This window comes from Spermophilus citellus, assembly GCF_964194105.1.
Source record: "Spermophilus citellus genome assembly, chromosome: X".
NCBI classification, from domain to species: domain Eukaryota; kingdom Metazoa; phylum Chordata; class Mammalia; order Rodentia; family Sciuridae; genus Spermophilus; species Spermophilus citellus.
This window is the reverse complement of record NC_138190.1, coordinates 110,587,583-110,659,671: the sequence shown is the minus strand read 5'-3', so window position 1 is coordinate 110,659,671 and position 72,089 is coordinate 110,587,583. Positions and strand designations below refer to the sequence as shown.

General features: G+C 38.9%; 1 protein-coding gene across 1 annotated transcript; it reads left to right on the top strand.

Annotated features, from left to right (window-relative positions):
* Positions 1-21,620: 21,620 nt before the first annotated feature.
* Positions 21,621-62,889, top strand: LHFPL1 (LHFPL tetraspan subfamily member 1; the record flags this gene model as incomplete). Its single annotated transcript, XM_081276544.1, has 3 exons — positions 21,621-22,122; positions 33,440-33,538; positions 62,708-62,889. The coding sequence occupies 3 exons, from the start codon at positions 21,621-21,623 to the stop codon at positions 62,887-62,889; spliced, it is 783 nt and encodes a 260-aa protein (XP_081132670.1).
* Between the last annotated feature and the right edge of the window lie 9,200 nt (positions 62,890-72,089).

The window sequence follows — 72,089 nt, the reverse complement described above, 5'->3', positions numbered from 1 at the left end:
TGTGTTCCCTAAGGCAGCTGCCTATGTACCTCATAGACCAAAACTTTGTCCCTTCAGCCCACTAAATTAACCAGATAAAGAGTAAAAGGTTTTAGCATACTTCCAAATTTCTAGAAGAATCTCAGAGCTTCCTCTCCCAACTTCATAAAACAGGAATGCTCTGGGGGAGTGGGGAATTCAGAAGAGACAGAGAAGTGTGCTGTGGTGCTTAGCAGCAAATTTAAGTTAGCAGAATTTTGATGCATTTTGAGAATTACCCATTCCTTGGGTGTCTCCTATGTGTATATGAATTATATATTAATAAAATTCTGTTTGTTTTTCTGTAGTTAACATGTCTTTTATTACAGGGATCTGTTCCAAATGACATTTATGAGGGTTGAAACAAAGCTTTCCTTTTCCTACACTTCCTACTTCCCATTCAACCAGGCAGGCAATCTCTAACCTCCATAGATTTGTGTCTTCTGGACATTTTGCATAAAGGAAATTATACAGTATGTGGCCTTTTGTGTCTGACTTATATCACTTCACACAATGTTCTCAAGGTTCAGTCATGTGATAGCATAGAGCAGACCTTCATTTCTTTTTATGATTGAATAATATGTCATTGTATAGATATAACACATTTTATCTATTCTTTAGTTGATGAACACTAGGGCTGATTTTGCCTTTTAGCTATTGTGAAAATAGCTACTATGAACATTTATGCATAAGTTTTTGTTTGAAGACCTGTTTTTGGATTTTGTGGGGTATATTTCTAGAAGTAGAATTGCTGGTCCATACAGTATATGGTAACTCTAACCTTTTTTTTTTTTTCTTTGCTGTACTGGGGTTTGAACCCAGGGATGCTCTACATCCCTCAACCCCACCTTCTTCTTATTTTGTGAGGCTGGGTCTTGCTAAATTGCTGGGGGTCTCACCAAGTTGCCTTCACTGACCTCAAAATTGGGATCCTCCTGCCACCGGCTTTCAAGAAGTTGGGATTACAAGTGTGTGCCATGGCATCTGGCTATATTAAACATTGTGTGTGTGTGTGTGTGTGTGTGTGTGTGTGTGTGTGTTAGTGTGTTACCAGGGATTGAACCCAGGGGTGCTTAACCACTGATTCACACTTCAAGCACTTTTATTTTTTAAATTTTATTTAGAGACAGGGTCTTGATAAGTTGCTTAGGGCCTCACTAAATTTCTGATACTGGCCTCAAACTTGTCAATCCTCCTGCTTCAGCTTCCCAAACTGAGGGGATTACAGGTGTACACCACTGAATCCAGCTATATTTAACATTTTTAAGGAATTGTCAAGTTGTTTTCCATAGTGGCTGCAGGATTTTGTAGCACCACCAGCACTGCATAACAGTTCCAAATTCTCTATTTCCTCTCCATCACTTATTTTCTGTTATTATTGTTGTTGTTGTTGTGTCTATCCTAGGGATTATAAAGTGGCATCTCATTGTAGTTTAGATTTGCATTTTCCAAATGATTAATAATTTTGAACATTTTTCCATGTGCTTATTGGTGTTTCATACATCTTCTTTGGAGAAGTATCTACTCAAGTACTTTGCCCATTCAAAAATTGAGTTGTCTTTTGGGTTTTATATATTCTATATACTAGTTCCTTATCACATATATGGTTTGCAAGTATTTCCCCTATTATATGGGTTGTCTTTTCACTTTCTTAGTAGTGTCATTTGATGTAAAGATTTTCAATTTTTTTTCTCTTTCAGTATTGGGGACTGCATGCAGGTCCTCACACATGCTAAGAAAGTGTTCTACCACTGGGCTACATCTCCAGTCCCCCAAAGTTTTTAATTTTAATAAAGTCTAATTTATCTTTTCTTCTTTTTATTGCTTGTACTTTGGTGTCATGTTTAAAACACATTGCATAACCCAAGATCACAAAGATTTATGTCCATGTGGTCTAGGATTTTTATGGTATTAGCTCTTATAGTTAAGTGTTTGATTCAAATTAATTTTTGTATATGGAGTGAGATGAGGTACAGCTGGAACTTCATATTTTTGTCTATGGATAACCAGTTAATTTTAACTTGCTTTTTGTTCTTTATGTACTCCAACCATTTTGATACCCTGAGGCCTTTTCATTTGCTATTTCCTCTACCTGGAATCTTCTTACCTCTCTTCTTTGTATGACTGGCTCCTGATCTTTTAGGTCTCATGTCAACTATCACTTCAGAATCTCTCCTGAATACCCCATCTATTTTAAAGTTGTCCATATTCCCACCCTCACATTCAAAGTTTATTTTCCTTTAAGAACATCACTATTTAATTAATTGTTCACTTGCTTTCTTGTCTCATTTTCCTACTAGAATGTGGGCTCTGTGAGAGCTTGGACCTTGTCTATTCTTTTATCATTGTATCTCCAGTGCATGACACATCATAGGTGGTCAACCAATCATTGCAGAATGAACATAGTGGTCCCACAGGTAGTAGCAAGACTAGTAACAATGTCCTTCACATCATTTTGCAACTAAATGGATGATCAGTTCTTATGGTGTACAAGGATAGCTTTTAATTTTCTAAAATTTTCCTGTAGGTAAGGAAAGTAAGCTCTGAAAAAGGTGAAAATGACCGCTCAAGGTCAAACAGGGAGTCTTTGATTTGTAGAGCAATTCCCACAGCATTAATTTGGCTTGTGGTAGCCCACAAGAGTGAAGGAGAAAGACACAAGAGACACATAGCTTGGAGCTGCTCAAGGCCACATCCAGGGTGCTTGAACTTGATTTTAGCCTCCCTCCCATTTCTTGAAATTTGGCTAAAATCAAGAAAGAAAACCAGGTGGTACCAGAGTTGATGGCTCTTTGCCAAGCACAGCAAATGTCAGCTACTGAGTGGCCCCTTAGAACTCATTAAAAATGAAAAAGACTTGTTAAACAAGCTGGAAATAGAGTTGCATTTCTGAGTGAGATTGGTTTTTCACAGCTCATCCTTGGTTACCTCCGGACAATGGTTGGTCGATAAAGCACTTAAAATGGAAGTATTTTTTTAACCACTCTGCCCACCCCCAACCCCCTACCCCCACATGCCCACATCCTGAGCCAGTTCTTCCTGAGCCAGCTCTTGTCCCCAAGAGGCTGTGGTGTGTGGAGAAACAGGAAGGTAAGAGGAATACTGACCAATCATTGTCTCCTTCACAAGTCCTTGTCTCTTTACTCATCCTTTAAGTGTGGGTGTTGCTCCTGCCCTTGGCCCTCATGTTTGACAAATCCTTTAGTCATATTATCTACTCTTAGTGTGGGTGTCTCCTACACATGAACTTTCAGCTCAGAACTTTCTCCTGAGCTCTAGACCCATATATGCTTACTATACATCTCTACTGAGATGCTTCACAGATGCCTTGAACCTAATAGCCAAGGTGAACCCAATCATTCACTGATCTTCATAGTCCCTCATGAAGGAGAAGGGATGGGAAGGAAGAGACACTGCTATGTGCCTTTACCCTTATCTTAAAGAATGATATCTCTGTACATATGTTTCCTAACGGTAGAAATTTAGGATTCAAACCACATCTCTCCCTTTCCTTCATACCCATTTTGGTCCCTGCCTTCAGTTTCCATTCAACCTATCTTTTGTCTCCAAGATATTTTCTGAACACATCATTTAGTAGACCTCATTGTTCTGAGACTTTGGGAAAGCCATTTAATTTTTTTAAGCCTCTGTTCCCTGTTCTGAAAGTGGGGATTTCATAAAGTTGTTGAGAAGATTACTTTACTATTCAAATTTAAGGAATGATTATTCATTAAAAGGCAAGTCCTATTGGCAAAGGTTAAGCAATATTTGCCTAGAATTCCCTGGAAATTTTTCTTTTTTAAAAATATTTTTATTGGTGCATTGTAGTTGTACATAATGGTGGGGTTTATTGTCAAATATTTGTACATACACACACACAACATAGCAATGCAATTTGGCCAATATCATTTCCTAGCACTTCCCCCCACATACCCCTTGGTCCCTTTCTTCTACTCTACTGACCTCCCTTTGATTTTCATGAGACACTTCCTCCAACTTTTCCTTTTTCCTTTGTAGCTTCCATATATGAGAGAAAACATGGCCCTTGACCTTCTGAGTTTGGCTTATTTTGCTTGACATAATGGTCTCAAGTTCCATCCATTTTCCTGCAAATGCCATAATTTTCTTCTTTATGGCTGAGTAAAATTCCATTGTGTACATATGCCACATCTTTATTCATATATTCATTGATGGATACCTAGGAAGGTTCCATAGTTTGGCTATTGTGAATTTTGTCCCTCACAAATTCTTGATGATAGGCTCCTGGGAATGTATTCCAGACATAAGGCATTTTAGAATCACTGATGTGCCTATGATATCCCCAGAAAGATGAACTGCATCCCAGGAATGGGTAATACAATATTTTTGGCTGTTAATTGGTTTACTTAATGTTGTCAAGAAAACATGATTTGTATTACAAATCACTAGACAAATGTGCACTGAAGTGGTCTTAACCCAGCACCCCAACACTTACCGACAGAATAAAACTGAAATCCATTGAATAGGGTTTTTCATATTGTGTGGTCTTTGCTTTAGCAGCTGTTGCTTCATGGCATTTTGTGAGCGAGTAGTCTGGCTTGTAGTGCTGTCTCCACTGGCCAGTCACTGGCCCGATCAGATTACCACTGTGGAAAAGGCTGTTGTATATATCCTGAGCTCTATCTCTTATTTCCTGAGCATTTTTTTGGTTCTCTTGTAACCCTTACTTCCCCTTCAGCCTCTAAGCTATCACTAAAAAGGAAGGCACACTCATCCTTTTAGCTTTTAGTGTCCTCTGGTGTGGTTGCCCAGGTTTTCAGAGCAGCCTGGCCAGATACACCACTCAGGGAAGCCAGAAAAGTGTAATAATATTGTAATTACCAACCTGATGTCAGGCAACAAAATCTGTGTGAGTGAAGTTGCCCAATTCACAGAGCTGTGTGACTTGCTTCAAGAGAGAGAGGCAAGAATAGTGATTTCTGGGTTCTGGAATGCTGCTTCTCTTGTTTCACAGAAGTTTCTAATACCCAGTTTAATTGTTCTAGGGAAAATGAACCGAGGCTATTTGGCAAATCTCTTATGCTACCAGTGGCCACTCCCACACATGATTTGACTGACTGAGAAGACAATGGTATTAGTATGAGAAAGGCTTCAAAAGATAGTGATGCCTTTGTGATAAGAGGACTGGGGTGGAAAAGAATGACAGAGGAATACTATTGATAGAGTTGGGAGACCATTTGTTCTGTCAGCTCTCTGGACCATCATTTAGCACACTGCTATAGAAATAGAATTCTATCCAAACCTTGATTAAGTGGAGTATGAGAGTGGACTTTCTGTTCCTAGGTTAATCGTCCCATAATTAGTTCAATTATTGGGATACCTTAAATGCAGGAGCCAAAAGGGAAATGAAAACTGAAGACTGGAGGTTTTAAATGCAAGATGACAAATGAGGAAAGGAAGTTTTGAGAAAAAAACTGGAGCCTGTAAATGCCAACAGTACAAAGTTATGCATTTTATAAGATGATCTCCAAATATAAGCTAGATAGTATTTTAAATCAGCCAATGCCTTCCCCTTGCTCAGGTCAGAGCTGTAAACTTACTGCTATCTAAATATGTGATAAATAGTTTCTAGAAAACCCTGAAATAAAGGGAAAAAACAAGTTGAAGGACACTCTTTCCTATAGCTGTTTGAATTTTCCTGGAGATATGTCTGAGCTGATAAGGTCTTAGAGGTCTAGAGATGGGACAAGTACCATCAGAAGCCTACTAGACTCTATTTACATAGCAAATTCTTTGTGTGCTATACTGAGCTCACAACAGGCTTGTCCATTACCTGCTACTGCAGTTAAAAGGAAATCTTACAATTCTCTATATCTTCCTTCTTTCTATCTCTCCTGTCCTAGCTAGTACTACTTTGTGGTTTGCCATGCCCCAACTCCACTGACCTTTCAATTTCTCAGCATGCCATGATCCTTCCTTCCTCAGAGTCTTTGAATTTGCAATCTTCTCTCAGCTTCTTCCAGCTGTTTTCTATTTTTTATCCTTTGGGGTTCCACACTGGGATTCCATGATTGTTCCTTTTAAAGAAGATATCTCTCAGACCTCTAAAGTAGAAGAAAGGGACCAGGGTGAGGGAGGAGGGGATCGAAAGAAGAATAGAATGTAAACTACATTATGGCAGGGTCTCTGTTTATATTCTTTTAAAAAAAATTCCTTTAGTTATACATGAACACAATATATTTTATTTATTTATTTTTGTGTGGTGCTAAGGATGGTACCCAGTGCCTCACAAGTGCGAGGCAAGTGCTCTGCCACTGAGCGGCAACCCTGCCCCCCTGTTTATCTTAACTCTATGTTTTGAGAATTTATCACAGTGCCTGATGCATGTTGAGAATTAATAAATGCCTTAGTGTGTTTCTTCTGCAACAGCAAAATTCCTGAGACTGAATAATTTATGAAGAAATTAATTTTCTCACAGTTCTGGAGGCTGAGAAATTCAACATCAAGTTACTGGCAGGATTGGTTGTCTGGTGAATGCTGCTCTTTTTCCAAGATGGCCTTATTGCTGCAACTTCTGGAGGGGAAGAACACTGTGTTCTCACATGGTTGAAGCCAGAAGGACAGAAATCTGAATGCTGTGTGAAGCCTCATTTATAAGGGCATCAATCCTCTTCACAATAGAAGGAGCTTCATGGCCTAATCACTTTTTAAGATCCTACCTCTTAATACTATTATATTGGCAACACCTGATTTTTCGGACAAAACACATTTAAACCAAGGCAGTAAGTAATGGTCGAATGAATATTAAAAAAAAATTAAGTGGTTTTCTCTCAAAACCCACTTATGGAAAATTAAAAATTAAGTGGTAATAGGATTTTTTTTACCTTTTTAAAATGTATTTAAATTCTAATTAGTTATATATGCCAGTAGAATGCTTTTGGACACATCATGCATAAAAGGAGTATAACTTTTCATTTTTCTGGTTGTACATGATGTAGAATCACACTGGTCATGTAATCACATATGCACACAGGGTATTAATATCTGATTCATTCTACTATTGTTCCTACCCCCATACTCCCTTTCTTCCCTTCACTCCCCTCTGTCTAATCCAAAGTACTTCTATTCTTCCCTAGCTGCTGTCCTTATTGTGAATTAGTATCTGCATATCAGAGAAAACATTCAGCTCTTGGAGTTTTGGGATTGGATTATTTCACTTAGCATGATATACTCCAGCTCCATACATTTACCAGCAAATGCCATAATTGCATTCTTCTTTTAAAGCTGAGTAATATTCCATTGTGTATATATACCACAGTTTCTTTATCCATTCATCTATTGAAAGGCACCTAGGTTGGTTTCATAGTTTAGCTATTGTGAGTTGAGCTGGGTAATAGGACTTTTAGAAGAGTTTTATTTAATATCTTGATGGAAATTTTTCTAAATTTGTTTTAAAAGTATATTTCAATATAAATATGCATACAGAAAGATACTCAAAATGGTTATTATAATGCAATTTAATTTAACTTACTCTATGCAATTTGGACCCAAAATTTGGTACATTAGTTAAGTTTAAAAAAAGGATTTCTGGTTTATTTTCATGTGTTATAAATATAATAAAGATCCTCCTTCAAAAGCTGTTAAAGCAGGCATCAAGATCCCTGTGCAATTTATTTTTGGTTTACTTCTGAGTAATATACAAATTGCACTATAAAAGTTAAAAAGTTGGTGCCCAGTAAAACATTTTGAAGTGTTTCAGTGCCAGCTACCATATTGCATAGCAGGGAAAAAGCCCATGTGTAACATGAAACAACTGTGATAGCTATCCCATTTTGATTAATATTGTATGTAGCTTATAAATCTACACAGACCCAAACTAATATACTTTGAATCTAAATTCCAGTGGTAAGCTGGAGCTAGTTTACACTATCTTGTGACATTCAATTGTGTGTATTTTTTGCCAACTCCACTTTCATTAAGTTGGTAACTTGAAACTGGCCATGGTGGGAGAAATTAAACTATGGGAATCAGTAAATGCCACAAATCTGGGCTCTCTTGTACCCCACTCTCCACTCTGAAGCCAATCATTAAACATTTACCAGTATACTGTATCACTGGTTAACATAATAAGTTCATCCTCTGAGATCAACAGGGAAATTCAACAAAAGAATTTTCAATTCTGGTCATTATATAAAAAGATATATGTTTCATTCCTAAGTTTTTAGTACAGAACTAAAACTACAGTACAGGCAAGGAGTATTTTTCTATATTCAGTTTGCATGAATGACAGTTTGACAGGTCAGAGTATGTGATTTGAAATTTGTAAGCACAAACTTTTCAAAATTCAAGGGCAATGGGATTCTACACCTGATTTTAGAATTGTAGAGTAGAATTCAGGTGTAGGGTATAATTTAGGTATTCCCTGGCCAATAACTATTTTAGCATAGTTATTGGGCTAGGGTTGTGACTCAGTGGCAGAATGGGTCCTCCTTGGAAGACTAGAACATAAATCCATAGTAAAAAGAAACTTTATAAAAACCAAAATAAGGAAGGAGCTCCCCAAGTAGAAGCAGATCCAACGAAGGAGGAAAAAAAGAACTTGAAATATATTGGAAAACAACATAAACACTGGTTCAAAGGAAGGACAGAGAAATACATTTTCACAAAACCACTGAATATTTGGCCTATATAACAACTAGTGTGTTGTTAACCCACAGGCAGTAGATTTGAAGAACCAATGTTAACTTGCACCTTAATGAAGCTGAACACAAGTGGCCTTTCTATTTATTTCACTATTCCCCCTCCTCTTCAAATTCTTTCTTCTAACAATTAACACACACACACACACACACACACACACACACACACACATATATGTATTTGTATGGGTATAAACTATGAGTCAACATCTTTTTTTCCTGTAAAGAGCCACATTATAAATAAATAAATAAATAGATAGATAGATAGATAAATAAATAAATAAATACTTTAGGCTTGGTAGATCATAAGGTCTCTGTCATAACTACTCAACTCTGTAATTGCAGTGTGAAAGCAGTCATAGACAATACATAAATTAATAAGTTGTGGTTGCATGCCAATAAAACCTTACAAAAACAGACAGCCTACTTGATTTGGCATGCACAGTCTCTGGCTTGCTGACCCATTGTCTAGACTGCAAAATGTGGGAGTATTGACACTGCTTGAGAAATGCTACTATAGAGAGCAATGTTTGATGAACCAGGGATGGGGATGGGACTGTGTATCAGAATTACTAGTCATTGTATCTCATTTTTGCAGAATCTCTAATTCTAGACTATTCAAAGATAGAATTTAGGTATTCCCTGGCCAATAACTATTTTAGCATTATTAAAAGTACTACATTGCCAATCAAAATCCCAATGGCATTTCTTGTAGAAATAGATAAAGCAATCATGAAATTCATATGGAAAAATAAAAGACCCAGAATAGCAAAAGCAATTCTAAACAGGAAGTGTGAATCAGGCGGTATAGCGATACCAGATTTCAAACTATATTACAGAGCAATAGTGACAAAAACAGCATGGTACTGGTACCAAAACAGGCGGGTGGACCAATGGTATAGAATAGAGGACACAGAGACTAATCCACAAAGTTACAACTATCTTATATTTGATAAAGGGGCTAAAAGCATGCAATGGAGGAAGGATAGCATCTTCAACAAATGGTGTTGGGAAAATTGGAAATCCATATGCAACAAAATGAAACTGAATCCCTTTCTCTCGCCATGCACAAAAGTTAACTCAAAATGGATCAAGGAGCTTGATATCAAATCAGAGACTCTGCGTCTGATAGAAGAAAAAGTTGGCTCCGATCTACATATTGTGGGGTCGGGCTCCAAATTCCTTAATAGGACACCCATAGCACAAGAGTTAATAACAAGAATCAACAAATGGGACTTAATTAAACTTAAAAGTTTTTTCTCAGCAAGAGAAACAATAAGAGAGATAAATAGGGAGCCTACATCCTGGGAACAAATTTTTACTCCTCACACTTCAGATAGAGCCCTAATATCCAGAGTATACAAAGAACTCAAAAAATTAGACAATAAGATAACAAATAACCCAATCAACAAATGGGCCAAGGACCTGAACAGACACTTCTCAGAGGAGGATATACAATCAATCAACAAGTACATGAAAAAATGCTCACCATCTCTAGCAGTCAGAGAAATGCAAATCAAAACCACCCTAAGATACCATCTCACTCCAGTAAGATTGGCAGCCACTATGAAGTCAAACAACAACAAGTGCTGGCGAGGATGTGGAGAAAAGGGTACACTTGTACATTGCTGGTGGGACTGCAAATTGGTGCGGCCAATTTGGAAAGCAGTTTGGAGATTCCTGGGAAAGCTGGGAATGGAACCACCATTTGACCCTGCTATTGCCCTTCTCGGACTATTCCCTGAAGACCTTAAAAGAGCATGCTACAGGGATACTGCCACATCGATGTTCATAGCAGCACAATTCACAATAGCTAGACTGTGAAACCAACCCAGATGCCCTTCAATAGATGAATGGATAAAAAAAATGTGGCATCTATACACAATGGAGTACTATGCAGCAATAAAAAATGACAAAATCATAGAATTTGCAGGGAAATGGATGGCACTAGAGCAGATTATGCTTAGTGAAGCTAGCCAATCCCTAAAAAACAAATACCAAATGTCTTCTTGGATATAATGAGAGCAACTATGAACAGAGCAGGGAGGAAGAGCAGGAAGAAAAGATTAACATTAAACAGAGACATGAGATGGGAGGGAAAGGGAGAGAAAAGGGAAATTGCATGGAAATGAAGGGAGACCGTCATTGCTATACAAAATTACATATAAGAGGTTGTGAGGGGAATGGGAAAATAAACAAGGAGAGAAATGAATTACAGTAGATGGGGTAGAGAGAGAAGATGGGAGGGGAGGGGAGGGGGGATAGTAGGGGATAGGAAAGGTAGCAGAATACAATAATTACTAATAGGGCATTATGTAAATTTGTGGATGTGTAACCGATGTGATTCTGCAATCTGCATTTGGGGTAAAATTGGGGGTTCATAACCCACTTCAATCTAATGTATGAAATATGATATGTCAAGAGCTTTGTAATGTTGTGAACAACCAATAAAAAAAAAGTACTACATATGGCCCATCTCCTGAACACATTACCAGAAATATCCCCTTCTTAAATCTTTCCCACATGATATTATAAAAGCATCACTGAAGAGCAGTTTTAATTGAGAAAATATGAAGGGCCACATGATGAAATCAATTTATTTCTAAGAAAACTATTAGCTGTTAAATTTTAAACAGGAGAGGATGTAGTAGTAGCTCAGTGGTAGAGTGTTTGTCTAGCATGTGTGAGGCCCTGGGTTCAATCCTCAGCACCACATAAAAATAAATAAATAGAATAAAGGTATTGTGTTCATCTACAATTAAAAAAATTTAAAAAGGAAGTAAAACTTGCCCTATAGATAATATTGTTCAGTATATACATTAAGTCTCCCTATTATTTCATTTACAGGAACTGGGGGCACAGTGAAAAGAAGTTAAAAAGAGGAAACATACGTGAATATGCCACAGTGAATTTCACCATCATGTACACCCACAAGACACTAATTTAAAAAAAATTACATAAATAGCAGAAAGATGGGTAGAGTAGAGGGAAGGGAACAGGAAGAGGGAGGAAGTGGGGGAAGGGGAAGTACTGGGGACTGATTTGAACAAATTATATTCCATGCTTTCATAATTGTATCAAAATGAATCCTAATGTTATGTATAACTAAAAAGAACTAATACAAATGCAAAAGAGGAAATTAGAAATTGCAGTATTCTTAAAGTTCCCCAAATGACAGGTGTAGCCACTAAGTGAAAGGCAATGTTTACCAGTGCACAGAGTGAAATCAACTACTTTTCATGACTAAATTTTCATCACTTACATACAGTTACTATGAGTCTGCTAATATTCACTTACTTTTCATGAAGGAGAGCCTAGCACTTCTCTTTATACAACCCTATATCTGAAGCAGTGATTACTAAGGGGATGGCAACTGGGAGATGATTAAAATTATCTAGGGAGCTCACACTACCAAAAGTCTGACATTCCACCCAAGAGGTCATCTCTTGTTCTCCCAGAAACTGCCTCAGTAAGCTATTATTACAGATGGGAATGTGGTTTATCAGTGCACAGAGGAAGAAAAAAAATGTTAGAAACTGCTGATGGTAAATAGCTGGATAAACAAATGCATGCATGAATGTGAGGCTATGTCAGTGATAAAAGACAGGATGCACACTCATACCCACTGCAGGCAGGAAAAACTTTAGTAACTTCATTAAATAATTCTGATGGATATATTAAATGGCTAGTTAATTTACTCTCTTTTTTTATTATTGCCACAAAATTTTAGTAAACAGGACTGACAACTTTTATAGCCTTCTGGGAAGGCAATTGGGTCATTATAGAAGCATCAATACTTTGGATCCAGTCACATATGCTCTGTTAAGGTAAGCTATTTACCATTCTTCCTTCCAACTCATTTTGATTTGTAAAGCTAAGTTCCCTGTTGACAGGGCATCTAGAAGGGGAAATGAGATACATATGTAAAAAAATTAATACAATGTAGAAGGTGACAAATTTCCCCAAATAAATGTAGAGTATCAGGGATATTCAAAGATGGAAGAGATAATATCAGGTTGAAGTACAGCATCAGATAAAACTCCATCCATTTCCAGACCTCTTACCTCTTTTCCCAGTCAGAAAAGCAGTTACTGGTACCTTGTGATAAATTAGACACTGAGTTGCAGTAGTTCTGTCATTTAAAAAGGTATCATTTATCCCTTTCAATGTGCGCTTTTGATAGTTTATTTTTAAATGTTTTTATTAGTGCATCATAGTTATGCATTTTATTGAGGTTCATTTTGACATAATTATATATGCATATAATATAATCTGCCCCATTTCAGTCCGCAGTACATCCTCCTTCTCCCTCCCTGATCCCCTTCCTCTCTTGCACTGTCTTCCCTGTATATATTTATTGATAGTTTCTTAAATGTAACTTGGCTACATCTTGGACCCTAAGATCCTTCTGTTGGAGTGTCATCCCCATCAGACAGTGTAAGTCAGTTTTGGGAAAAGACGATATTCTGTCTTGCTCCACTGAACCATGGGTTCTCTCAGTTGTTTCCATTTGTTTAGATCTGATACTGAATCTCTGTGGTGAGGATGATTTAGGACTTTCAAAAAAGTTAAGAAGAATTTGTGTTCCTCAGCAGGCATTTGGGCAGCAGGTGAGCAAGTGAGATAGATACACACTTCAAGCACGGTGTATAGCTACACACACACACACACACACACACACAGCTGACTTGGCAGCTGTGAAGTTGGAGGTGGGGAACTCAGTACCTGCTAAGCTAGTTTCTACTTCAAGTGCCTGCCTGTCTGAGGCTGTTTGAAGCCTCCAGCGTGGTTAGAGTTAATTCCCATTAGGTTGGACTCCGCCCCTCTCTCCCAAAGGTAAAGCAAGGTTTTCAGGCATCACTGCAAAGAGCAGCTGGGATTCCCATCCCTGTCTGACAAGCTGTGAAGAGAAGTTGTTGCTCAGATCTGAACCCGAAGAGAGGGAACAAGTCAGTCAGTCTTCATGGTCAGAAGGTAAATATGCAACTTGGGCCAAATGCAATTGAAACAGCTGGATAAGAAACTGCTTTGCTCTCCCCTTGCTCAGCCCTCCTTCCCTCCTTCCTTCTTCAGGCTTCCTGTCCTTTCATCTCAAAGCTCAGAGAAGCTGTTTTCCTCCCAAGGGCAGCCTGGTGTATTTTTACTTCTTCATAGTCTGTTGTTTGCACAGAGGCTAAAAGGAACCAGAGCTGGAATCTTATTTCATATTGACAAGCTTTGAGGACCTAAGGGTTAAACGCTAGCTGGTTTCCCCAGGGGAGTTGGTAACCTGAGGAGAGTCTCTGGGAGTTGGAGGAAGGGATTTTGTTCTGACTTGTCTATGAGAGTCAAAATGGATCCAGTTTCCCCGATGTGGTAGGTTGTGGTAGGTTGATCTCTTAGACGTGTTTAATTGGGGTTTTGGGACTGAAATGGGGTGATGAGGCTAAACTGAAATGCAAATGTACAGGCCAGTAGGGCTGGAAATAGAAGATAGTATTCATTTAGTAAATATTTAGCAGTTCCTACTATGCGCTGAGCATGATAATTTCCAGATGAACCTGAAGCAGTTTAACTATAAATCCATTCCTGCAAATAGTATCAGCCAAATGGTGGAAAACTAAAAGCAGAAAGAACCTAGGAATGAGAAAAAAAAAAAAAACACTGATAATGTGAGTGGTCATGGAGTGAGAGTCTAAGAGGAGTGATGTTCCCCTCTTGGGTGACTTCAAGTCTTCTCTATTACTTATGAGAGAATGGGGTCTTGTCTGGTAATAAGGGAGAGAATTGATATGTACCATGGTGTTAGGTACACCACAGACATTATTTCATTTGAACTTATGCCTCATCATCTCCATTTTATAGATGAGACTGAAACTCAGGTTTTAATTCATCCACCTCAAGTTCACATCACCTGTAAGGGGCAAAACTCAGGACCTGATCTTATATCTAATTACAAAAAATCTAGACTCTTTTCCATTAAAACAGTATTCCTCAATTAAAAGTTGCCATAAGAATCAAGTGAGTATTTTACAAAATGCAAACTCCTATACGTTCAAATTCAGTGAATCTGGGAGGCATGGGTCATAGGGTGATTCTGATGGAGGGAGTTAGAGCCCCCACTTCGAGAAGCACTCTTTTGTTTTTCATTTATTATTTTTATTTGTTCTTTTTAGGTATACATGACAGTAGAGTGTATTTTGACATATTATACATACATGGAGTATAACTTATCCTAATTAAGATCCCATTCTTGTGGTTGTACATGGTATGGAGTTTCACTGGTCATGTGTTCATACATGAACATAGGACTGCCACCTTCTAACTCCTCTGAAGTGGTTAGAGAAGCATTCAGTGCACCTTCTTCCCACACTGGCCAGATCTACTCAACGGAGATAGTCAGCTCTTGATGGTATTTTATTTCCAGCTGAGGCCATAGGGGTAAATGAACTATTGAGGAATAATAGCTATTAGCCTAAGGGCATTGGTCATGCTTTACTAGTTAGTGCATTGTTTTTTTAAAATATATTTTTTTAGTTGTAGATGGACAGAATACATTTATTTATTTATTTATTTATTTGGTGCTGAGGATGGAACCCAGTGCCTCACATGTGCTATGCAAGTGCACCACCACTAAGTTACAATCCCAGCCTAGTGCGTTGTTGATCGGGCTTCACCATGTCTTGCCAGAGCAGCTGGTAGAGGGACTTTCTAACCAGCTGAGTTTCTGATGTTGGACTCTGAGCCAACCAACTGATCATGAAGGTAGGGACACAGGTAGACTGTCCACCCAGAGTAAAAACTGAGCTGAAGATCTCTAGGTGGCAAAGCAAAGGCAAATGGGAGTTTAATGAGCAGCATTTTGAAGAAAGGGAGAAGATCATGTGAAAATTTGGGAAATCATTCCTGCTCCCACTTTCCAACCTCAAACTCTAAAGAAAGAGAGTAGCCTTGAACCTGATGCAGAGGCTCATTTTATTAGCACTTTTTAGATCCTTCTGGATTTTTGATTGCTTATTTGTTCCCCTCTCTCCATGTACTCTCTGCCTTCCTGCCTTTTAGTGCCTTGCTTACTTAAGAGCATCTCCACCTTGGGATGATGAGAGCAAATAAATAATTATCTAACCCAATACAGCTAGTTTTTCTAGTTTCTATCTCAGACAAAAAGAGGAAGGAAGTGGAAAGAAGGCCTGAAAGGAGGTTCAGCAAGCTTTAAAGTAATGGTCAAAAGTGAGGTCTTCCCTCATATGTGGAATCTAGAGGAGAAAAATAGGGCGGGAGGAAAGGGATGACATGAAAGCAGAAGGGATACCATTAGGGTGGAAGGAGATAGTATGGGATGGGAGGATGGGAGATGCAGAATTAATTTTGAAATTAATCAAAGTATATATATATATATATATATATATATATATATATATACACACACACACACACACACACACACACATATATATACTGAGGATTGAATCCAGGAGTACTGAACCACTGAGCCACATACCCAGCTTTTTTATTTTTTAATTTTGAGACAAGTTGCTAAGTTACATAGGGTCTCACTAAGTTGCTAAGGCTGGCTTTGAACTTGCAATCATCCTGCCCCAGCTTCCAAGTTGCTGGGATTACAGGAGTGTGCCACTGCACCCTGGCTCAAATCATGTTTTTATGTATACGAAAATAAACAACTATTAAATCCACCATTCTGTATAGTTGAGATGCACCAATTAAAAAAGAAATGAGGTCTTCTTAGAATCATCCAGATACAAATGGAAAATAAAGCCCTTGTGTGACTACATTATGGAATGATTTCAGGCAGAGGAGAACTTGGAACAACTCCCATGGTGAAGATATCCAGAGGAGGAAAATCTTCTAAGGTACACAAGTGGCAGGAAATATGGAGAGACATGTTTGGGATATGGTAGTAGATTTTTTTTAAATGTGTCTGAAATAGAAAGATCTAGAATGGTTGGGCTGCTTATATGCCCAGCTTGATATGAAGAGTGACATTGGTCAAAGGCATTTCTATGGAGTAGGACTCTTTACATACTAGATACATGTTTGCCTATCTTGCTCATTTCCTAGAGAAGTCTCAATGTCAAGATGTATTTGTAACAGGCAATGCACATGGAGAATGGGGACATGAGAAAGGCCTGCTCAAATTCCTTTACCAACATGAGTGCCAATAAAGTAGCTCCTCACAGACCTGTTCTAAGAAAACAGTTTTGCAGCCATGTTTTCCTCAGCAGCTGTAAGTCAGAGACTCCCTTCCTGACTACTTCCTGTTCTGATTATTTAACTCACAGGCTCTTTTGACTGGACCTTGGCACTCTTAGTAAAGAAGTGCTTTCTTTAACTCAGAATTTACACAATAAGCTCCAGTGGAAACAAAAGTTTTTTTGTTTGTTTGTTTTTGGTGGGGTCTGGGGAAGAGATGAGGTAGAGGAAGGACTTGGTTTATTTTTCTCCCCTAAGAAAAATATAAGAGCAATGTTGCCAGTTTCATTGATACTAAATGCCTACATATGAGTTAGCACAAAAGTGACAAAAACGAAAACAAAGACTTGGCCATGGGACATCACAGGAAGAGAAAGAGTGATCATTTTGGGTGAGAAAAGGCTAAAGGTAATCTACCAACAATCAGAGTCTAGGGCCCTAATATGGAGGACAGTGGCCAGTTGTTCTCCATTCTATCTGAGAATCCAACAAAGGCTTTAATTTGCAGCAGAAAAGGTTTATAAATAGATATAGGGGCTGGGGATATGGCTCAAGCGGTAGCACGCTCGCCTGGCATGCGTGCGGCCGGGGTTCGATCCTCAGCACCACATACCAACAAAGATGTTGTGTCCACCAAAAACTAAAAAATAAATATTAAAAAAATTCTCTCTCTCTCTCTCCCTCCCTCCCTCCCCTCTCTCTTTAAAAAAATAAAATAAAATCACTTAAAAAAAAGAGATATAACAAGTGATTTATCAACAGTGAGAATTGTTAAGTTACTGTGAAGATTTGTAAATGACCCTTTCTGTACTCTTTCTTCTAATTTTCTTTAAAAGTAGTAGAAATGACCATTTGACATGCATGGCTTATGGCTTAGGTGGGTTTCCTACATTCTGTGGGTTGAGGTGACCATTACCTATGGGGCAGTGTTAGAATAGCTAGCATATCTTTAAAGATTAATCAACATTAGACTTTGGGAAGGACAGTGAATGTAGGAGAGACTCCATGCTTCCACCCTACTCATTACAACATTCTGACCACACTAAGTACATCTCATACAACAAACTCTTAGAAATAGGCATATGACTAATTTAGCAAATGGATAAACTAAGGGAGAAAGACAATGTAATACCTAAAGAGAGAGAATCAAATGCAATTCTATCAATGCCCAGTTGGTTACTGGACCACTCAGCAAGAGAATTATGGTGAGTTCTTGGCTCCTGACATACAGTGTGACATTTCCGGACAGGGAAGCAAAGTTATTGCATACAAGAAGCATACACAAGGAATTAGGATAGAATTAAGTGTAGCATTGTTTGTGATTTTTATTGATGTGAATCCAAAGTGACATAACCAGTTTCTGGGAATGAACTTGGACCACTTTGAAGAACTGTCATGAAGAGGATTACTTCAATACAGGTGATGGAACTAAAAGCATTTGATAAAATGCACTTCCCTGTCTAGCTAGCACATGTACACTGGAGCAGTGTGAATCCAGACCCCATATGTCCTGATGCTTTCCTACCCAACCATGGAAGAAGCCAGGCTGAAGCTTATGTGCTCAGGAAATAATGAGTGATTGAATCTCTGAAATCTATTCCTTGACCTCATAAGGTCAAGTCTATGATTCAGAAAGGTAAACATTCAGATTTTAGAGGTTTTATCTCTCCAATGTGGAATTTCATGGTCATTTTTAACATCTGGGGAGAAAAACTTAGCAAATTTTTTGGGTCAGTGATTCTCATGGATGGTTCTGGCTTACAACATCTCTAGTCCTAAATGGGATGACCGTCTCATTCCAGGTTATTTGAAACTTTTCTGATTTTATCACTGAATGTCCCACATCCCAGAACATTCTTCAGTCCCAGGCACACTGGCATGGTCATTCACCCTAATCCTAAAGGAAATAAGGACAATGAGGTTTGGGTTTTTTCCCCCTAAAATTGAAAGTACTTAATTTAAATTCTGAAGGGCAATGAGTTTTTTTGGTTTTTTTTTGTTTGTTTTTTTTGTTTGTTTGTTTGTTTTTTTACAGCTAAACACATTTCAAATGAATTTTGAAATTCATCTTTCCTACATCTTGGCTTCTGAATGCCACTTGTAAAATGAAATCTTTGTGACAGTGGTAGATAGTATAATAGTTTACTTAACAGCCTTATTTGTCACAGATGGGGTCAACCTTATATCAGAATCCTTCTGCTTTTTTCTATCATAGTCTGGGTACCACTCACTGATATATAATCACTTCCTCTGTCTTAGGTTCTCTGTTCCTCATACTTGTTGTCACATGAGAACTTTTGATCTCAAGGTTAATGTGCATGGGGGACATATGGGGTTACTTCAGACTCCAAGTGCTAAGCTTTAAAAGCTGATACTTTTCTTCTCATGGTATGTCTGGGTAAACTGGCCTTTCTCCTACCTTCCCTATCTTCTTCTCAAATTCTTCCCCATTCTTAAATATTTTTTGAAGTTTTAAATGGGAAGTCATGGAGGCTTTTAATTATAATACTAGTGGGGTGATAATATAATACTACTGGGGTAATGCTATGGGGGAAGGCTGCAGATGAAGGAGAGGTGGAAAAGTCACCTTGCTTTCTGACCCTCAGTTTACTTTTTTGTTAATTGAGGGATAATACCCACTTTCTTACTATCCTAAGAAGATGGTTCAGCAGAGCACATGTGTTCAAAAGGGATTGTGATGATGCTGCCAGTAACTATTTATCAGCTTTTTTCTCTCCTGTTCTGGCTTGGGTTTATTCACCAGGAAATGAATCCATAACAGAGGGCTGCCTGTGCTTTTCATAATCATACAAACTCCAACATAACTAGCAGGAGCATTACGTCATTGTGGCCAAGGATACCTGCTTTTCTAACAGCAATTACTCAAAACAAGTTCCATTTCTCCCCCTGTTGCCTTCAATCCCTCATCACATCTTTCTCTCATTCCCTCCACTCTCAGGCACAAAGCCTTATTCCCAGGGGCCCAGCTCAGGGCACTTTCTTCCCAAACCCTAACATTCCAAAGTAAGCACCTGCAATTTACGATCTCTGCTCCCTTCCTGCACAAAACACACAGCACAAAATACATATGTATCAAGAAGGGAATTGTGGTGGGGAGAAAAAAAGAACATTATACTAAGAATTAAATAACTAGGCTCTGGTTTGGCCAGTGTACCTTGCTAGCATTTTACCCTTGGGTAAATCACTTCCTCTCCATTTCCCCATCTGTAAAGTGATGGGAATGGGGGTTAGCATTGTGTGGTAGCAAAGTGCTGGCTTAGGAATCTGTAGATCAGGTTTCTGTTTCCGGTGTTGCTGCTTGCTAACTGTGACTGGGGAAAATCACTTCCCCCTTTACTGGTCCAAATTCACCCCATATGTAAAACAAGAAAGTTGGATTAGGTGATTCATTTAGGTCCCTGCCAGTCTGGAAATTGGATGATTCTATGAAAGGGTTTCATTAAACAAACATGAATTGTAATACCTACCCTGTGCCAGGCAGTGTTTGATGATGCTTGTGAGAGGGCTCATGTCTGAGACCTTGAGACTCTGAATATGACTGCTACTTGTTCCTGTTTAGCATCCCAAATTGGCAATGTGGCAACCCCATACTAGTTCCTGTCCATCTCCTTTTTTTGGGCCTTATCACCATCTCCCCTCTCCAGCCTCACTACCTGTAACTTTTAGCAATGGTGATGAATCATGGAGATGTTTCTGAAACATACTCCACCATCTGCCTGCTGGAGACATTCACAGTGCTGTCATCAAGCTGCAGTGTGGTCTCCAGCCGCCCTAATACAGAACCTAGCCAGAAAGCAATGGCAGATTAATGGATTGGGAGGAAGTGGTGGATTTTTGATTGAAGGGTCTGTAAAAACCATTTAGGAGCTGGGCTAAGGAGACTAGATCTGGAAAATCTCTCAGCATCTTGAAGCTGAGATGACTTGTTCCGAAAGGGACCTTGAAGGGTCCTTACAACTATGTATGTCTGCTACAAGGCAGGGAATGCATAATTATGATCTGTTTGAGAGACATGAGAAACTTTCTTCACTATAGCTAGCAAATAATGAGGAGGCTTTCATTTGTAGCCAGTCTAGAGTTAAACACCACTGGTTGGAATGTTGCCTTCCATTTTGGTTGTCTGAAAAGTGACTGAATGGTAGTCTCTCAGTGACTGGAATAGAGTACAAGACTGGGCTTCTATCATTTTATTCTATCCATTTCAACTTGGCTGATGTATCCCACTGAAAAGCCTACAGTAACACACTGTTAGACATCCTATCTAAGTCAAATTGATACATCTCATAGCTCCACGGTGAGCTCTCCTGCCCATCCATAAGGGACAGGTCTGTGATTCATCTTCCTTCTTCACTTTCTGAAAACAACTTTGTTCCTCACCTCTCAAGATATTGCCTGTTTCCAAGCCTGCAGATCTGCAAAGCTGTTCAGCTGGAATTCCCAGAGACTCTTGAAGCAGTTTTGTCTTCCTACAGATTCTCTTCCTACCACTAGGTCTAAGCAGTATGCCACAAGTTATAAGATGATGGATCTGGCTACACTGGGTTGGCAGAGCAGTGACTAATTCAGTTCTATGATTATTCCACTGCAGGATAGTGACTACAGAACTCTGAACCAAGCAGAAGGAAAGAAAGATGGAAAGCAGGATCCCAAAAGGACCCAAATTGTCTTTGAGAGGCTAATCTCATGCAGAAGCAAGGGCCAAGTGGCACATAAATGAACCCCAGGACTGGTCGTTTAGATGAAAAAATCAGCCTGTGGAACCTACATGCTAACTTTTCCATTTGGTACTGTGACCCAACTGATCTTCCCATCCCTGCAGAGAAACCTGAGACCATGAGGAGCAGCTTGACCTTGGTTGGGACCCTCTGGGCTTTCCTGTCCCTTGTTACTGCTCTGGCCAGTTCTACTAGTTACTTCCTGCCTTACTGGCTCTTTGGATCCCAGTTGGGGAAGCCAGTGTCATTCAGCACATTCCGGAGATGCAACTACCCTGTACGGGGAGAGGGGCACAGTCTGATTATGGTTGAAGAATGTGGGCGCTATGCCAGCTTCAGTGCCATACCAAGTCTGGCCTGGCAGATGTGCACAGTGGTAACAGGTGCTGGCTGTGCTCTGCTGCTCCTGGTGGCACTGGCTGCTGTCTTGGGCTGCTGCATGGAGGAACTCATCTCCAGAATGATGGGACGTTGCATGGGAGCAGCACAATTTGTAGGAGGTAAGACTGTGTCCATGGGGTTGAGTAAGTAAGAGAGCCTTAGGATGGGGAATGTGGGGATTATGGCCTTATGCGAAAATCCACCCACATCTCTTCCACTTTATCTAACTCTAAGTTATGAATGGTGACTTTTTTGAAATATGTAGTCTAGGAATTCCTAAAGTGCAACATACATCAGGGTTTTATTCACAGAAAAATTGGCTAGTAGGCAGAATTGATATTTGTTGCATGGCCTTTATTTTTGCACCTGCAGGGTATCCATTTAAGAATATTATCCAGGGGCTGGGGATGTGGCTCAAGCAGTAGCGCGCTTGCCTGGCATGCGTGCGACCTGGGTTCGATCCTCAGCACCACATACCAACAAAGATGTTGTGTCCGCCGAGAACTAAAAAATAAATATTAAAAATTCTCTCTCTCTCTCTCTCTCTCTCTCTCTCTCCTCTCTCACTCTCTCTAAAAAAAAAAAAAAAAGAATATTATCCAGAAGTTGATCTCAAAGTAAAAGAGAGTACAATAGTGGTCCCTAGAGGCCAAGAGGGGGAAGAGGAAGTGAAATAGATGGAGGTAAGATAAGTTAAAATATAGTTAGTTAGGAGGAATAAGTTCTAGTGTTCTATATCATCGTAGGGTGACTATAGTCTACAATTTATTGTATATCTTATATAGAACTTGAAGAGAAGAGTTTGAAGGCCCTCAACATAAAGAAATGTTTAAGGAGATGGAAATGCTAACTTCTCTGATTTGATCATTATATATTGTATACATGTATCAAATTATTACACTGTAGCCCATAAATGTATATAATTATTATGTGTCAAACAAAAACAAAAATAATAACAATGGACTGGGGTTGTAGCTCAGTTTTATAGCACTCTCCTAACAGGTGTAAGGCACTGTGTTCAATTCTCAGCACCACAAAAACAAAACCTAAATAAAATAAAGGTATTGTGTCCATCTATAACTAAACTACTTACCAAACAAACAAAAACAAAAACAAAAAAGCAAAGCAAAAATCCCATTTCATTATGGACTTCACTGATTGGCATAGTTAAATTCACTGAAATAGAATTATTCTCAATGCAAAAAAATTATAAAGAGAATATTATTCACTTCTCTCTTCCATTGACAGCAACACATGCTCTAGTGTTCTTGTTCCAATATGAACTTGATCCCGAAGAACACTGCTTTCTGGTAGTTATCTCGGAGGACAGTGATCTGATAAATACATACACATAGGTACTAATTACTAACAGTCCTCATTAAAGAAATGCACCTCTAATTAGTTAAATGCTAAGTGCCAGACACAATGTATATGACTCCTTTATCCTTGTTGGACGGCCATTCACTAATTCTACTCAGGTTTCTCATGGCCTTGATCCACCCTACAATGTCCTTTCACTTATTCAGTTTCCTCTTAATTTTAGTGCAAATAACCTGAGACACTGGGAGTCTGGATGGGCTAGGAAAGAGCAAAATGCCATAATGTCGGACTGCAGGAAGACAATGGGAGGCAGTTAATTTAGACCATTTGAGAAGAAATCCCAAATTAGATAGATAAATATATGTGTGCATATTTGTGCTATTTTTAAGCCTAGATGGGGCACTAGGAAAAGTCCACTGATAAATTCATTGTTATTTCAGGGTTTTAGAATCATTATTTAATTCATCAACACTATCACCTGTATAAGCACAACAGTATGGATGACTAGAGTCATGAAAGTTGGATTTCACCTCTATTTCTTTTACCACAGTGCTGTATGGCTCTTATAGGCAAATGATGTGACTTTTCCTGTGCTTCATTCTCCTCAAATTTATCCCCTTAAAAATTCAGTTCATATCTGAATTTTGTTTCCTTTCTCCAATGATGTCATTCAGTTAATTGGCCTTCAAGTGAGATGGTAGTGATGAGCTTAGGCACTGATTTTCACCTGAGGATAGATTTGCATCCCCTCTCCCATGAGAGGACATCTGGTTGGTTAGGCCTGGAGACTTTTTTTTTTGTACCAGTGATTGAACTCAGGGACCCTTAACTACCGAGCCACATTCCCAGCCCTATTTTATGTTTTATTTTGAGTCAGGGCTTCACTAAGTTGCTGAGGTTGGCCTTCACCTTAGAATCCTCTTGCCTCATCCTCCTGAAGTCATTGTAATTATAGGTGTGCACCATAGAGCCTAGGTTGGAGATATTCTTGGTTATTGAAATTTGGGAAGGTAGCTCTTGACATAAGTGGGTAAAGCAAAGGAACTGCTCACCATCCTATAATTCACAAGAGGAAGACACCTCTATACCTCAACAACTAAAAAGCATCCAGTCCCAAATGCTGATAGTGCCAAGACTGAGAAACCCTGGACTAAGATACCATGGTTTCCTGGCCTGCATATGTAAAGCCCCAGATTTTTCTTGTTGCACCACTTGAGGGGATGCTTTCTGGTTCTTTCTTTGAACATACTCTCATTGTAAAAATCTAAAATCTGAGTTACCATTTTAGCTACCCTCCTCTCTGAATTTTCCTACATTTTAGTCACTGATGGGTTTTCTAGCCACACTGAAAAGTTTAATTAGAATAGTTCCTTTCTTTTCCTTAAAAACCATGGTACCAAACCATCAGATGCTAATACTGATATAAGCCAATGATTTTATTTCCCTTGGGGAACTCCCTGGGTACCACATGGAGTGCCACTTTGGGAACTGAATTGGTATCACCTTTCACCTATATTCTTGGGTGTGTTATTGTTAATTGAGCACTTCTATGGAAACGTTATTTTAGCAATTGACACTTGACTGACAGGAGAGATAGAATCCTTCCCATCAAAATTATAGCCCCAGGGCCCAGCTCAGTGCCTGGCACAGAGCAGGTGTTCAGTTAACTATAGAAAGGATGAATGCACGGCTAAAGAAATATTTACTTTATGTTGGGATACACAGGACATGTGAGATCTGGGTTAGTTCATATACTTTTTATTTTTCCAGGTTTCTGTGTAGAGCTATTAACCCCCTGAGCTTTCTTGTCTTCTGACAAGAGAGTGACAACTTAGTCCTGCTTGCCTTTTTGAGAGTTTCCAGTTCTCAAAAGAGAAGGAGGAAGGTCTAAGGGCAGGAATCAGAAGAGCAGTAACAACAGCCTTCATCAGACTCCAAGCATTAATAGCTTACTTTCTCTTGGGGACTTGACTGAAACTTTCATGGAAGAACCCTCATAGTTCTCCATATGATACATTTTAATTGATCTTACCTCCTAGGTCTAGAAACTCAAAGGGAATTATTGAAGCAGGGACTTGGACATTCCTAGAGGATAAGTGGGACAGAAGTTTGACTGAGGGGCAGGTGTCATACAGAAGAAGTCAAAATATGAATTCTATTTTCATGTCAAATGATTCTGCCATTCTATATTTCCCAAAACCCTCATGTTAGGAACTTGGTCATGGTGTTCACATTTTGATGAGTGTCTTTTACATTCAAGATTAAAGTATCACTTGACAGTAGTCCTACAAAGGGTCAAGAACAAGGCTAGGCTACCAGGTTTATCTCAGGCAAGGGAATAATATTGGGCCAGATTGCTAGACTTCTATAGCTACCCTATCTGAAACACTGGCCAATGTTAACAGCCATCCTGCCTCTTTTTTAAAGACTGGTGGCTGTCAAGGTTATACCAAATGTGAAGGAATGGTGAAGACTGCTTGGATGTACCATATTTTCTAGGATCTCCTTGGCACATGACCATTACCTATTGCTCTTCACAGATCTTGGATCTAATTTTCAGAGATGGGTTTTGCCAGTGGCAGGAAGTCAAACCTAGGCAGCATTTGAAACTCCATGGATAAAAGACACAAGAGAAAGAGCTCTGGGGGTTAAGTTTATGCTTGTTGTTCAGATGAGGGAATTGATTTTGTTGCTCTGGGCCTGGCTGCTTCTCGGCAGCTAGTGCATTAACCGAAATACATCAGAGGAGGAGCCAATTTGTTGCAGGTCTGGATTATCTCTGCCAGACCCCAAACCACTGAAGAACTGGAGTATCCATTAAGAACTACCTCCTCCCCCTGCCTGACTCTTGTTCCCGGGTCTGGCGGCTGCCCACAGAGATGAGTGGTGGGAAGTGGGAGAGACAGGAAGAAATAAAGGGCTGCTGGCTTGAGTCATACTCAGCAAGGTGACCTGATGGGGCCCTTGGGTCCCATTTGCTCCACCTGCAGCTGATCCAGCTGAACTAGCTTAGGGTCCAGAGAGCCTTCCACTGGGACCTTTGTGCCCTGCTCTGACCGGTGAAGGAAACATCTGGCCAGGAGATTATTTCAACACTGGGGATGCTGAGTTTTCCAACCAGCTGGCTCCCCTGGTCCCTGAGAACATGGTCATTATTCACATTCCCCTGTGTATGCATATGCATGATGCTTGTGAATTATCCTCTATCTTCAGTGAGAGTTAAACCAAGAAGGAATAGGTGAGAAGTAAATATAAGGAACTTCTTGGCAGGAAAAAAGTGTAAGATCTTGGATTGGGTTACTCGAGGGAGGCCAAGAATCTTTCTAGAGCAGAGAATGTATCAAAATCATCAAGAGTGTTTAAAAGAATGTGAACTCCCTAATTTCCATTCTTATATACACAGCAAAAGGTGGAAGGCTGCATGTTTGGAAAAATGTCCCCAGTGACTCTGGTATATGTGCCGTGTTTCCTTTCCCCAACCCAAAGGCAGATCACTACCCTGGATATTTTTTGTTTGTTAAGGGGATAGTATGTTACATACCCAGACAGAGAGGGATGATTTCTGTATCTAAGATCCTAATGCTACATGCTACAGGCTGAAAGAAAGTTGCCACTGGAAACAAATCACTGAAAACTTGATTTTCAAAAAGTTGCCATCTTTCTAAAAACTATAATGTTTTAACACATGTATAAATTGTGTAATTATGAAATAAGGCTAATTAGCATGTATATAACCTCAAACATTTATCATTTTTTTTTTGTGAAGGGAGCATTCAAGATCCGCTTTTCTAGCTGTTTTGAAATATACAATGGTTATTGTTATTATACTCATTGTTAACTATATTCACCCTGCTGTGCAACAGAATGCCAGAACTTATTCCTCTAATCTAATAATAACTTTGCACCCATTTATTATTTGTTAATTTTAAAATTTATCCTCATCAGGATGGTGGCACTTGCCTGTAATTCTAGTGGCTCAGGAGGCTGGGGGCAGGAGGATCACAGGTTCCAAGCCAGCCTCAGAAACTTAACAAGGGCCTAAACAACTCAGCAAGACTTTGTCTCTAAATAAAATATAAAAATGGGCTGGGGATGTGCCTCAGTGGTTAAGCACCCATGGGTTCAATCCCTAATACAAAAAAAAAATCCTCTTTGGAAACCATGTGTTTCCTAGAAAGTTTTCCAAAATTTTACCAGGTATTTATGTCATTTATCCTTACTATACTGAGCAAGTGGCTTTCTGTTTTAGAAATGACATTTGAGGAAGACTTACATAGCAAATTGGAACAGAGCAGAAAATATTGTCCTGAGCTTCTGACTCTCTGTTTTAAGCTTTATGCACTGGTGCTCTTGATTTTTCTTCTTTCCTTTAAGGAAGAACTCCTATCTCAGTGATTTTTGGAGTGGTTCTTGAACCACTTGTATAAGAATTACCTGTAGAGCCAGTGCAGATTCCTTAGTATTTTGGCATAGGCTAGAGGCCTGCCAATCTACATTTTACACATCCTGATTTGATTTTGGAAATATATTATGAAATAATTCAGATGTATACATTTGCTTAGCTTAAAAAATAGAATATTGCCAATAAAGTTGAAGCCTTTTCATACTCTCATTATATTCCCTGGTCCCCATAGCAAAAGTAACTTACTGTCTCATATTTCTTATTTATCATTTCCCAACATGATTTTAGTACACACTAAAATTTAAGAAACTTTGTTCATTTTGTTTATGATGTTGCTTCTTTCTGGAATTCTCTTTTCTTACATCTCTGCCTATAAATAGTTACCAATCTCTCAAAGGCCAGGTTCCATGCAGTCACTCTGTGAAGCCTCCATTGATTTACTTTTGACATCTCTAGTAGGTGTGAACTCTCTGAGAGGGAATATGGAATCAAATGAATAGGAGAGGTGAGTGGGGGAGTTTCCTGGGAAGGGAAAGCTGAGATACAGTTAGAGGGCAGGTTGTAAATTTTCCAGAGTTATATTTATTTATATTGAAGTTGCTATAAGTGCTATAAACTGAGAAAATTAATAAGAAATTAATCCACACTAGGCTTCTGTTCAGAGTAGTAAATTCAAACTACCTATTGAAAATGTTTGGAGAGGAGAATTGGAAGCCATGCAGAATAGGGAATGTGGAGATAGAAGGAGAGTGTAACAAAATGGCTGTTCACTCAACAGTTGTACTTGTGCATGGGGAGCAGGACAAAGGGGGCTGGTAATACCCAGCAAGGAAGTTAGTACTGTCCGGAGATATGGATCTGATTGAGAATGTGCACTTGGGACAGGGTTATACAACTATTAGGATATGAGAAAATAATCATTCTTGGAACAGAGGGAAGATTGAGGGCAGCTGGGACATCTGGAGAGAGGCCTCTCAGTTCTGTCTGAGATTTTATACCTGAGGGTATATATTAGTATTAAAGTTGTTGCAAGGGTGAAGCTAAGTAAGTGTCCAACTCAAGTCTCTGTTTGGTCAGGGCAGAGAGTTCAAACTATAGCCACCATATTTGAGAAGGACATCTGGTACATTTTGTGATAGGTGATTCTTACAGAGGAGAGCAGCTGAGAAATGGAAACAAAATGGCAGCCCATTAGATATCTGTGCCTGTACAGTAGGAAAAGAAGTTTGTAGCACACTCTATAGAGCTTTTTTTTTTTAACCTTTCTGAGAAGCAGATAAGAATAGAAAAAATGCCTAGCTGAGAATATGCACTTGGGACAGACTTCTCGAACTGTTACGGTTGGAGGGGCAATAAAATTGGGCATGAGTAATGACATGTAAGAGAAGAGGGAGCCAAAACTGCAGCTCATATGTGGCAGAACTGGATTTAAACTGGTGTTCTCTGCCACCAGAATTCCTGTTCTTAACATTTTTACTGCTGCTTTTCTCAAGTGTTGTTACCAGGACTAGATGCATCAGTATCATAGAGTACTTTTTAAAAAAAATATTTATTTTTCTGTTGTAATTGGACACAATACCTTTATTTTCTTTATATGTGGTGCTGAGGATCGAACCCAGGGCCCCACACGTTCTAGGCAAGCACTCTACCACTGAGCCACAATCCCAACCTCCCCGCAGAGTACTTTTAAAATGCATAGTACTGGGCCATAGTTACTAAATTAAATACCTGTATTTGAAGTCCAAGTTTGTCCCTACTGTTCCAGAAGTTGGCAGAACCTGGTACTGGCAAATGACTTCCCTGTTGATAGTAGCAGCACATTTTCACAACCCCAAATTGATGAGAAGAACTGTTGGGGACAAACATAATTGAGGATGAATTATCCTGTGAGTTCATTTTTATTTTTAATGTGTCCCCCAAGGCATCATTTTCCAGCTATGATCAAATGTAATGGATTCAGCTGTCAGTTACAAGTCACATATCCCCATGAAGTATGTTTACAATCCAATGTGCTCACTTGTCTAAAAGGCAGGATGAGGGGATGGGGGTGGTGTGAGGGCAGATTGGGCAGAGTGGGGAGCTATACACACTGGGGCAGGATGCCTGACAGAGTTCTGGTCTTTGGCCAGGTAGCTCCGCAAAATTGCAGGAAAATTACTTCAATGAGACATCTTTTGAACTGAGCCCTGCTCAGCTTTTGGCTTTTTAAAATCTGTTATGAAGACAGAGAAGTGAAGAACAAATTAGCACAGGGAATATAGGCAGAAACTGGGAAAGGAGCCTCAGGGAGAGGCAGCTGTTGAATAATAATAAATCTTTGTTGAGTATTTTCTATATAGCAGTCACTTTATGTGCACTAATCTCATTGATTGTTGGAACAGCTATGTAAGATACAGTACTAATATTGTTTCCATTAAAAATGAGGTAACTAAGGTACAGAGAGATCAAGTAACATATCTGAAATCACACAGCCCTTAGGTGGCAGAGCAGGAATTTAAACTTAGGTCTAGGCTGACTCCAGAACCTGTTCTCTTAAACCATCATGCTTTGCTGTCTTTTTGGATCTAATACCTGCAAAATGCCTCATGTTAAGAGATAATCTTGCCCAAAGGTAGTCATTACTGGACAACCATCAATAAAAAATGGAGCCTTTAAATGCTGATAATCTCTCTGATCAGTGAGAAAAAGTGTTGCCAGTAACTGACTATATGATCTTGGGTAAATCACATTCCCTCTCAGGGCCTCAGCACCTATCTCTGTAGATCTGTAATAGGGAGGGAGTAAAGTAGGTCATTACAAAGTTTCTTTCCTCTCTAAGCTTTTATGACTATATCAGATATCTAGGATGATCTTTTAAACACTATGGAAGTCTCTTCAGATGGCTTGCCCCTTGGGGAATGTAGGTTAAGGAAGCTGAATATTCTTTTTATTTAAAAAAAATAGTTTTGTAGTTGTTGATAGACCTTTGTTTTATTTATTTATATGTGGTGTTGAGAATCAAACCCAGTGCCTCACACATGCCAGGCAAGTGCGCTACCACTGAGCCACAGCCCGAGCCCCAGGAAGCTGAATATTCTGAAACAAATATATTCATTGAGCACATAATATGTACCAGGTGCCAAGGATATAGAATCGAAGATAAATATGGCTCTTGCCTTCAAGGGATACACACTCTAATGAGGAAAACAGATTACAAGCCAATATAAAGAATATACATTACAGGGTATTTTAGTCAGTAGGCTAAGCATAGGGTGTTATGGGAACCATGATGAGGAGAATATATCAGCTAGGGCATTGGGGATGATGAGGGAATGTTTCAGGGAGGGGTTAATTTCTGACCTGATCTCTGCATGATGATGCCTGAGGAGCAAAAGTACTAAAGAGGGAGGAAGGTTCCCCCCTGCTGTGCCAAGAAAGGCACTTGGCCAACAGTAGTTCCTGCTTGAGAAGTCAGAGTTCTTGCCAGTCCTGGGGATCTGAAAGTGGAGGTTGGAAAGTAGAGCTGATGTTCTTTTATAAACTTGTGTTCTTTTCTCCTAGTCTCTGTGGGAAAGCTCAGTCTTTATTTACTCTTCCCACAAAGGGTAGACACTGTACAGGAAAAGGCTTAGTTTCTTTTGCAGTTTTGTCTTAACCCATTGTGCATACTCTGGGCTGCCTCCTCATAGCATAGAATTTTAGTTTATCTGTGGTGAAAAACGGGGGTATTGTTTTACTGCTGCTGGACAAATTCCAAAGCCTAGAAAAATCTTTGAGCCACCAGTTTCATTTCTTGTAAAGCTATGAGACAGGCAAGAAAGCTTACTAATTTTAAGTTTTCCACTGAAGGGAATGTTAAACCTTCATTGGTCATTCTTTGCAGTTCTAAAACCTTCCTCACTATCATTTAGTTCTCTCCATTTCCCTATTTACGCCCTCCTCACTTATATTTTAAGGTCCTCCTCTTCTCCCATGGCTTCACTAAGTAGTGAGAAAAACTGCTTGCCATGTGCACACTAACTTGGAAAGTACTTTGAGATCTTCTTCCTAAAGAACACATCCTGAGGCAAAGAGGGCTTCTGAGCTTCTTAGCATGTAGATGGAATCTTCCTCAGTTTAGAAAGAGGTGCAAAGTGAAGCCAACAGTCCATGGAACAGCCTGCCTTTCACTGTGCCACTGATCACCAGAGCTGTGGAACCTATAAGAATGCTAGTCAGGCATCATCCACCAAGTTCCTGAACTGTGGCAATTCTGCATCCACATTAATGGCAGGTATCCCTGTTGTGTGTTTTGGTATGGCACCCAGTATATTGGTCTTACAATTAGACCCTCTTGGTTGCAAATAGTAGAGACTCCTTGATTTGCCTCAATGAAAAGGGAGTTTATTATAACAAGGAAATAAACATTGGAAACCCATCAATAAGGGCTTTTTTTTTCTATTTTCATGGACAATAAGAAAATTTTACCATGGTGTGTTTAGTTCATGTCACTTTTCTATTTTAGTCTCCCCCTCTACCCATCAATTTGCTCAGCTGACCCAGAACTGATTTTCACCCATAACTTTGAATTGAATCTGGCTTTGGCTTATATGATTCTACCTCTTGGTGTTTCTTTTGCCACTATCTGTTTATTAGCTCACCATCCCTATGTTTATCAGTTAAAATTTTCAGAAATAAGAATGTGGTCCAGCTCCTCTCTTCATGCCAGACTATAATGTCACCCATTACTGACCACCCAATGAATTTGGTTGTATTTTTTCATCAGGTGCACATTCTTGACCCAATTTTCTGTGGCTAAAGGCAGAATAGTGTGATAGATTCTAAAATGTGAAAATGTAGACAGTAAAAAAGAGCTATGGGTAAGGCAGTTGCCCTTAGAAGACAGTGTTGCCAAGCAGACCCAGATTTGTGTCTCTGGTTAGAAGAATAAGATTTCCACTAAGATACCACAGAGTTTCTCTGTAGTTTCTAAATGACCTAAATCAAAGGGGAGTAAAGGCAAGGGGCATGATAGAAGGTACTAGAAGCCAAATAATGGAGGGATGCTTGGCTTGAAGCTGATATTATTTTTTGAGGAAGAGGGAGTGTTTTGCCCTGATCAACAGACAAAAATCTTTTCAGTGTGTACGCTGAAAAGATCTCAGTTTTTTTTTAATATTAATTTTTTAGTTTTCGGCGAACACAACATCTTTGTTTGTATGTGGTGCTGAGGATCAAACCCAGGCAGCACGCATGCCAGGCGAGCGCACTACCGCTTGAGCCACATCCCCAGCCCCAGATCTCAGTTTTGACTGCTAATTCTGTGTGACAAAAATTATGACCCACTTATAGCTAGTAGGGTCATAAATGACACTTAAAAAAGGTTTGATTTTAGGAAATAGTAGTGATCTTTACATTGTTATTTTCTTTAAACCAGACCAACTTAGAACAGGTTGGAGAAGACTTATAAGTTATTTATCAATAGTATTAACTGCAAAATATGTATTGACCTGTCTCAATTTCCAATACTACCCTTCCTTTAGGAGATGTCTCCTGAAACGTCTACTACACCTACCATCTATGATATGGCAAATAAATCCTTTTGAGTTGGCAGTATCAGAGGAATTTAGAGTAAAAGGAGAAGGGGAAGCTCTGAATGGGGAGGCAGAATTTGAGCTGAGCTCATTAAGGGGGATAATGGGGTAACAGAAAACCTGTTGTATTTTTTGTACTTGTTTTTATGTTTTTCTTTCCAGGACTCCTGATAAGCTCAGGCTGTGCATTATATCCTTTAGGATGGAATAGCCCGGAGATAATGCAAACATGTGGGAATGTCTCCAATCAATTTCAGTTAGGTAAGGTGGCCTGGGCAGAATGGCAGTGATGATTCATGGGAAATCTGTTTTTCTAAAGTGCTTTATCTCTTGGAGGGACCTCTTCTTGGTAGTGGTATATACCTGACTCTCTCATGCTGTTAGCTTACAGAAGGTGGTGGTTTCGCCAGACTTATCTGGCTTTGCTAACTTGTAAGAATTGACTATAAATTCCATTTATTTAAGTGTTTTCTACACTATTTATGCATTTTTTGCTCAGAGTTCATTGACAAGTTTTGGATAACTTTATTTAAATGGGGATTTAAAATACTTGGAGACTAATGATCTATCATCTTCTGAATAAATCCTAGTTACTATTAATGTTTCGTTCTAGCACTATTTTCCAAATATAAATCCACAGTATCTCTTACCAATTTCCACTGAGGATATAAGAAGAGGTAATTTATTGTACATGAAGCATAAGGAACCCAGATGGTTCCTAATGGTAAAGGCTATTAAATATTGGAATAGGTGACAGATATAACACTCGATCATTTTCTGGTTTGCCAAATCTGAGTATGGCTTAGATTTACAATTATGAATTGGTCATAGATTAGCCTCTCATTGGAACACTTCAAAACATTTCCCCAAACTATCATGATGAAGAGAGTAGGAGGAGAGATGTCTAAGTTTTCTTGAGTATTGTCAGTTATAGGAAAGGATTTGGGAACAACAGACCACCCTCTCGCACAGAATTTATGCTCTAATACTTCCCTTTCTTTCTATTGCATCAGACTGTTCTAAGTTTTGTCTCACCTGTGTTTGGGAAGGATTGGTTCTCTGTACAAACATTATATGAGGGCATTGTTGTACAGAAGATGTGACAAGTTTGGATGCTGGAATGTTCAGTGTTCTTGACACAAGATAGGGCTGACTGGTAAATAAAATAATTCTGCCACAGGAGAAGGAATGATGAAATATTTGGGGCAGTGGTTGAAGAAATTGGAATCAAGCCACTGGTCCTGCTAGTTGGGCTATGGGAACCTGAACATTTAGCCTACTTTTCCTACTTGGTTATTGGACTTATAATTCTACTTATTAAAAATAATAGATTTATTGATATATATTTGACATACCATGAAATTCACCCTCTTAAAGTATGAATCAGTGATATTTAGTATATTTCCAAGGATGTGCAACCATCACCACTAAACAAATCCAGAATATTTTCATCAACACAAAACAAAACCCCTTATCAATTAGCACTCAGTCCTCATTCCCCTCTGCCCCCATCCTGTGGCAAACACTATCAATATGGATTTACCTATTCTGGACATTTCATTTAAATGAAATCATACAATGTATTTTGTATATCTTTTTTTCATTTAGTGTAAAGTTTTCAAAATTAATCCATATTGTAGCATGTGTCTCTATTTCTTTTCATGAATGAATAATATTCTATGTATAGCTGGGCACAGTGGCACATGCCTGTAATCCCAGTGACTCAGAAGCATGGAGCAGGAGGATCACAAATTCAAACCCAGCCTCAGCAATATAGTGAGACCTTAAGCAACTTAGTAAGACCTTGTCACAAAATAAAAAATAAAAAGGACTGGGGACATGACTCAGTGGTGACGCACACCCAAGTTCAATCCCTGACACAAAAAATTTAAAAATTCTGTGGTGTAAGTATAACACACTTCATTTAAACATACTTGGGTTTTCCCACATTTTGGCTATTATAAATAGTATTGCTACTAATATCTCTGTGTATATTTTTATGTGGAAATACATTTTCATTTTATTAAAAAGTCTATTATTTACCCTCATTGAATAGTGTTGGTATCCTTGTTGAAAATCAATTACCAATAAATACAGAGGTTTATTATCTCACTCTTGGTTCTATTTCAATGATGTTCATCTATATCCCTATGCCAGTACCACACAGTCTTAATTACCATAGTTTTGTAAGTGCTGAAATTGGAAAGTGTGAGTGATCCTTCTTTTTCAAAATTCTTTTGCTATTTTGGGTCCTTTGGATTTACATGTGGATTTTTTTTTTGTTAATCTTGTCAATTTCTGCATAAAATCCAGCTGATATTTTGCTAGTGGTCAATCTGTACCTTAGTTTGAAGAGTATTGCTATTTTCTGATTTAAGTTTTCCAATCAATGAACATGAGATAACTTTCCATTTATTTAAGCCGTGTTTAGTTCCTTTTAATGATATTTTGCAGTTTTCAGAACACATTTCCATGTCTTTGGTTAAATCTATTCCTAAACATTTTATTGGATTTTATTTTTTTTATTTTTAATGACAAATAATAATTTCATATATTTATGGAGTACCATGTGATGTTATAAATCAGGTGTACATCATAAAGTGATTAAATCAGGCTAATTAACAGAATTATTTTCTTAATTTTATTTCCCGATTGCTTTTTTTAGTGAATAGAAATTCAAATTGTTTGCCTTACTAAACTCTTTTATTAATTCTAATAATTTTTTGGTGTATTCCTTAAGATTGTTTAAATAGAAACTCATATTACTTGAGAATAGAGAAAGTTTACCTTCTTCCTCTCCACTCTGGATGCTTTTTGTTTCTTTTCCTCTCCTGATTGTCCTGGCAAGAACACCTAGGAAAATGCTAAATAATACTAGTGAGAGTAGAAATCTTTGTCTTAACCCTGGTAGTTAGTACTAACTACCCTTAAACATTGATCCCTTCAATCAAGTTTATGACAAAATTGTTCTTTTTCTTTTTCTTCTTCTTTTATTTATTTGTTTGTTTGGTTTTGGTTTTTGTTTTTGCAGTGCTGGGAATCAAACCCAGGAATTAATGCATGCTAGGCAAGTGCTCTACCACTGGGCTATATCACAGCCTTCTCTTTCTTCTTTTACTTTAATTTTTAGTGTCATTTCTCTCTCTATTGCTTTCTCCTTCATTAGTTATAATCTGTCCTGTACAATATGAGCTCCCCTCTCCTCAATGGACTGGATACCATGTTGTTCTGTGAATTCCTAAAAATTGAAGGACTCAATTAGGATTTAGTCTTTGGTGGACTACGTTTGAATTCTTTCAACTTCCAAAGTGTCTCTCGTCCCTCCAGTACCTTCATTTGCTGATTACAGTTTCCAATTTCATGCCCCTATATTAGCACCTTTCTGATAAATGCTGAAAGGAGTAAAAACCCATGCCATCCTTGATTCTTTTCTTGTAAGCTGCCAAAACATACATGACAGTTTCAGTTGTAACAGTTGTTCTCTTGCAAAGTGGAGGTGCCAGAAGAAGCAACAAAACAAGGGATAGAATTAAATAAATTTTTATGGTGCATTAGTAATTCCATACTTAGGAATAGCCAAGCTTGGGAATGTCAAGAGTAAAAAATATGGTATTTCTCCCCAGACATTTCTTTAATGTTCTGGGTATTCTGGTAGTGCGTAAGCATCCTTGAAACACCCTAGGTATTGTGTGGTTGGATGACCGAGATAGGGGAAACTTATCCTGAGTGTGTTCCTTTTTCCTTACAAGGCGGCATGTTGAACTGAAAAATCATAGGCCTTAGCATCAAGGACCTTAACTGGTATCCAAGTTATGCTACCTAAGCTGTTTTATGGGAGTAAAGTTGCTTTTTTTGTGTCTCAGTTTTCTTCTCTGTAAAATGTGATCAGTAATAATATTGGTTTCAGTATCATTGTTAGAATGGAATAATAAAAGTTGTATTATTAACTACCTAAGGCAGTACAATGTTTGGCTCAAAGAAACTGGCAGCCTTTAAAAAAAAACAAAGTAATGTACAAGGAAATAGATTATAAACTGATAGCATTTACTTTGACTCTACTGTAGACTCCATACACTATTATGTGTTCCTTATTTTGGAAAAGGGAGATGCAAAAAGCCAAAAACACATGGTGCCTTCCAGAGGAAGAAAGCTCTTTACATGACTTGCTTGAAAGAGATGAGGAACTAAGAAGGAGAATAGAGACAGGCATTATAAATCAGTCAGAGGAAGTAAAATAGATTTCTCACCTTGACACTCTGTGTTATGGTTTGAATATGCAGGTGTCCACCCAAAAGCTCCTATGTTGATGTAAGAACATTCAGAGGAGAAGAGATTGGATTACAAGAACTGTAACCTAATCAGTCCATCCTAGTTTGAATAAACTGACAGGGTGGTAACTGTAGGTAGGTAGGGTGTAGCTGGAGGAGGTGGGTCACTCGGGGTGTGCCCTGGAGGGATGGATCTCCCTCATGGCCTCTTCCCCAGTATCCCTCTCTCTACTTCCTGGCTGCCATGAGGGGAGCAGATTCCTTCCACCACACTCTTCCCCCATCATGTTTTGCCTCACCTTAGGCCCAGAGAAATGAAGTTGGCCATATATGGACTGAGACCTCTGAAACCATGAGTCAAAAATTAACTTTATATCCTTCAAGTTATTCTTTAATTTAATTTATTTTAGTTGTAGATGGACACAATACCTTTATTTTATTTTTATGTGGTGCTGAGGATCGAACCCAGTGCCTTCCACATGTGAGGCAAGCGCTCTATCACTGAGCTACATCCCCAGCCCCTTCAAGTTATTCTTCTCAGGTATTTTGATCACATTGACAGAAAAGCTCACTAAACACTCTGATAAGGCTTCCTACATCCTCCAGTTTGAAGGGGTCATATTCATGTTGTCAACTACGCCTCCCTATATTTCTATTCTAGTTATACTAAATTGTGTTAGTCAGCTTTCCATTGTTGTGACTAATACCTCAGAAAAATAACTTGGAAGAAGAAGCATTTATTTTGGACTCATGGTTTGAGAGGTTTCAGTACATGGTCAGCTGGTTCCAATGTTTTTGGCCTGGAGTAAGACAGAAAAAAATCATGGTAGAAGGTCCTGGTGGAGGAAAGCTGCTCAGCTTATAATAGTTGGAAAGAATGGGGAAGGGCCAGGAAGAAGATAAACCCTTCCAGGGCAGCACCCCTGTGACCTACTTCCTCTAAGTAGGCCCTATTGCTTACAGTTTTCACCACCTCTGAGTAGTCCATTCAAATTATTGCCCATCAAATGGTTTGATCTACTGATGAGGTTACAGGCCTCATGATCTAATAATTTCCTAAAAGCTTCACCTGTGGACAGTGATGCAATGGAGACCAAGCCTTTAAGTATATAAGCCTTTTAGGAATATTCCAGATCCAAACTGTAACATGCTATGTGTTTAAGTCCTAATACGAATTATTAAAGATATAATTTATATTAAGGTACTAATCTTGATGCCTGCATTAAATTAAAAATAGCTACAAAGTCTTTGACTCTTTCTCACAGAGAGACCAAATCTTCCTCCCATCCCTGTCACCAGATCTGGGCTGGCCTTTAACAACTTTAACTTAATCTAATTAAATCTAATTAGAATTCAGGTTGAAAATCTCTTATCTGAAATTCTTGGAAACAGAAGTGTTTTGATTTTTTCTTGATTTTGGAATGTTTGCATGTATATAATGAGATATCTCCAGGTTGTAACTCAAGTCTAAAAATGAAATTCATTTATGTTCTTTATGCACTTTTTATACTTACCCTGAAAGTAATTTTTTTACAACATTTTCAGTGTGCTTATATTTTGACTGACTTGTCACATAAGGTCAGGGGTAGAATTTTCCACTTGTTGTAACATGTTAGTGGTCAAAAAGTTTGGATTCTGGAGCATGTTGATTTTCAAATTTTTGGATTAGGAATGCTCAAACTGTTTTAGACTTATTCGAATTAGCTTCTTTAGAGAAGCTAAGTAGAGTATGGCAGTTGTGATATCAAGCTTGTTCTAGGCCTACCTTCTACAGAACTTGCAGTTTCCATCTAAGTTTCTTGGAGCTCTGAGCCATTATATAAAATGTCTGACCATTCTGTTTGATACCTCATAGAAAGTTCTACAGACACCTGAAGACAGAGGAGGCTCAGCTGAGTCCACCTTTATTCCTGCCAAGGCAACAGACACATGAGTGGAGCTGTCCTGACCCTCCATACCAGCAGTCAGAATACCCCTGAATGTCCCCAGTTAATGCCTTAAACTCTATGAATTGCCCAGTTGAGCCCTGGCCAAATTTTGGCCCACAGAATCATTAGACATGATAAAATGATTGTTGTTTTAAGCTGCTATGTTCTGGAGTAGTTTGTTATACAGCAATGAGTAACCAGAAAAACGCCCAAATTTCTTTATATATTTAAGGCTGTTATTTTTATTTTTTCTCTTTTCATATTTTAAGGCTGTTATTTTAATCAAAAGCAGTTCTCATATGTTACAAAATAGAAGAGCACATACATCAAAGTTTAAAATGCAAATTCAGACTTTTTCGTGACCTCAACCCCATTCCCTCAAAGGACCATTAGGTTTCTTTTGTATTCTCCAGAATGTTTAATAGATATAAAAATATGAGGTTCCAACAGGGATCATAATACCCACCTAAATATCTAGCTATGTAGCTATCTATACTGTTATGCACTTTGAGTTTTTCACTTACCCATATCTCTTGAAGAGCTATATATGGATCTTCCTGCTATATTTTAAGCATGCTACATTTTTTACATTTTAGAGATAGCATATGCTTCATGAGGGCAGGGATTTTTGTCTGTTTATTGCTGTCTTCCTAGTGCCTGCTTGAACAGTACCAAGTAGTAAGCACTGAATATTTGTTGAATAACTGAATTATATAAATTTAAACCACTCTTCTATTTATGCACATTTAGGCTGCTTCCAGTTATTGGCTTTTCCAAAACATATTTCAGTAAAACACCTTATGTGTATGTCTTAGCATACTAGTGTATCTGGATAAGTCCCTAGGAGTAAAATTATTGGGTTAACAGTTACATATATTTTAAATTTCCAAAGGTTACTATGAATGAATTGCCTTCCAAAGAGATTATACCAAGTTATTCTCCAACCACCAGTGTGAGATTGCCCATTGTCCCTCAGACTATTTGATTTGGGGGATAAGCAACATTTTTTATTTTTTCACTTTGGTATCTTGTTTTAATCTCCATTTCAATAATTATCATATCCTTTTCATTGGTCATTTCAAACAATATATTCAATTAAAGCAGCTTAAAAGGTAACTATCTAATTTGCAATTACAATTCTTAAACATTTTTTAACTTTCATCCATTTTTTCTGGGTCTACTTTAATTTTGAATCCTGGGGACACTGAACAGAATGTTTCTGAGATTTGATTTAGCATACATTTTCTTGAAGTCAGAATCCTTCCTAGTAACTCGTCCACAACTCTCAGACAGGATAACAATCAGAGCACCCCACACTGCTTCTTGTTAAGAGGATATTTGGGTATTTGTCATCTTCCTTCATGTACATAAGGAATAATGCAAAAGGAGGGGCCAGAAAATGAGAGACCTACTTTTTTCTCTTCATTCTTTTTTTTCTGTACCTGAGATAGAAAAGAATAAACAGATTAACAATAATATGCAAGATGTTTTTGAGCATTTGCTATATTCCATGCATTATATCACTTAAGCCTTAATGACAGGAAGAGAGGAAATAAGGAACAAAGATCTTGAGAAGGTGGTTATTAACTTGTCCATGGGCACAGGGTTTGAACTTGACAGAATTAGGATTTGAACACAAGTTCAGGAGTCTCCATAGCCTAGCTCTTAACCATTACTTAGGTGCCATGATCCTTATGCATTAATAACTTCTAACATTTATTAATCACTCACCTATAGGAATCATGTTAATTACTTTAAAATTATTGAACAATATTTTAAAAGATAAAATTAATACAATGAACATTCATGTGCCTATCATTAATTAGGTAGCTACTTAATGTCACTCAGTTGGTAAATTAAGAATTAGTACCTTACTAATATGATTGAATCCCTTTGTATTTACTGCCCAAATTATATCTCCCTGCCTTTCCAACAGAGATAATTATTGTCTTGAATTTATAGATCTTTTGTGAATTATACATAATAGTTGGATTCATTATGCCATATTCAAACATACACATAGCATAATTTGATCAATCTTATTCCCTAGTCCTCTTTCCCCTCTCTTGCCTCCCCCTGATTTGCTTGCTCTACTGTAATGATCTCCTTTCTATTATTATACAGGTCTTAAATGTATATACTCAATATGGTGATTATGCACTGAACTTTATATTTATTATCATATTTTATTCTTGAAACAACTTTATGAGTTTGGTTGTATCTACTTATTTTATCCTGCAAAGAAGAATAAAACCCTCATATACCTGTACTGAAAGTACAAGTTAATGGTGTCATTTTAAATGAGTTGACTCCATCCTTTTTACTGCTTGGCATATTTAGCTACACATGTCTAAATAGACTGTCTGAATAAAGTGGATCTTAGTTATTATTTAGGATTTTACTGGTTCCTTATCACTCTTCCTCTTAAATATCACAAACCCAAAGCTCCTCCTGCCACCATATTTTTGTATCACAGCGTCTTTTTGGTTTCCTTTGTAGCACTAATCACAATTTGCAACTCTTTGGTTTGATTATTTGATTGCCCATCTCCCTAAAGCTCTATGCTGGCAGAGACTTCATCTATCCATTCTTACTATTCAAGCAATATTTATTGAATGAATAAATTTGGTCCAACCTCCTCAGTTTAAAGACAAGAAAATGGAGGTCTGGAAAATACTTGTTACAGTCATACAGTCTGAGTTTCCTAACTCAGGCAGGTGCTCCTACTCAGGTAGAAGAGACAGGGACCACAATGGTTAACAAAACGGTGGTTTTTCTCATGTTTCCTAATTACAATGTTGATAAGTGCTGTGAAGGAAAAGATGGAGTTATGTGAGAGAGAATAATAGAGGAGCATCTAACTTAAGTTGGGGGGGAAAATTGTAAGAAGGTGAGTTGTAAAAGAAACCTAAAGTGTAGATAGCCTTAACCAGAAGTGCAAGAAGAAGAGAGTTCCACACAAAGGAGCCAATGTGCTTTCAAGGCCCTAAAGTTGGCAAGCACTTTTTGTGTTGGGGAACTGTAAGGCCAGTGTCACTGGAGAAGAGTGGTGTTCTCAGAGGCAGAGGCAGCAGCTAAAATTTACATGGGTTTGTATTTTATCCTAACTACAATGGGAAGCCATTGGATTTTAAGAAGGACAGAGATAGGATATGATTTTTCTTTCAATTAAATTGATCAGAATTCGAAAATCCAAGCATCACATTTATTTTATTCTTTTTTATTTGTCCTTTTTAGGTATACATGACAGCAGAGTGTATTTTGACATATTATACATACATGGAGTATAACTTACCATTCTTGTGGGTGCACATGATATAGAGTTTCACTGACTGTGTATTCATATATGAACATAGGAAAGTTATGTCTAATTCATACGAATGTATTTGGGATATAATTTATAATTTAGAGAAATTCCTCTGTTAGGATTGTGAAGTAGTGGGAACTATGGGAGTAGTGGAAAGAGTGGAAATAGAAGGCAGAAGGGAGGCTAGAGCTATGGGCTAGGCATAGAGATGATGAAGGTACAGGGGGCAGTGGAATTGAGTAAAGTAGACTGATTCAAAATACTGTTGACCCTCCACATCCACGGGTTCCACATCCAAAGATTTTACATTTGTGCGTTCAATGAACCATGGATTGAAAACATATGGGGGAAAAAATTCACCTGTCCTTAACATGTACAAACATTTTTCTTGTCATCATTCCTCAAATAATACAACCCTTTACATAGCATTTACATTGTATTAGGTATCATAAGTAATCTACAGGTGGTTTAAAATATACAGGAGGATGTTCACAAGTTGTATGCAAATACTGACATTTTATGTAAGGGATTTGAGCATCTGTGGATTTTGGTACATGTGGGTAGGGGGTTGCTGGAACCAATCCCCTGTGGATACCAAGGGACAACTATATATTGTAAAAGTGTAATCAATTAGAGAAGGTGATAAGCTAATGAGGGTAAGAGAAGAGATATCAAGAAATAAGACTAGAGGAGAAGCAACTGTGGCTGGGAATGGGAAGAGAAAGAAGGAAACTTAGTTTAGATAGGTTTTTTCAGATATCTGTTGGAGGAATCCAAGTGGAGGTCAAGCAAGCAGTCTGGAACTCACTGAAGAGTCCCAAGGAAATTTGGAGTCCTTATTACATAGAGGATACTTAAAAGTTATGGGAATAAATGACTGTGATAATTATAATGTCCATCAGGCATTTCTCAAGTATTTTGAATGTATCATCTCATTTAATCTTCACAGGAACCTAGTAAAACAGTTGCTGTTATCTTTACCTTATGATGAAGAAGATGACTTTATAGAGAGGTCCAGAGGATTTTAGCTAGGGAAATGATTTAAGTGAGAATAGAAGAAAGATCAGTCCAAGTCACAGGAAATTTCCAACATGTGAAAATTGGGCAATGATATCAAACTCCTATATGCCACTCACTATATTTACAAGAAGTCATCATATCTTAGCAACAACCTACAAGGGAAGTATCATTAGCCTCTGTCTTAGTTCCTTTGGTGTTGTGATAACAAAATACCTGGCGTTGGGTAATGTATAAAGTAGAGATTTACTTGGTCATAATTCTGGTGGCTGGAAAGTTTAAACAGCATAGTGTCAGTGTCTGTATCACAACATGATGGAGAAAGTAGAAAGAGAATTGGTTATGTTATGTGGGGTCAGGCATGTAAACAGAGAGCAAGAGTTGGAAGGAGTTAGACTTGCTCTTTTATAACAACTTGCTCTTTTGGGAGCTAATCCATTATTGGGAGACCTGAGACTATCCTGTGAAACAGCACTAGTCCATTCCTCAGAGTGGAGCCTCATGACCTAATGACCTTCCACAAAGCCTCACTTTATTGAAGGTTCTACCACCTCAACACTGCCACACTGGGGATAAGCTTCTAGCATATGAACCCTTTGGAGAACAAACCATATTCAAATCACAGCAGTCTCATTTTACAGAAAGTAAAATCAAAGTCAAGAGAGTTTAAGTAATTTGTCTAAGCTCATTCAGCTGGTGGAATGGTAGAGCTGAGGTTCTAATCCTAAAAGTCTGAGTGAGGCAGCACCATTCCACAGAAGTCTAGGCGTTGTTGGAAATGTTCTGTGACTTGCTGGCCAATGTGTTGCTAGCCACATGTTGTTGTTGAACAATAGAAATGTAGATGATGGCTGAGGGACTGAATTATGAATTTTAACTTGGTTAAATAAATATATAATTTATTTAACTTATTTTTTTAAAAAAAATTTCAATGTAAGAGCCCTGGTGTGACTAGTGACTACCATAGTAGACAGCATGACTTGAGAGTCTGTGCCCTTAGCTTCTCTGCTCTTCTGTAGAGGTTTCCACTAAGGACACTCAGGAGTTTCTGGAGAGACATAAAAAGAAAATCATTTTCAGGTAAGTGGGTGCAACTGGAGAATATCATGCTAAGGGAAATAAGCCAAACCCCCAAACCAAAGGCCGAATGTTTTCTCTGATAAGTGGACGCTGAGCTATAATATATGTGTTTGTGTGTGTGGGGAGAAATGGAGGAGCTTTGGGTTGTCAGAGGGGAGTAAGGGGAGGGATAGGGCTGTAGGGATGGGAAGGATGGTGGAATGAGATGGACATTATTACCCTATACCCGTATGATTTCCTGGTGTGACTGCACCATCTTCAGTCAGAGGAAAGAGAAGTAGTGCTCCATTGTGTACAATGTGTCAAAATGCAGTCCACTATCATGTGTGTCTAATTAGAACAAATGAAAAGAAAAAGATGTGAGGTCACAGAAGCTGAGAAAGAAAGTATGTCAAAGAGGGTGTAGTCAATTATGTTTATGCTACTACAAATTGCTAGATGATGATAGAGAAGTGCCCCCTGGAGTTGTCCACACAAAGGTGACCTAGAAGAGCCATTTTACAGGTTTTGATAATGGAGATAATGTGAGATGAGGAAAATGAAGGTAGCAGGTGTAGACAATTCTTTCAAAAAGTTTTGCTGTCTGATTGAGGGTGTAGCTGAGTGTTAGACCAGTTGTCTAGCATGCATGAGGCCTTGGGTTTGATTCTCAGCACCAAAAAGGGAAAAAAAGAAAGAAAGAAATATTTTCATTGTGAAGGAGGGCAGAAAAACAGTGAGATGAAAAGGAGTTTTTACTAAAATGGCCAAATGTTTGAATGCTAATAGGAGTGATCCTGTAGTAGAGATGGATACAAAATCAAGATCATTGAGCAAGAGAAGGTATAAGGTAAAGGAAGTTTTCTTTTGTTATAAAGAAATGTGAGAACTCCAAGTAAGAGCCTTGAACAGAGAACTCAACTGAATTTGTAATATACCTATTCAGCTTTGATGATACTTTTAAAAAATCCTTTTAAGTTAATAAGCTATGAGAGAATTCCTTTATATCAAATGACCTGTGGACAGGGGACAACCAAGTAGGCCTCATTGAGAATTCAAAGGAGTAAATACTTGTAATGAGATATATCTGTTTTCAAGCAAGCTTATACAACCATTGTGTTATCAATAGCACTTCTTAGGTAAGGTATGTATCATCTATTAAAGAACCATATTTTAAAAATGTTCTCATAAATATAATCTAATGTGTTTCTCAAAAATTCATGCATGGTTGATGGTAAAATTCTGTTCTTATGATGAGGAAACTGAGACATGGAGAGACAAAGTAATTTATGTAAGGTCACACAGCAAATTAAAGGCAGGACTGTGAATGGAGCCAATCTCCTATTTCACTGTCCCATATGAGCTACAGGACTGCTTTTCCCCTTTGTTGGTGAGGGTGTATCTTAAGTCATTTGAGAATTTTTTAAAAAGATACACTTTGGTTTTAAGAAACAAGTGTCTGAAATACCATAGAAAATACCCAGCTTTGCATCCTGTCTCCCCAAGCCCATCTTCACCCTCAGTTCCCTGTCAATTTTTTAGTAAAAAAGTGGAGTAAAACTAAATATACTGGTGGCTAAACTTGATGGCATTCTGGAAGAGGTTTCCAGTGAAATAGATATATATGGGAAATTTTAAAGTGCTTCTATATTTGACTTGTACTAGTAAAGGTGTCTTAATTGTCCTGCCAAACCTGATAGCAGAGGAAAGAGAAAAATGTTTGTGTTTTATATATTCTTTTTTTTAATATTTATTTATTTTGGTTTTTGGCGGACACAACATCTTTGTTGGTATGTGGTGCTGAGGATCGAACCCGGGCCGCACGCATGCCAGGTGAGCGCGCTACCGCTTGAGCCACATCCCCAGCCCCATTTATATATTCTAAAATAATATTCAGTCTACCTGGGACCTCTTTCTGATCTTCTGGAATGTCTACTTTTTATGTATGTACTCCTTATCTGTCCTCCTTCCTGAGAGAAAGAGATCATGTGTGTTTAGGGGGTGGGAGGATGAATGATTGGAGGAGGGATGGGGAAAACAAAGTTCTGAAGACAAAACCTTACAACTGCAAAAGGAATCCCCAAACTCCTTGCCCACCAAAAGTTCGAGAGCACAGATTTATTCTCATGTGTTCTAGCCTTATTACTGTCCCAGTACTTCAAGGTACCTGCCCTGAAATTACTTAACTGACTTTCTCTCTCACTCACCAGGTATTCAGTTAACAGTTCATGAAATTGACAGCTTTTCTTCTTTTCTCCATTAAAGAGGAGACTAACAATCAAATATTTAAAACAAAAAATTAACAAACATTAATCACAAGCTTGCCCTAAAACCTACAATGGGAGGCACCATCCATATCTATCAGTGGCTTCCATTATAGCTATTGAGGCCCAATAAGGAGTAGTGACTTTCCCAAGGCCACACAACTAGTGATCTGAGACTAGCTTCCTGATGCTTATGAACACTATGAGTGCTGCTTCATGGCAATCTGATATTTGTTTGTTTAGTGAATCACCCATTCATTAAGAAGGAGAAAGACAGCTGGGCACGGTAGCGCATGCCTGTGATCCCAGCAGCTCCGAGGCTGAGGCAGGAGGATTGCAGGTTCAAAACTACACTTAGCTCTCTACCCCCTCTACTGTAATGCATTTCTCCCCCTTGTATTATTTTTCCCTTTCCCCTCAGGGGAGGGGAGGGGAGGGGGGATAGTAGAGGATAGGAAAGGCAGCAGAATACAACAGAGGCTAGTATGGCAATATGTAAATCAGTGGAAGTGTAACTGATGTGACTCTGCAATCTGTATACGGGGTAAAAATGGGAGTTCATAACCCACTTGAATCAAAGTGTGAAATATGATATATCAAGAACTATGTAATGTTTTGAACAACCAATAAAAAAATTTAAAAAAAACTACACTTAGCAATTTAGTGAGACTGTAAGCAACCTAGTGAGATCCTGATTCCACAAAAAGAAAAAAAAAAGAAGGAAAAAGTCAGGCAAGGGCTCCCAGCCATAGCCCTGTCAAGTAAAATGCTTTCCCCATACCTTGATTTTCTCAAGCAAATGAAAGATCAAAGCTGATTAAGTCCAATGTGAAACTGATGCATTTAACTCCACCTCCTAGCTATCCTTCAGCAAGCCTCTAATTGTCATCAAAAGTAGTGGAAGCCAGGGGGAAAAAAAAAACTCTTGGAGGAGGGCTGGGTATAGATTGCACTGTGGTAGGAGTGGGCTTTAGCATGACTATATCCTCAGATCAGTGACCTGGGTCAAATTATTCAGCACTGTGAGCTTGTTACCACCTCATAGGGTTGTTGAGATGATAAAATGAGATAATGAATTAAACACACTCAATAGTTGCTGTCTGTTATCATTTTTTTCTCCTGATAACCAGTTTTCTAAATGAAAACATCTCAGTACTTTCATTTTCAGAAAAAGGACCTATTGCAGCAAGAAGCCAGTCTAAATTGCATGAAGGATAAAAACACAGATTAATAGTAGAAAGACCTGTGTTCAAAATTTGTTCCCTGCCACTTACTACTTGTGTAAACCTTGTATGCTCTTTAACCTCTATGTCTCCCTTGCTGAGGATCAGTAATATTATTTCTCCCCATGGGATTATTGAGATGATTAAGTGAAGTAATAGATACATACAAAGCACAACAGGCTGCATTAAGGGTAACTTGTTATCAGCAGGTAGTCAGGCCAGTTGTCCAGACCCTCTATGAAGGGTTGCCCCAGGCTTGGTATCTGAGAGGGAAGGAGGGATCTGGGAGGAACCCACGCAACTTGGCAAAGGCTTGCCATAGAGGCTACCCAAAGGCCATGTGTGTGCTCCCTGTGTTTCCTCTCCCTGAGGCTCTTTTCCTTTGCCCTCCCATTGTTTCCTTTCACTCTTGCCAGTTCAAAGCCTTTTGCAGTGACTCTAGATTTGGCCTTTGTGGGTTCAGTTTCCAGGCATTTCCTGTTACCTTTCCTTTTTTTGTCAGTTTCCTTCTTTATGGACAGAATGTTTTCTTGTGTTCACCAGAGCACAGTGAGGCAAGCTTAATATATTTTCATGTCCACAGAGGGGCAGCAGAGTGTACTAGAAACAGGCCTGGCCAGGGTAACAGGACACCTGGGTTTTAATTTTCCTAAGCTTGCTTGGGCACATCACTTTGTCAGTCATCTTTGGTTTCCCTGTTTTTACAGTAGAAAGCATTGGACCAGGAGGATGAGTAACCAGAGGCATAGATATCTTACCCAGCTCCCTGTTGTGAGCTGCCTACCCTTTAGGGCAAAGCTTTCAATTTAGTTTCATATTTATCTGTTTTGTTCTTATAAAGCAGAAAAGTAGATTTCAAGTGCTTTTTTAACATGCATGTTTACATATAGGCACATGAGAGCACATATACACTAGGAAATGGATATGTTAATTTGACTGTAGTAGTCACTTCACTATAGAAATATCAAAACATTATGTTATACACATTAGATACATACCATGTAAATGAATGAACTGATCTGTCTAAGATAGCTTCTTAAAGGAAAGGAGATGTTAAGAATCATTCATCCAATAGGAGTCAAGGTTTGCCCAAGGGGATTGTCCAAAGCAATTCATTTTTTTGTGTGTGTTAGCATCTATTAGAACACTCTGATAATTCTGGAAAATTCATGGCTCAAGGGTTGCTTGATTTTTTAGTCTCCATCCAGAGGAGAAGCTAGGATAAGCTAGAGGAGGCAGGAAGGAATCAGTGAGTCAGGGAGCAAACTAAATTGACTATGTGTCTGGCATACTCTTGGCACTCTTAGACTGAATAGTCAACTTGTAGGATGGTTCTGTTGCTCTCTTACTGTTTGGATACAGACATTTATTTCACTTTTTCTTTTGAAAATTTTTTAATATCTATTTTTTAGTTTTCGGCAGACACAACACCTTTGTTTGTATGTGGTGCTGAGGATTGAACCCGGGCCGCACGCATGCCAGGCGAACGCGCTACTGCTTGAGCCACATCCCCAGCCCCCATTTATTTCACTTTTTATACCTACTTCCCCATGACTAATGTGAAGATGGTATTACCTACCTCCAGAAACTGTTTTGGGTAGGAAATAAGGGAAAAAGCATACAAAAAAGGACTTCATGAAATCAGTGTTCTACATGTGTAAGGGATAAGAGATTTGCAAGTTAATCTGTTAGATTTTCTCACAGATCATCTTCTCTATTCAAAATAGTGAGATGGTTAAAGTAATGAGACTGTTTACCTCCCAGGGGACATGAAGCTATTTTCATTTTGAATAGAAAAAATTATAATAATGTTATGCACATTTCTCTCTTTCCTGAAATAGTCTGCATGAGAAAAGGGTGTTGATCGCTAAAATGCCTTACAGCTTGGTAACTCCAGAGGGAGACAGGGCTCTTACAAAGTCCTCAAAGGCAGGTCCTCTGCTTTACTTGGCTTTATTTCCCCAGTGTCTACAGAAGGCCCGGTAAGCTCACTAATTGAAATAATGAATACACAACTGTGAAGTGGTTGTCTATACATAAGATCACCACACGATGGCGGTAAAGTCAGGCAAATTTATTTGGTTCTCTGGTGGTTTCTCAGTCCTGCTTCTGACTCTCATGTGAATCACAATTTCTTTGCTTCCATGTCTTCCACTGGAGTTCCTTCTGTAAACCTTCCTTACTGTTGGTTTCCTTTCCTTCCTTCACCATTTATTGTGAGTTAATTTCTCCTTTCTCCTATAGGATGAAATTGTATCTTAAGCATTTGCTTAAAAGCAGAAAAATATTTATTTTTTTATTTTCATATTTTTATTGGCACATTATAATGATACATAATAGTGGATTTTGTTATTACATTTTTGTACATGCACACACTGTAACACGATTAAATTTGGTCAAAATCATTATCCAGTGTTATCCCTTTCCCTTCGCTCTCTCTTCCCCTGTATCTTTTCTCTACTTTCCTGATCTCTCTTTGATTTTCATGAGATCTTCCTGAACTCTCTTTTCCTTTTTCCTCTCTAACTTCTACATAGAAGAAAAAACATGTTAGTCTTGACTTTGTGGGTTTGGATTATTTCACTTTACATAATGCTCTCAAGGAGCAGAACCTATTCTAATGGGGATGCTAATACTGTAGTACAGAGGTCTGGAGGTGAGGATTGACCTGCACCCAATAAGCACAAAGAGTAACTGCTATTACTGTGGTTGTTATGATAGATCAGACTAATCCAGAAAGTTTATTAACACATCTGATGGGTTTCAAGACAGAGGCAAGGAGGAAAACCAGGGACAATTATAATCCTAGCAGCAATTCCCTGCTTAGAGTTATAGGAGTAAATATAATGTTATGTCTGTGTTCTGTATCATAATTTTTTTCAAGCCATTGTCATCAAGCCCCATCCAGGTGAATTGTGACAAATGGTGAAAAACATTTAAAAGCTATCTCCCAAGGGAAAGTCCATAGCACTGTGTCAAGTACCATGTGGAGTCTATTTGAATAGTCTATATATGTTGATTCCCTGTGGATTTTTCTCTAAAAGCTCAACTAGTGTGGGCTGCACATAAGAATCATTTGGGCCCTTTTCCCACAAATAAGAATCCTGCACATATGGAGCAAATGCTAGGTGTGTGTGTGTGTGTGTGTGTGTGTATTTGGTACCAGAGATTGAACCCAGGGGCTCTTAATCGCTGAACCACATCCCCAGGCCTTTTTAAAAATTTTTGAGACAGGACCTAACTAAGTTGTAAAGGCTGGCTTCAAATTTGTAATCCTCTGGCCTCAGCCTCCGGAGTCTCTGGAATTACAGGCCTGCTCCACCACATCCAGTGAGGAATCTGTATCTTAAAGCTCTCCCACACATTTTTAGGAACTGATAGACCAGTTGACAGTGTGTAGCTGAGAGAAAGAGAAGCTGAGAACTATTCATTGTTCTAGTTCTTTGCTAAGTGCTTTATATGTGTTATCTTATTTGATCCTCTGAACTATTAAGTGGCATCAGTTCCATTTTACTTATGGAGGAGCTGGAACTAAGAAAGATTAAATGACTTGCCCCAAGGTTCAGTTTATAAGTGGCAGGACATGGTTTCAAATACAGTTCCCTGGAAGTCTCATCCCAGGCTTTTCTCTTGGTACCACACTGACTTCTGAAGCTCATAGAGGCCTAGGTCAAAGCTCTATACTCTCTCACTCAGTGGGGACCTTGGTTGGACACTTCATCTGGTGGCTCAGTTCTTTCCTGTAGATAATCTTCTTGCTTCTAGTTGGGACTTAAATGAATTAAACAAATGAAAGAGGACTGAGATAATGGTTAGTAAAAGTACCTTGCGAATTGCAAGGTACTATATTCATAGATGGTACTATTTGTGGTATGTCTTATTAATCAGAGACCTGGGATCCAGGATAAGTTGCTATGGTGTATATCTGATGGCTGAGGGAGAATGGATAGAAATAGTTAATGCTTAATGCTGGAATTCCTGCGATAGGGCTAAGTCAATGGCTGGAATGAGGGAGCACTCACTCTTGAGTCTTGAAGTAGGTCAGTTTGCTGAGTCTGGCCTTCCAGCATTCTTAAGAGTTTAAGGATTATGTCAAAATGAATAACAGTCACTCAATTAGCATATTCTGGTTATTCACTGTATACAAGATGCTGAATGAGGCACTGTAAAAATGCAAAGAATTCAAGGATATAATCTTCAAGGAGCTTGTAGTTTATTTGAGGAGACATTTTTATAGCTATCTAACAAATTCAACCATAAAGATGTCAATCCAAATTTACTTCTTCATCAAAAGGAGTGAATACTGTTGAAATGGTATGACACACAAGAAAGACTCTAGACTCTTTTTCCCCTTACTATAAGTTCTTATCTGGATTACTGGAAATAGTCCTTGACTTCCTTTCTCTTCATATTCCCCCAAATGTTGCATATCACCCCCTTTACCTAACTCCCATTCCATCCAATTTCTTTGCTAGGGAGTGCACATACCTGTAATCCCAGCAATTGGGGAGGCTGAGGCAGGAAGATCACAAGTTCAAGACCAGCCTCAGCAACTTAGTGAAGCCTTAAGCAACTTAGTGAGACACTATCCCAAAATAAAAACTAAAAAGGGCTGGACATGTGGCTCAGTGGTTAAGTGCCTCTGGGTTCAATCTCCAGAGCCAAAACCAAAAAGTGCTTACTACACTGCTTGACACGTAGAAGCATTTGATTGATATTAGCTACTCTGTTCCAGTTCAAGTGGTGCTGAGAAAGTTCAAGTAGATTTAAGCAGGGAGCTATCAGGCAGATGTTAGAGGAGAGGGACCAATTTCTTAGAAGTCAAGTGCCCTAGAGAGCTCATGCTGAATCAGAGAGGTCCAGTATATGGTTAGCTGATGTTTTTTAAAATTATTTTTTCAGGGGCTGGGGATGTGGCTCAAGTGGTAGCGCACTCACCTGATATGCGTGCGGCCCGGGTTCGATCCTCAGCACCACAAACAAACAAAGATGATGTGTCTGCCGATAACTAAAAAATAAATATTAAAATTTTCTTTCCCTCTCTCTCTCTCTCTCTCTCTCTCTCTTAAAAAATATTTTGTTAATTGTCAATGGATCCTTACTTTATTTGTTTATATGTGGTGCTGAGAATTGAACCCAGTGGCTCCTACATGCTTGGCAAGTGCTCTACCACTGAGCTGCAACTCCAGCCCTAGCTGTTTTTTTTTTTTTTTTTTTAATCTGTCTCCTTGGGGAGAGTGTCATGCCTGAATTAGCTTCTCAAAATAGCTTTTTATAATCTCAACAACTGGGGAGGCTGAGGCAGGAGGATCACAAAAAGCTAACTCAAAATAGCTTTTTGAGAAGCTAATTCAGGTATGACTGATGGGATGTAGAAAGGTCAACACAGGGTAACATGCAAGTTTTTCCATGGGTAAGTGGGGTCAATCTGGAGAAAGACCAAGAAGTATAATTTAAATTGGCCTGAGACATTTTAAAGTACCTAAAACAGGATAGCTATACAGGAGATGAAATAAAGAGGAAATATAGGCAAAACCTGAGGAGAACTCAGAAGCAAATACTCAATAGTGACAGGGAAGATTTTAATAGGACTCAGTTTACTTGGCAGAACTGTGCATGAGACATAAACTCAGAAAAAATAAAGGTATCTCTATCATGAGGACTTGACCTTTCACTCTTCACACATCTGACTTCTAGAAAGTGCCATTGTCTTCTATTACCCTACAGAGCATTGGGTGGGACCCAGATGAAGTTGGGAACCCAGAATGTCCTACGTCTGTAACAGATCTGACAGGGTTAAAGCACCAGTGCCTCCTAGCAATAACGTGTTTACCTGAAAAACTGAAGTTTTCAGAATTTTTTTTCCTTCATCTCTGCCAAGGGATCCTGGCAGGCTTCTGGAATATTCACTAGGTTCTGGGCCTCCAATCTGGGCTGTTGGTGACACTCACACCCAGGCTGGGGTGTGAGAAGAGAGCTGTTCTCATAGCTTTGGCTGTCTTTTTACTGGGGACTGTGGTGGGGGTGGTAGGGTGTTTGGCAATTGCTTTTGAATTCGTTGGCTTTGCTTTATCTTTGAAGATTATTCATCTGTTTGCTGGAACCTAGTAGAGAAAGTTCTCTGCTCATTTAGCTTGGCTTCATTAAAAATGTTTTTATGTTGCTGCCTATGGAGACCCTAAAGTCTAAAGTCATCTCTGAACAGAAGGGACCACCAGCTTCTTCCCAAACCCTGCTGCTTCTATTGTCATAAAATTCAGATCCCTGTGACAAAAATATGCCAAATCAGCAAATAGTAATCCCCTCTCTCCCTCATCCCCCACCATACATTCCAAGTAGCAGTTTAGGAGATGTATTGTAGCCTAGTTTTATGAATTTAAATGGTGCCACAGTGATAGGAAGATCAGTTAGCTTACCTGAGCTGAATTTACATTGAACAAAACAATACCCCCACTAGGAAGAGGTCTGGTCCCCCCACTTCTCAGTTCACATATATCATGATCTTAGTGTGCTGTGTTAGCATTTTATCCCCAAGAAAAATCAACTTATAGGAAGAAAGATTTATTTGGGCTCACAGTTTCAGAGGTTTCAGTCCATTGTCAGTTTGCTCCATTATTTTGGGCCTGTGGTAAGAAAGAGCATCATGGTGGAAGGACATGAGAGGTGTAAGCTTCCCAATTTACTGCAGCAGGGGAGCAGAGAGAGAGAGGATCAGGAGGAAAAGATATAATATCCAAGGGCATGTCCCCAAGGACTCACTCCCAACTAGATTCTTCCTCTTACAGTTTCTAACATCTCCCCAAAATCTATTCAGCTATGAATTACTTAATGGATTAATCCACTGATGAGGTCAGAGCCCTCATGACCAAATTACTTTCCAGAATCCCCACCTCTGAACATTGTTGTTTTGGAAATCAAGCAATCAATGCATGAATTCTGGGGGGATACTTCATATTCAAACCACATCAACTTCTAATATTCTTTTGTGTATCCCATTGACCCTCCATTAGTCTCCTTTTGTTCTTTGATCTCTACTTCTTACCTTTACTCTCTACTCCATTAAATTCTAAAGTATTCCTTGGTATGTCATTGTAGCTGAGGGTCTTACTTTAAGAGCCAGTATAGACAGCCTGGTTTGATATGGAGAAAACTGTGAAGGCTACCCACAGATGGCTCCCAAACAAACATCTCTGCATATCTGGAAGGTGAGGTTGAGAATGATATGTAGGTTCTCATAGGTTCTCTTATACTCTTAGGGTCACTCCTTGCCTTATATTGCCTTTATAAGATCAGAGCACATTTTTCCAACTTTCTGGTTATTGAAGTACATGAGATGCCAAAAATATGTTAATGTTAATATGATTTTTTTTGCATGATACATGAAACTTATTCCCCTTGACTCCAAGAATTCCTAGAACTTGGATCTCACCCTTGCAGAGAAATATAGACACCTTCTACACCCTAGAACCATTCATATTCTCCAAACAGCTTTATTCTTTCTCCAACTCTGAAGCTCCAAGTTCCTTTATAATTTTTATCCCCCCCCCCTCTCAGCAGCCTGTGTCCTAATGCACCAATATTCAGAGATTCTTACCACTGATCTTTGATTGCAAGCATGGTTTTCTAAGAGTTGTAGCTCTTAGAACTTGACTGTTGGCAACACCTGTGTCCAATGGGCCTTCACATATCTGACAGTTTCATTATATCACATCTAGTCCCAGTCAGTATGGGTGGTGTTAGTTGTCATTTTTTGCTGCTGTATTTCTGCCTCCCTAACTCTTCCTCCAACTTTTCAGGGGTTTCAGGTTCCATCATATGATTATCTAAAAGAAGTTTCAAGAAACTCAGAAGATAGACTTATCTCATTCTTTTTGTATGGCTTTCATATTCAACATTGCTTCCCTCTTCTTCCAAGGAGGACCCCTTTGCTTTTGATTAGTTCTCCAGCATTCTTGGCTTCTAACCTGGTATTCTGAATGAAGGTGAAGCCTGTCTGTCAGACTCTGATTGTGCTTTCAGCTCTGATGCCCACATCAATGCTAGGTCCAACCACAAGCATTAGTTTGGGGCTAACTTATCAGGAAAAATTGACAGCTGGCTAGAGAGTGGGCCCTTAAAGTTTACAGGACTGGGGTTATATGCAAAGTGGCCAGTTGAAGTGACAACCAGTGACAATTTTTCTCTAAACAGTAGAGTTATAATAATATAACCTAATGCTGAATCAAAGGAAACAGAGTCAAACTCCAAACCAATTTGATTTGCAACTTGGAAGAAAAGCAACATGTCTTGATTTAAATGTCAGGCCCACTGCTGAGTGATGATTTAATAACTTTTATGAGGAATCCTGTCACAGCAAATTCAACACTGGAATAGAGTGACTCACAGATAGGGTGTTAGAAATGATACAGAAGCACATGGAAAGGAACAGGCTTATCTCAGGACTCATCCAGAAACTTTGCATAAAGCTAATTTGCAGTTAGAACTCTTTTCTCCCTGTCTTGTCACCCAGTCATTCGCTTCACAGATATCCAGACGTGGATGTAGAGAAAACCACAGTCTGATGTCAGCTCACTGCAGTATTTTCTGAGGACACAGGCCCTTGAACAAGTCTAGAGTGGAAGTCCAGAGACTGTGCCTTCAATCCAAAGGCAAGGTAGCAATGAGTCTGGCTGTTTCTCAAGGTATTTCAAGAATTCATCTGGTCATACTGCCCAGTCTTTGGCCACATATTTAATTACCACCACCGCCCCCTCCCCCACCATTTTCAGGGTGAGTGAGTTTAGACTCAGTGGTGTTAAAAAGAGTCCATATCCTGACTCCCAGGAAACCAGAACTTCCTCCTCAGTACTATGTAGATCTCTCTCCTTGAACTTCTATAGTTTTTCACGAAAGCTCAAGGCCAGTCAGGCTTCAGTCCTGGTCTGCTTCCCAGGTCAGAAAGGAACCATGCATGGCCATTCTTAACTGAGGACATTCCATTCTGTTGGACTAATCTTTCAGTGGTCAAGGTTCATTTTGAAGGGAATTTAATGTGTAAATATCTAGTGTTTGCCTAGAGGAGAGTTGCTCAACCTGCACAATATTGACATTTTTGGCTGTATCTTTCTTTGTTGTAGGGAATGGTTTTATTTATTGTTGGATGTGCAGCAGTGTTCTTGGCTTCTGGTTAACTCTCTGTTTTCCAATCTTTTACACAGGGCTTTCAGGTTTAACCTTCCCAAATTATGCCTCTAACAGGGTAGTTCTCAAGGGAAGAAACATCCTCTTCCCCCAGGGACATTTGGCAATGATGTCAATACTTTTTCTTTTCTTTATTAAATTGTCTTATTTTTTAAAAAAAGTTATTTGTTTATTCACTTATTTGTGGTGTGGGGGATGGAACCCAGGGCCAGGGCCTCATGCATGCTTAGGTAAGCACTCTATTATTGTACTACACCCCCAACCACTTTATCATTTTCCAGAAGGGGAAGAGATAATTTTCTGTGGGCATCCAGCAGGTAGAATCCAGGGTACCACATTGCACAGGGTAACTCCTTCCCATAAGTCCCCCTCCCCGCCCCAACAAAGAATTCTCCAGTCTGAGCCAGGTGTGATGGCTCACACCTATAATCCCAGCAGCTCAGGAGGCTGAGACAGGAGGATCATGAGTTCAAAGCCAGACTCAGCAGCTTAGCTAGACCGCAAGCAACTCAGTGAGACTCTATGTTTAAATAAAATACTTAAAAATGGCTGGAGATGTGGCTCAGTGTCTGAAATGTCAATAGTGTCAAGGTGGAGAAAACTTGCTCTATCAAATCATCTCTTGGTCAGGAACATTCTATTGTTTCCTGTTGCTTGTGAGAAAGATGGCAAATTTATGAACCTCTCTGATGTAGACATGGTTTATTATTTGCCAACCATTGCTTCTTTACTAAAACAATTCTGAATGATATGCTGCTTCTGAAACCTGTCATCTGCTTTCTTACTCATATAACTTCCCTCACACTAACCACTCCCTCTGTCTGAGATGCCCACTTCCCACTTTGAAAGCTAAGTTTAAATGTTGTCTCCTCTATTAAAGCCTTATCTGAGCCTGAATTGTCCTATCTACAAATAAGTTCTCTTTTTCTCAATATTCTTATAATCATTTCTCATATGTATCTTAAATCACTTATATTTATAGTACAATGGAAAAATTGAATTGGAATGGGCTTTTAGAATTTCTTCAGTAAAATTTCTCCCATTTAAAGAAAAGGAAACAGACCCAGAAATGTGATGTTATTGGTTGAAGGCATTGTTCTTTCCCATAAAACGTAGACTATCATAATTTGTGTCCTTGACTTTGTTCTGACATTATTGAAATGGATAGCATTGAGATTTGAGCTTTGACAAAAGTCAAAGCTTCAAATGAAGCCTGGCCTTCAAAACTAAACTCTGACACTTTTAAGTAATAAGTTTCCTTTTTGACTCTTACAAGTTTCCTTTCTGAAACTCACATCCCACCACCATATATGGAAATAATTATGACACTCATGAGAATCAAATGAGATTGTGTGTTCAAAATTCTTGGCACATAGCAGTCCCTCAATAACTATTTCTCAGAAGAATATCAAGATCAAAAATACTTTTCTGGCATTTCCTAAAGCACCGTTAGAGACAAAGAGTAGAAGTTCTTTGCCACTGCTCCTGTATTTTCATCTTTCCATAGATAGATTCTTCTGTGGGCCATGAGATGAGTGTCCAAGCTTTCTGCGGAGTAGCTAAATACTGACAAGTGGAAAGATAGTTCTTTAAACATCTGATTTTACTTTTTTCCCCCTTTTTGCAAAGCCAATGATGTCACTTCTCTGTTCCCTTAAGCAGATAACAGGTAGTATTATGAGGAGAGAGTGGGACAAAAAATATATTTCTTCTATTTCTTGTTAGCTTCCAGAATGGAAGCATGCTGGGGCTTAGATGCTATTGAGAGGCCTAACAGGTGTGTCTGTGAGAGAAAATTCAATATGCACTTGGGGTAGCAATGGGAGCACTTTGGTGTTGGCTCATAGTGTAGTGGTAGCTGATTTAGTTTACTGAGGCCTTTTTTATCCAGCTTTTTACTTAAGAATTGTCCACTCTGTCATTTTCTTCCTGCCTAGAGCTTTGGGATAATGGCATGCTACGGCACTCATTCCTTTCATTTAGAAAAATAAGTCTTTCCCTGGTCCCATGATGCATGTACCTACTAGAAATGCCCCTGCTACTCTAATGAGGGGATGACCTTAAAGGCAAGTGAGAAACAAAATGTGATTCCCAGTGCCTTGTCTAGACTACATTGGGAATGTGTTGAGGAGGAGGAAGTTGCTTGACAATGAGCTTATCTCAGAGGTAGTTCCTGCCTACTCTGTAATATAAGAATGGGTTTGGGTGGGAGGGGCTATAGGGAAGCCCAAGAAGGTCTATATAAATTGATTTAGGAGCTTCCTCTGTAGAGCATACAGATCAAAGGTCCAGTAGGAGAAAAATGTTTGTTGGGAGGATGAGAAAACCAGTAGGGGGCAAACCACTGGATTGGGAGTAATCTGGATCCCTGCTTTTACCTCTTCTGCTTCTGAGAAATTTCCTAGAGCTATTCTTAAGCCTCATTCCAGTCTGTAAAGGGAATGCAATACAGTCTACAGTCTTCCTCCCAATGATGACAGAAATTAAGGGTTTGTAAATCTCCAGAGTTGTCACTCTGTGAATCCCATAGCCATTTTACAAAAACATGTACTTTGAGTGTGTGTGTGTGTGTGTGTGTGTGTGTGTGTGTGTGTGTTTAGGGAGAGATGCATAAGAAGGAGGATGCAGATCTATTGGCTGATGACTTCAATATGGTATTCTTCAGTCTACTCTTCCCAGAGTCTACCATGTTCATATTGAGGCCACTTTGGAGATAGTTAGATTCCTTTCTCAAAGGAGGCTGCTCTTTTAAATCTGTCCTTTCTCTGGGGTATTTTCATAGTTATTGAATTTTCACCATGATTTTGAGTGGGGCCACAGGAATTTAGGGAAGTTGTATGACTATCCAGGTCTATTGGTAAAGTACTATCTCCTCAGAAAGACTAACCCTTTACACTTTCATAGGAGAGGTTAATGGACATGTTCTAGTACAGAAATGAGGATAATGATCCTATAAGAGCCTCTGATGAAGGAATTTTACTTAGGGAAGTCAGAAAAGGTTTCACAGAGAAATTAATGATTGTTTTGAGCTCTTAAGAATAATTGACTAGGGGCTGGGGTCTGTAGTTCAGTGGTAGAGCACTTACCCAGCATGCATGAGGCACTGAGTTCGATCCTCAGCACCACATACAAACAAATAAACAAAATAAAGGTATTATGTCCATCTACAACTAAAAATATTTTTTAAAAAAGAATGACTAAGCAAAGACAGTGATGAGAAGTATAGTTATACATGTGGACATTCAGTAAGCATTTTACAGATGAAAGATAATGTGAATAGGCCTTATGGTGGAAAGGTCCATGGCACATTCTAGAAACAAATATAATGCTACTTAACTGGTTTCACAACTTTAATTCAAAATTTAAACCAGAGTTTTGGATATTTAAAGTCTAATATGCAAGAATATCCAGCTTCAAAGTACCGTTAGGCTAGATTGCACATATTAAATTATACCCACTGGGGGAAAGCACATGAAGCATTATCAAGAAAAGAAGCAATCTGGAATGGGGGAAATGACAGATGAAAATATGTGAAATCTGAATATTCCTCCTAATGTTTTGCTTCACAGCTATGTATGAGGTATATGGACAGATTCCTAGATAGCTCCTTGGTTGAGGTGACTTGAGCACACTGAAATAAATCAGGGAAGGCTTCCAGCAAATGCCAATTACTAAACAGTGTTCTATAAAAGATATGGATTAGTGAATAAGGAGAGAAGGTGTTTCTAGCAGAAGAGACAGTATGAGTGGTGACTTGGTGTGGTACAAAGACTATTTCTGAGGTGGGAGATTTGTGATATATTAGATCGACATGAATGGAAAAGCAAAACAGCCTCACTTGGGGCCATCTCAGAGTCTTTCTATGAAAAATCAACTAGTCAATTAAAATGAGAAAAATTAAGGTTCACTGGGTACAATGAGAACAGAAATAATTGCTTATTTGGTTGAACTTAACCTTTAAAAATAAATTGTCATAAATCTCAGTCTTGCCATTCTCAACTGAGTGTAGTCAGATGTAGCTTTCTGCGAGACTGTGAGAAGGTTGCTGCCTACTTCTTAGGACCTCTCTGAAATTTTATAATTGGGCACTTACCAAATTTCTGGAGTACTGTTTGCTTATGCACTTTATTTTAGCAGTTAATTACGCTGATACTTCATAAAATAATAGCTTCAATATTCTCTGAGCTTCAACATTTTTTTGTAAGATTGCTGAAAAAAAACACAAATCCTTCAAACAAAGGAATCTACCTCTGATAAGATGGCAGCTGGTGAGGTGGACTTATGTGAGCAGATGCCCTTTCCCATTACTCTTCAAACCAAAACTCTCTCTTAGAAGCTTGGCTTTGGTTCCAATGTACACCTCCCCTCCCAAGTGTTGAAAGGCTAAATTAGGTGACAGACATGTAGAAAGAAACAATGGATTTGATTTTGTCTGTCAAAACTCTTGATTACTCAGCATATGGCTCTTTGAAAGCAGCCCATGTGCAAAGGTATATCACTGAGGTTAAAAGTGTGGAGTTTTTGCTGGGTATGGCAGCACATGGTTGTAATCACAGCTACTCAAGAGACTTTGGCAGGAGAATTGCAAGCTCATGGCAACCTAGCAGGACCGTCTAAAAATGAAAAATAAAAAGGACTGGAGATGTGGTAGAGTACCCCAGAGCTCAATCCCCAGTACTCCTCACAAAGGTATGAAAACATGGAGTCATCATGCACCATGGCTCATATCCTGACTGCCACTTTCTAGTTGAGAGATATTTTTACAGTTAGCTGAATATGTGCCTTGCTTGCCTCATCTTTTGTAAAGCACAAATAATAAGAGTTCCTATATCATACATTCACTGTGATGGTCAAGGAGATATATGTGTAAACAGCTTAGCATGATCATTGTCATTAGCAGCATTGCCACACTATCATCACCAAACCACCCCCAGTTTAACCCTCTAACAGGAAAATAAAATCTTGCAGTCTCTTACTAAAGAAGAAACCTGTAGTCAGCAAAGAAGGAAAAGAAGAAATGGGAAACCCAGTTGCATTCACTATTTCCTGTTCTCACCCTAACTATATTCTAAAGAGAATCTATGAAAACTATACTTTCAAGGATCATTTCTATAGTTTGTTACCAAGGAGAATGCATGAGAAGAAGACAACCCAAGCCTTATGTCTCTGTCTCTGTTTCCACAGGTACCTGTCGCCTTGGCTGGGCCTATTACTGTGCTGGAGGTGGAGCAGCTGCAGCCATGTTGATTTGCACCTGGCTCTCTTGCTTTGCTGGAAGAAACCCCAAGCCAGTCATGTTGGTGGAAAGCATCATGAGGAACACCAATTCTTATGCTATGGAGCTTGACCATTGCCTAAAACCTTGAGCTTTGAAAGAAGACTGGTTGGAGAGGGTGGCAAAGGGAAGGGAAGGGAACTCTGAAAAGAAGTACTAAGACTGAGCCAGTTAGCACCCATCTGCCAGTAGTATACGCTAGTGTTTGCCTTTTTTTTTAACCCACCTGACATTCATTTTATTTTTTTCCATAAGCCAGTTGCCCTGTAGCTATTTAAAAAAACTCATCTAAAGCAATGATTTTCTCAAATATTAATCCAACCAAGGTATTTTACAGACCCCCAAGTCCCAAAGTTTTCCTTTAAGCAAAATAAGGAGAAGCTCTCCACCTGAAAGGTAATTGCACAATCAAGCAGTCCTTCAGAATTCTGTAACTCCTGTCTTCCACTTACCTTAAAGCTTAAAGGCTGAGTAAGAATAGTTGTGCAGTGAGGGATCAGGAGATGGACAGTTCATATCACTCCATTTATATGGCCCTTTCCTTGATATTTTTGCCACTGTTAAACATCTCTGGAACAATGCTGCCCAAATTGTTTTGACTTTCTCACATCTATACCTTCTGTATTTTTTCCTTTCTAGTTGTGGGGAAGCTTGGTGGGAAGGCAACTTGCAGTGGTGAAAACATTAATCAATGATGTTTGCATATAGTCTGGGACCCCTCCTGCATATATGCATTAGAATATTCATAGGAATTCATTTTGTGTTCTATTTAAGTGATTGGCATTAAAATATAGTGGCAAGTATTCCCCAATCCCTTATAGATACAGAAATGATGTTCATCAAATGTTCTGAGAAGAGACTAACATTCATTGGGCACTCAATAAATATGAATTCAGAATGATGATGACAAGGATGTTTCTGCTGGATCCTTATTGAAATTTCTATCAGAGTTCATTATAATTGACTAGGAAATCCGCAGTAGCATTTGGCCCCTGTAATCACTCCTAGTATGATACAAGTTTCTCCGCCTATTTCAATGACTGCTCATAAAATGATCTCTCCTCCATCTGGGGTGAGTTAGACATGAAAGAACACAGCCCTGATGTCACCTAGGGCTGATGTATTTTTAGCCCTGGCCTCTATCCCATCTGTGCTCAAGGCTGACTGATGGTGTAGAAGAACTTGGTGTCTCCTGGGGGCAAAATTAGTCTCACCCTCTCCCCCAACCCCAGTTAATTCAGTCCAGCTCTATCATTCCATAACTACAGTTTTAAGGACTGGGGAGGGCCTGTGACTCAAGAGGCCAGCTCATCTGTTTCTATTCTTAATCATTCCAGCTTGATTTGGGTACAGCCCTACCTCAAGGGAGAGGAATGGAAAAACTGGCTTCCTGAGTTATATTCCATCCCCCAAGGAGTCAGCATTCTTATATTGACCTTGTGTAAGTTAGCAAATTCAAATATAGTGTACTCGGGCACAGTTCATTCATTCACTTATTCATGGAGTCAGGAAATATTTCTTGAGAATTTCACTATATGCAAAAGTACAGAGGCTAAAAAGATGAAGACACAGATTCTCACCTTAAAATGTACAGTAGTGAACTAGAAAAGTGGAGAAGGGGAGGGTAAAGAATCACAGGGGGACCACAAAACCAGCTTGAGCATTGGGGGATTCATGAGAAAGATTTCTAGAAAAGACAATACTTAGGATGAGTCTGGGAGATAAATATGGGGAGTTAGTGAGCAAAGGTAAAAAGTGCACTGGACAAGGAGCAGTGTAAGCAAAGGCATGGAGACACTACGAAGATGATGATCAGGTATGAAAGGGGAGATGACAGAAGCTGAAGCTTAAAAGGGACTCGGTAACCAGATTCTGTAGAACCTTCTACTCCAGGACAAAGAGTATAGATTTTATCCTAAAAGGCCACTCAAAGAGAAGTGATATGATCATGTTTGTGCTTTTCCAAAGACCAATTTGGCTACAGTGATGAGAATTAAAGAGAATAGGGAGAGACTGGAGATATTTTCATAATCTAGGTGTAAATGGATCAAATTCTGAATTCAGGTATTAACTGTAGGGCTGGAGTAGATGGATGAATTTGAAAGAAAATACAGGCTGAACATCCCTAATATGAAAGTATAAAATCCAAAATGATCCAAAATCTAAAGCTATGTCAGTGTCATGTCCATGCTTGGAAGGTTTCAGAACACTTCAGATTTTGGATTTTTGGATAAATGATGTTCAACCTGTAATATCTGAAAATATTGCAAAATCTGAAGGAAAAACAACTTTGAATTCTGAAACATTTTTGGTCTCAAGCATTTTGGATAAGGGATACTCAGCCTACCTGTAGGAAGTTAATTCCACAGGATTTAATATCTAAAGGACAAACACAAATGAGGGCAAGTGAAGATTTTGGGATAACATCTCTGGTACATGGTACCTTATACCAAGATGGGGAATACAAGAGGAATAGTGCAAAGGAGGAAAGTAGTTATTGAATTCACGTCAAGTATTATCTCCCACATAGAAGTGAACTAAGTAAGGCAAGGCAAGTTGAACATACCTCACTGGAAGGGAAACAACGTGATTGGATGTATAGCAAGCATCTCCTTTCTCTAAGAAATATGACGAAGAATTGCTGAAATAAATTGGAACTGAGTCAAGATGAATTTTTATATCATAGACACAATAATGCAACTTTGATTTATGAGAGCAGAGTATGGTGAATATGTGAAATGTTTGAGAAAGGGCAGATCACTTTCTTTAGATAAGGTAATTTGGCTAGGCGATCTTTCTTCTCAGACTACGGAAGCTTCTGGAATTCTAAGGGAAAGTCATACATCAGACTCCTGGCAAGAAACAGATGGTATATTCAAGGAGTTTAGCTGAGATGAGTTTAATGCAGGAGCCATTTATGGTAGTGTGCTTGGTGAAAAGGGAACCTACCAGTAATGATTAGGCTTAGAAAGACTATGAATAGTTGAACCACTCTGAATGACCCATGCCTTCCAGTCCTGAAGCAAGAGGCTCTGACCAATCACTACATTTTGTGGTGATTTGGGTGTTGTCCCAGCCCAGGAAGTAGAAGGCATGCCTTCAGGTGTAGGCATGACCCCGTGGGGTTGAGCTACACTCACCTATTCTTTTGTAATCCCTTTGCCCTGTTTGGGATAGAATGTTCCATGGAAGCTTCCTTTGTGTGTCCCCTTCTCTTCCTCTGCCTTTGGGTGCAGCCTTCCTAGTTGTCAGTCAATCTGCTGACAGCAGACATCAGAAGGCTAGATTCAATTCCCTGAAACCTGACCCCTTGCCTCATTTGAATGTCCTCTCCCTAATAAAAAAGGTTCAGCACATGCGCGCTCTCTCTCTCTCTCTCTCTCTCTCTCTCTCTCTCTCTCTCTCTCTCGACCCTTAAGGTCAGAGGAGCCGTCACAGGACCCAAAGAAAAAGGTATGTCTTTCTCTTGTGTGATTATTTCATGCAGCCCAGTTCACTTGGAGTGACCCTAAGTGTTTTAGTCGTGAGAAACGTGACAAATAGTGGATAAAAAAATGTGGTATAAATGTGCAATGGAATATTACTCAGCCATAAGAAGATTGATTTTATAACATTTGTGGTAAATGGATTTTTCTGGAGACTATCATGCTAAATGAACTAAGCCAGTCCCCAAAAGTCAAAGATTGAATGTTCTCTTTAGTATGCAGATGCTGACACAGAATAAGAGGGGAGGGGAAGAATAGAAGTTCATTGGATTAGACAAAGGGGACTGAAGGAAAGGGAAGGGGAATGGGAATAGGAAAGATAGTAGAATGAATTGGATGTAGCTTTCCTATATTCATATATGTATACATGACCAGTGTAACTCCACATAATGTACAACCACAAGAATGGGATCCTGATTAGAGTAAGTTATACTCCATGTATGTATAATATGTCAAAATACACTCTACTGTTATGTATATCTAAAAAGAATAAAAAAAAAACTAAAAATCACTATAAAGAGTGGGGAACTATCATCTTCTCTATGATGGCAGGAGCAAGAGGAAGAAACGGTATTACTGAAGCCATGAAGAGCTGTAGCTGTGTGAGAAGGGCTGCCTGATACATGTTATGGCTTTGGGTAGCAAAATATAGTCTCTACCTAAATGCCACACAGTAGTGAAGGAGAGAGGGGAATAAATACTCAAATTTCACTCTTTTCCTTTTTCCTGATCTTCTGCATGTGTCCACCATTAGCACACCCAGGCAGATGCTAGCTGGAAAAGCATTTTGCTACAGTCCATTGAGGTCAGTCTCTTAGCACAGAGCTTGGTAGGAAAAGGCAGAGAATGGAGCTTGGGGAGACGAGGGAAAATGGAAAATAACAGCTCAAGTGTTCTTATCCCTCCTTACTACCATTGCCTTAAGAAGGGTTTTCCAAGAAGTATAGCTTTTGATGCCCTCCCTCGCTCAGATACCTAAACACACTAGGAAGCACTTATACTCTAGAGGGAAGACTAAGAAGGAGGGGGCTGATTTGAAAGAACCATTTAAAATGACTGTTACCTCACAGATAGAAGGTAGTTTGAATATTATCTCTTTCATAGGGAAAAGAGACCAGATTTAAAAGGGATTTTTTTTTCCTTGAAGAAACCAAGTCCGCAGGGGCTTATATTCAAAGAGGGACCAAGACCTATGTTCAGTTTGAATTTAAATTCCTCACTGCCTGTGTCTGGTTTCTTTCCTGCCAAGCCTTTTTATGGCATAAATGTCTGGCTAGCCTAGTTTTTTATCCCCTGTGGCCCAGAGCAGACTCTTGGAAGGTAAATATGCTTCTTCTGGCTGCTGCTGTTCAGAGAGGAAGGAGAGCCCATGGGTCAGGTAGAAGGTTGAATGAGTGAAGTGAGGGCCTCAGACACTCTGTCGTTTGTCCCAGGTCTGGCTGGCTGACATGCTCCCCACCTGTGTGTGCAGGCTGGGTGCCTAACCATGGGTCCTTTATAACTCTGGCACCACTTCCATCTTGGAGAAGGAATGATAGGTGGGATGCTATTCATTTGGCCTAACTAAGAGTTGATTGAATATTTCTTGAGAGCTCATTTAGCAGGACACTTCTTTCAGAAAAAAATACTGGAAGGGTAACAACTTCCCAGGTGGCATGACTTTGTATCTAGAAGGTTGACATTTCTATACCTTGGTGGCAAGTGTTAAGTCAGTCAGATCTGTTTTGGGTGATGCCCTCTAATGTCTCCCTTGCTATCTTCCTCCAGGTGAATAGCTGCCTACATTCACTTACAACTGCTGGTGACTTCATGGCAGTGGATTCCCACTTTTTGGGAAGATGTGCCCCAAAGAAAAGTAGAAAGTGTCCGGTTTCTGGGAAATGGAGCTCTGGATTTTGTAAGAGTGGGTGTCAATAGGTAGTTTTGGCTAGAAGAGATAAGGGAACAAAGGAAGCTTCTGGAAAGCAGAGGCTTTATAAATTATCAAATAAGCTGCATTAGGAGGGAGGGTAAAGCCACTTCAGAAAAATGTAAGAACACTATATTAGTCAGCTTCTTATCACTATAATGAAATATCTGAGGCAGGCTGTATGTGAAGAGAAGAGGTTCTGGAGTGTCAAGTGTATGGTGTCTGCATTGGCTCAGATCTGGTGAGGGTCCTCTCAGCTGTATTACATCACAATAGATGGCAATGGTGGCAGTACATTTGGGAGCAAAGGATTACATCTTGATATGGGAAGCCAGAGAAAGACTCAGGGATTAGGCTCCTAATCAATAAATGAGCCAAGGACATGAACAGACACTTCTCAGAAGAGGATATTCAATCAATCAACAAATATATAAAAAATGTTCTCTAGTACTTACAGAAAGAAAATCAAAACTACTCTAAGATACTATCTCACTCCAGTCAGAATGGCAGCTATTATGAAGACAAACAACAATAAGTGTTGGCGAGGATGTGGGGAAAAGGGTACACTCATACATTGCTGGTGAGACTGCAAATTGGTGCAGCCAATATCTAAAGCAGTATGGAGATTCCTTGGAAAACTGGAAATGGAACCACCATTTGATCCCTCTCCTCAGACTATATCCAAAGGACTTAAAAATAGCATACCACAGGGACACAGCCACATCAATGTTTATAGCATCACAATTCACAATAGCTAAACTGTGGAGCCAATCTAGATATCCTTCAGTAGATGATTGGATTTAAAACATGTGGCATATATACACAATGGAATATTACTCAGCAATAAAAGAGAATAAAATCATGGCATTTACAGGCATATGGATGCAGTTGCAGAAGATAATGCTAAGTGAAGTTAGCCAATCCTGAGAAAAACAAATGCCGAATGTTTTCTCTGATATAAGGTGACTGACTCATAGTGGGGGAAGGAGAGGGAGCATGGGAGGAATAGAGGAACTCTAGATAGGGAAGAGGGGTGGAAAGGGAAGGGAGGGGGCAGGGGGTTAGGTTTCTGTAATTACTAGAGAACATTTTTTATATATTTGTTGATTGATTGAATATCCTCTTCTGAGAAGCAAGGATGGTGGAATGTGATGGACATCATTATGTAAAGTACATGTATGAAGACATGAATTGATGTGAACATACTTTATATACAAACAGATATGAAAAATTGTGTTGTATATGTGTCATAAGAATTGTGATGCATTCTGCTGTCATGCATTTAAAAAATAAAAGCAATTTAAAAAAATAATAGTGAATCCATTTTATTAAAGATGAAAGGTATCCCACTTGGTGACTTGAGGGGAAAGGTGTGCTATTTCTAGAATTCACAATCTTCAAGCAGACCTAGTAAAGCATTCTTGGTAGACAGAAGGTAAGAACCTTTCATAGAATCATCACAGTCCTATGTCCTTGGCTTAAAAGCATTTTCTGAGCTGGAGGGGGACTGGAGTTGAAGAATATTTAATACTGGCCTCTTCATTAGATATAGAGAGATATATTTTCAGCTTCAATTTCCTTTTTGTCTACTTATGAGATTATGCTCTCCCAGGGTTGATCTCTTCTCTAAATGCATCAAACCCCCACTGATTCCTCAAAGCTAACAGCGAATAAACAGTTTCTATGTGTGCACACAAATGATTTCAATTTTCATTATACAGAGCTGCATATATGCTAGGAAACAGAAGTAGGGGGAGACAAAATGCTTGGTTTTGAGAGCAGCACTTTTTCCCTCTAGTGAAAGGAGGCCTTCAAGGACAGTACTTGGGAGAGGGGCTCATTGAGGCCAGCTGGCATCCATATACGCAGCACCTGGACCGTTGGCTCCCTTTCAGGTAGTGCCTGTGCTTCCTGAAGAGATGGTGGCAACCAAAGATGGGAAACAAAGTTCAAGAGGAATAAGAAATGGTAAATATGGAAGTAAATATCAGAATCATTCCACAGAAACAATGCTTATTCCCATTGTGGCCTATTAGACTTCTATTTGGGGTCTAACAGAGTTTCTTTATGAAATATCTCTTTATGTCTCAGATGATAAAACATTGTCCTTCGAAGTGACAAGGCAAAGTGAAGACAGTCCCAGCTTTGAAGACAGACAGATCAAGGTTTGAATCCCAGCTCAAACATTTCTTAGCTGTGTGTCCTCAGGAAGTTACTCAATTTCTCTGAGTTTACTAAAATTTCTAAGCCAAGCTCCTGTCAAAATCTCCAGCAGCTCCAGAAGGTATTCATTTATTCAGTGGCCATATTCCTTTTATTTTTCACTGATTACTAGCCTAACTCTAACATAGTGATTTTTAATCCTGCTTCACATTAAACTTGGGCACCTTTCAGAAAATTTGGATGCTTTTGTCCCCCTTTGGTCAGAGTTAGAATCTCTGGAGGCCACTAGGCCATACCATCCCCATATTCAATATTGTTATCATCTGCTGAATGCCTACTAATCTTTCATTCATTGAGAAAGAAATGGATCACTCTCTTTTTTTTAAAAAAAGAATGTTTTTTTTAAGAAAGAGTGAGAGGAGAGAGAGAGAGAGAGAGAGAATTTTTTAATATTTATTTTTTTAGTTCTCGGCAGACACAACATCTCTGTTGGTATGTGGTGCTGAGGATCGAACCCGGGCCGCACGAGCGCGCTACCACTTGAGCCACATCCCCAGCCCCTCTCTTTTTTTTTTTAAAGAGAGAGTGAGAGAATTTTTTTTTTATTTTTTTGAGAGAATTTTTTAATATTTATTTTTTAGTTTTCGGTGGACACAACATCTTTGTTTGTATGTGGTGCTGAGGATCAAACCCGGGCCACACGCATGCCAGGCAAGTGTGCTACCGCTTGAGCCACATCCCCAGCCCATGGATCACTCTCTTCTCTTCTATTATGATCATTCTGGAAACTTAAACACTGATGTGAAACATTCTTCAAACTTTGACTTCCTTACTACCAATGATATTTTTCTTCCACTCAACTTATATTGATTGCTTTCATTTTTGATGTCACAGATAAAAATGATGTCAAGTCTCCCATGCCTTTTCAACACTCTTACTCTTTCAGCTTTTCTTCTTTAAATCCACACTTTGCCTACTCTTTGATCCTATACTCCTTGCTCATTACAGAGTCATATATTTGTAATTGCCCTTTGCATAAATGTTCCTCTTTTTAGCTCTTCACTTAGCCTTCCATGTATTCGTTCAACCAAGTCCTAATACAGATAAAATTTAATAATTTGCCTGCTTTGTGTTTGCTCCATGTCCCCAGCCATTGATGAAGAAAAGCAATAACTATCTTCTTCTTGCACCTTTTCTGTTTCCATCTACTCCATTGGTGAGTTCTGCTGACTTCATAGCTTATCTATACCTTGTTATCTATACCTTTGCTACTCTAAGTGTGGGATATGCTCCCAAATTGTCAGCATCTGGTGGGAATTCATTAGAAATTTGGACTCTTGGACCCTACCCCAGACTTACTGAATCTGAATTTGCATTTTAACAAGCCCTCCCTTGGAGTCCTCATGATTAGTTTTCATTAAAGTTTGAGATGCACTGATCTATACCAATGTATCTTGGCTCCAATTGCAAATCAGAATCAGCTGGATGGGCTGGGGTTGTGGCTCAGAGGTAGAGTCCTTGCCTGGCATGGGTGAAAAACTGGGTTCTATCCTCAGCATCACATAAAGGTAAAATAAAGATATTGTGTCCACCTATAACCAAAAGATAAATGTTTTAAAAAATCAGCCGGAGAGTTAAGTCTCTACTAATTAGAGATTTAACTGGCCTAGACTAAGACTTGGACATGTGTCACTTTTTATGCTACCATGTGGTCTTAAAAATCTATTTATTTAT